This window comes from Tinamus guttatus, unplaced genomic scaffold (assembly GCF_059628265.1).
Source record: "Tinamus guttatus ecotype Peru unplaced genomic scaffold, ASM5962826v1 Tinamus_guttatus_pri_ptg000383l, whole genome shotgun sequence".
In the NCBI taxonomy this organism is placed as follows: domain Eukaryota; kingdom Metazoa; phylum Chordata; class Aves; order Tinamiformes; family Tinamidae; genus Tinamus; species Tinamus guttatus.
Genome location: NW_028288917.1, coordinates 6,166,309 through 6,238,397, shown reverse-complemented (window position 1 = coordinate 6,238,397; position 72,089 = coordinate 6,166,309). Strand labels below are relative to the sequence as shown.

Genomic DNA, 72,089 nt, shown 5'->3' with positions numbered 1-72,089 from the left:
TGAAGCATTTGGATTAGGAAGCTTCTTTGAAGAAGGGCGTCTGCAGGCTCTGTGAACAAGGCGCAGATGTTGGCTGTGTTTCACAGCCCAGATGTGGGGGAAAGAAGAGCTAGTCGTCATTAGCTGCTAGTGAAAAAGGCAGCAAGTTTGCAAGTTTTATACCATGAGTTTCCCTAGGTAGCTGTGACCCCAAATTTACTCTCAGTTTCTAATGGGGGCTCTTGGTAGTAGGGGTATATCTTTCTTCAGCAGTGAAACTGGAAAGGCCTGCAGATGATCTGGCCTCGTATTTGCTTGGTCCTGGAAAGCTCCTGACATCGCAGCAGTGCCAGGACGTCTCCAGGTGCCTCTCACTGCAGCAAACCCCGGATCGGGGCGAGCTTCCCCTTGGCAGCCCAGGAGCGGCTGGCATAACGATTGATGCCCTTGGCTCCCCTTGCCTCATTTTGCCACTTTGCTGCCTGGGTCCTGATCTCTTCCAAACGTGGAAACGTTATTGTCTTATTCCTTCTGGTGCCACTGAAATCAATGATGTTAATGTAAGTGACAGTAAGATCGTACTAGAGAATACTAATGAAATGTGGTGTTTTTGACACAGAAAAGTAAAGAACTCAACCAAATAATGGTATGCAAGCCAGAACACAAGAACAGGTCAAAGACAGATGGGGAAAATATATCCCCAAATGGAGAGAGGTAAAAGGCAGTACAGTGGGAAAGGCAAAGTAGCAAAGAAGAGTAGCAAGCAAGTTTGAGATGCATGAAAAGTGACAGTATGTGAAGAAATATAGTGTCTGTCTGTGGTAGGAGCTAGTGATCTAGAAACCACAAGGGAGAGAAGGGAACAAGCACCAAGTGAGGAGGATGGAAACCTTTCGGAAAACTGAACAACAGAGAAACAAAGTTCAAGGCTGAATGTGGGAGGTTTTTGTAAAAAAGGCAAGTACAGAAAAAGGTAACAAAATTGTGCTCCGAATTCATTCTCTTCAGGCTCACTCTGCCAGCAGCAGTGATTACCGCAGCTGGCAGCAGTGGAGCAGCTCTCAAGGTCATCTCAGCGAACTGCCTGCAGAGCAGAGATCTTCTCAGAGCCAATGGTGTCTTTTATTTGCTTTCCTCCCGCTTTTAATAACTATCAAATATAAACCAAGCTGCTGGCAATACAAGTTATGCACTCCATAAGAAATAAAGTCATGTGTCAGATCCTCAAGATAAGGGGTGCAGTGTGGAGGCAGAGTAGGTTATAGGTTGCACTAACTGTGTTAACTAGTGCAAAACTTAGAAAAAAATGTCTATTTTTAGACAGACTGTTCCATTTTGTCTGTCCTTCCATAACTCAGTTGAGAATACAGGCGCCAAGTCACTCCACAAATAACTCTGGCCCTGGTGTAGCATGCGGGCCTCTGATGTGAGACTGGACAAATTCCTCCATTTTCTTCGTTTTTCTTTGACCGTGGGCTGTACTGATAGAAATATGCACAGCTGCGTATGGTATGTTGTTGAACGCACCCCAGGACACCCCGGACGTTCTGGCTCCGCTGCAGGTATTTCATTATATCAGTCTGAGAAACATTATTATAATGTAATATAATACAGCCCAGGTCTCATCATGCAGCACTCTGCATGGGAAGTTAAACATCAGGAATGCTTAGGAGATCATTAACACCACAGAGAAAATGATCCTGCAGGAGAGAAGAAATAAAACTCAGATTAACAGCCAGACAGGCCCAATGACTTTTTAAGGGTTTAATGCAAGTTTGTTAAAAATTGGATAGGAGCAATTTGCTCTGAACCCAGTGGGAATGATGTGTCACATCTAAAGAGAGTGCAGAACTGGGGGCCTTGACCCATCTTGCTATGCAGAGCTTTAGGCTTTGGAAGTGGTGGTAAGCTCTTGTTTTTTCTTTTTTGGGTCATCCCATAAATGCACTTTAGTGCATTTGAAATGTATCTAACGTTGTAACCGATGTTCCACCGATGTTCTAAAGGTAGGCACACAATTCCCTCTTCTGCGTTTCTTGATTGCTCAGGCAACAGACATTTCTGGACCAGAGCTCGGCCTTCTGCCGCGTACCTCCCTGGGTGAAGTACATTGAGTGCTGCCCAATGACACAATGCTTTTTTACCAATCATCTTTGCAGGCGAACACTGCTGAAAGTAACTGTCCCAGTCAGCCTCAATGGTACAACACCACCTGCCCGTGACAGTCTCCACTAAATGTTGCCACCAACAGCATGAATTTCTGTGTCTCAGACAGCCACAGAGCGCTCTTTACAGCCTGTAGACATATAGTCAATATAACAAATCACTCTAGGCTACACCTCGTCTTGTCCTAACATAAATAAATTACTCCGATGAAGGAAATACTGAAAGTGTGTTTCTCTCTCCCACTCCCCACAGGGGAGTGCAGAGATTCGGGCCCCTTATGTAGCCTCTGGGGCTCCTACAAAGGAGCTGTAGCTGTCCGTACTGTGGATGCCTCTCGTTATCTGAGATGAGCATGGTGCCAAGTGCTCGTCTGTGCAGATACAGTTTATGGGCCTACTGGTCCCAACACGAATTTAAATCAGACACTCTCTTTCCAGCCTGGAAAGCCAAGAAGCAAGAGAAGGAATGCAGGGGGCTTGGCACTGGATCCAGAAGCAGAGCAGCCCATGCTGATAATGCCTCAAAAACAAGAGGATAAAGCCCTTATTTTTTTCTAGAGGGGATGAAGGTCAGAGTAGAGGGATCTTGCTTCCTCTCCCTGATGTCGCTGCAGAGCAGGAGCAGGAGACGGTTTGATCTGAGGACTGCACTGAACTGCTTCTGCTTTGATCCAGAGCCAGCAGGCTCAGGCAGGGCAAATGCAGATCCTCCTTGGCCACGCAGGGACAAGAACATCCCTTGCCACATGGAGCACAGGAAGGCTCCATACAGCAAGAGCGTCACAATGTAGAGCCTTTGGGAGCTGGGGGACGGTAACTGAGGACATCCACAGGAGGCCACCAAATGCCCAGAAGTGAGGGTGCATGACACAAGAAAAAAAGTGGTTTACTCCTATACACAGGTGAGTTGATACATAGGATCTGAGGTCCGACTACCTGGGCTCCGTATGGTGAAAAAGAGATGCAAGATCTTCAAGGCCAGCTTGAGTGCAGCCCTGTGCCGTGTGCTCTAGGTGACCCTGTGTGTGCAGGGGGTTGGACTAGATGACCTCTAGAGGTCCCTTCCAACCTTAAGGATTCTATGATTTTATGATTTTGCTTTCTGGCATCAGCCGGTAAACATTGCTGGCCTTGCATTGCCTTAATAATCGCCCAGCTGCCTTCCATCCATTTCAGATTTCAGCTAGCTAACCCCAGCAGCACACACACTGGGGACCTTTTGTGATTTACTGCCAGACTGGAATGAATCTCAAGTGTAGGAATTACTCACTGAGCATTGGCCAGGTTTCCTACATAAAACATGGTGCATTACGGCTCATTACTGTGTCACTGCTTTCTGACAGCAGCTAGAACAAAGATCAAAACCGTCTCATATATTTTCAGTAGGAAATGATAAATCTCCCATGTGCCTTTGGCAGCCTCCTTTCCCTCTCCATCCCTCTACAAAATTCTGTTTTTAAACTGATTTCCATGTTTTTTTCACTTTGGACCTGATTTGATACTACTGCTGTTTCAAAATGTTTACGACACTGCAGAATAAAAAGGAGCAGGTAGGTTTCCTCTTTTCTTCCTCTAAAACGTAGAAATGTTTATCTCTGATGCAAGAGGCACCTGCAGCACTGTGGGGTCCTCAGAAGAAAGTGAGACACGCCTGGGAACATTGGCATGTCGCCTGCACAGCAGCCTGTTAGCACGGTGCCCTGGGCTCTCTCAAGCTATTTTTGCAGGTTATAACTGAGGTCTCTTACTGAAGCTGCGTAGATGGACTTCCTCGAGCCTGTTCCAGTTGGGACACATGTTGCGAGAGTCACCCAGTGACACCTCCTTGGCTCTCGGCAGCACCTACTCCGAACCCGAGCACCAAATCTCTGCCCTTTGGCTCTTTCCGAGCGAGTGAAGCGGGAATTGCTGGTGTCTCTCAGTTGCCACTAGATGGGGGTAGATGCCAGCTCTGCGCCGGCCTCGGCCCTCACTCGTGAGGGAGGCCCCATGTCTCCCTCAGAGGAGCCACAGCAAGGTGCAGACTCACCCCGGGCATCCCTGAGTGCTGTGTGACACCCTCCTATTTTCATTATAGCCCCATTTCTCCCCTACTGGTTCCTTTCGACATGCTTGTTCCCACTCTGGATATTCAAAGACATGTCCTTGCTATTTACCCATATTAACCCACTCTAAACATTCTGTGATGCTGCTGTGATGAGCGACTCCCCTTCTCCCTGCTCAGCGTGGGGTTCACTGCTGTGGTCCCTCTCAGGCCTTGCTTTGCACCCCTCTGCACACCTCTGTCTCACACTGGAGCTTTCCACGGAGAAGCAAGGACAGCTCTTGCCAGCAGTTGTGGCTCCAGCCCGTGGTGGACAAAGCAGGATGTGCTTTGCCAAGAGCTCACGCAGTGAGGCGTCTCACAGCCTAGCATCCCTTGTGCACTAGCAAAGAACTCCTTAAAGAACAGCCATCACAGAGAAAAGGGCCTCAAGTGCCTGATAAAGAGCACTGACCACCTTTGAGTAGCCACCATGCTACAGAAGCTGTGCAGACAAGACAACTTGGGTTAGAAGCTTCCTTTAAAACCTCATAGGAAGCTCTGACATTAAAAGACCTTTTAGCTGCCGTGCAGACCAAGAAGTCTCTGCATTTGCAATTTTACCTACAGCGACATGGCAGAAGCAGTGCTGATGGCCAAGCACAGGTGTTGGCACACATATGGCTTGCATGGCCCGCTCCAGGCCAGGAGGGCACTGGCAGCCCCAGGAAAGGAGAGGAGCAACGCGGCGGCCCTGGAGAGCACCCAGCCCACTCACACACTTTCTGTGGAAAAATAAACACCTCGGGAAGGGCCTCCCTTAGCTTATAAACAATAACAGTGCTTCTAACCCTTCTCTTTGTATACTGCTACCATCTAAGGACTCAAAGCTAAATCATGTTTCCAAAAACCAGCGTAGGCCCAGGGGATGGCAAACAGGCTCGCCCAGGGCATCATGCCCAAGCTCTGCTGCCAATAGAGCAAAGTGCGTAGGGGCGGCCTGGGACCCGCTGAGGTGGCAGGAGGCTCGTGGAGAGGGACGACAGCTCACTTCTGGTCACTTCTGCGGGGGAGAAACAGTCTGCTTGTTTGCAGCAGTGCTGGCTTCACCTGTGCAGCAGGACCACTTCCCAAGCACTCCGGTGCTGAACCCGTGAAGGAGCAGCTGTTTTACACAGCTAATACCCCATGGGGAGAATACAGTATTTACCTGGATGAAGAAGCAAAACACGTGCTATATATGACTTACCTGCTTTCTGCCTCAGTCCTTTGTTTCTCCTCTGTTTATAACTCCCTCCATATTGCCAGGCTGTCTTGCTGTACAATCAAGTTTGGCTCATATAACCAAACTTAATTACACAGAAAAATCAAACCTTAGCTACACAGAGCAATTCACCAAAGAGTCCAGTTAAAAACAAAGACTAAGGCAAATTTGGCCCAAAGAACAACTGATTCCATATCAATCCTTGAGTCCAAATTTTCTCAAAGTTCAAGGCTGAGTGAGGAACAGATGCAGATTATGAGAGAAGAACAACTTTTTCATAGGACTGCCCAACATATCTCCCCTTAAGATCCTCGGTTTTGCTGCATATTACTTTCCCAATCTGAAAATATTTACACCAAAGTCTTCCATACCAAGTATGTGTCAATGGCTGATATTTCTTCAAAGGCTTCAGTCAAACTGTTCATCATTTCTGAGTGCATCCTTTTCCCTTAAGCTAATCACAGCCAAAACAAAACAAACAAAACCCCTCATCCTCCCCCCAGTATTCTGGCAACCTTCTTTGAAAAGCTGCATCAATTTTTACTGGAAGAGAGACTTGGAACCAGACAAAAAATTAATTTCAGTGCTGAGATGGACTTTTTTTTTTTTTTGGTAATATCAGTGAAATTTTTGTCCCAACTTGGCCAATTCATGAGGCTTTGGAAAGAAAACAAACCAGCTGTAGTTCACGCATCCCCGAGAGAGGCCTGCGGAGTTTGCAGGGGTCAGTTCTCCGGCGAGGTCATGCGCATGGGATGTGCTCCAGGGCTGGAGCCGTAGCAGGACTTTCCTTGCCATTGAGCTCCCAAGGCCAGAGCAAGTCCAAGCCCAAACACTTGGACCCAAAAGCGTGGCCTTTTCCTTTCTTTCTCTCTTTCTCTCTCTTTCTCTCTCTTTCTCTCTCTCTTTCTTCCTTTCTTCCTTCCTTCCTTTCTTTCTATCTTTCTTTCTTTTTCTTTCTTTCTTCTTTCTTTCTTTCTTTCTTTCTTTCTTTCTTTCTTTCTTTCTTTCTTTCTTTCTTTCTTTCTTTCTTTCTTTCTTTCTTTCTTTCTTTCTTTCTTTCTTTCTTTCTTTCTTTCTTTCTTTCTTTCTTTCTTTCTTTCTTTTTCTTTCTTTCTTTCTTTTTTGTTCTTTCTTTTTTGTTTCTTTCTTTTTTGTTTCTTTTTTGTTTCTTTGAACCTCTTTGTTTCCAGGCTATGCAAAAGAGGTCAACTGAGGCTGAATTCAGAGGACAGAAATGCAAGAGGAGGGGATAATTTGGATAAGCAGATGCAGAAGGCAAAATGAGCACTGGCGGGAGCTGGGAGAACAGGAACTCAGGGGAGACTGGGCAAAATCAGAGCCAGAGAAAATACTGGGACCAGGCTGAGTGCAGAGTTTGGCATGGCAACTGGGAAGCCAAGCAAGAAAAGGATGTGAGGGATCTCATTTCAGCCCCTCTTTGCATATTATTCTGAGCTCACTTAGCAATATTTGAGCAGTTCTCATTCCAAATGCCTTCCCATACTTTATTTAATGTATATCAAATAAATCTGGTTATGAAAACAGAATTATATACATTTCCTCCTGATATCATTATGACACGTTATAAAAAAAAATCCCAAAATTCACATACACAAAGAAGTGCTTATTGAACATGCCAGAAGTGCAAGGAAAGACATTAACACTATATTACTAACAGAAAACCAGAGTCTAGAAGCATTGCTTTATTAGGATACTCAATCAAGAGGTATATTTGCTTTACTGTATAGGGGTTTATGGATGTATGTTATATTTTCCTACCTCCATCTATACAGCAGATGGAAGGTCTAAATCCTTCTTCAAATTAGACATAGTTTTGAGTCAGGACCTAAGAGGGTAAGGAACACAAGTCATAAACGCTCATGGAAGTATTTGACCTGATTTGACAATGAAGGAACAGCAATATGAAAACATGCAGCCTGGCAGCCGTTGTCAAATGATTCATTTGATACCAAAATTTGATGGTGGCCAGTGACAGGACAAGAGGTAATGGGTTCAAATTGAAACATAGGAAGTTCCATCTCCATGTGAGGAAGAACTTCTTTACTGTGACGGTGACAGAGCCCTGGAACAGGCTGCCCAGATTGGTTGTGGAGTTTCCTTCTCTGTAGATCTTTCAAATCCACCTGGAAGCCACCCTGTGCCACGTGCTGTAGGTGTCCCTGCTGGAGCAGGGGGGTTGGACTAGATGATCTCTAGAGGTCCCTTCCAACCTTTAGCATTCTGTGATTCTGTGAAAATTACTCTGAACTTTGAAGATTCAGGAACTCTCCTTCCTTTTCTCTATGTCCTGAAATTTGGAGAAGGCTTTTCTCCCAAAGCTTAACATTTGTCCTGTTAAAGAAGATCAATGCAAACTTCCTATTCACTTCAACAGGGCCTGGGCTTGTCCACCGCTCCTGTGTACCCAGGGTAATCGCAGCTGTGCTGCTAATGCCCAGTACTCACCTCTCAACTCTCTGTGCTCAAAATGCTGCTTCATCATCCCACCTTGGCTCCACTTGGCCGGGCTTTTCATTCCAATGTTTTGTAGGGTTTGCTGATGGCCCACTTGGTTCTTATCACCCTGAGCAGCATTCTTGGTAAGGGTACGTGTCCCTGCTCACACCTTTGCTTTCACACACGTTTTGCTGCCAAGAACAATTGTTAGCTTTAAAGTGGCTCTGAGAGCAGCAGACGGCCTTTCAAAAGGACGTGGAGGACATGCTCGAGACAGCAGCCACTTAGAGTTTTCAAACTTGCAGAGCAAAAGGGGATGTTTTCGAAATACTGTGACTTCTTGAATCTGTTGTCATCTTGTCATAGAACAGGAATACAATTGACAGTATCAGGATATTTACACACAATCTCTTACGACTGTTTAAACATGGAAAACAATACCATATCCTGTACTGGCACTAGTGCTTTAGCTATGCAAAATTATTTGTCAGCTTTTGGAGTACCATTGGTTTTCTCGACAATTAAAACCAATTTCATCAGTTATTCCTCTATTTAAGTCTTTCTAAATAGCAATGTGAATTATGTTATTTAACCATTTTTATTTCTCCTTTATTGGAAAAGCAGATGGGTCTGTGATGGGAATCAGGTTCTGCCTAAAGGTATGCCATTTCAGAAAGAAATAATTCTGTTTTTTAATTCCTTACCAAAAAAAAAAAAACAAACAAAACAACAACAACAACAAAAAACAAACCAAAAAACCCCAAACTGTGGGTGTTCTTACAAAAGAATTTTCAACACTCTTTGGTACCTCATCATAATAATACAATGGTTTGTGGTCAACAGAAATTTATTAAAGCATCTCAGTATTAAATCACTGTTTTATACTTTGTGACAATAAAGGAAGTTTTCTTAGCTTTAAAAAAGGCAAAAATATGGATTATGTAGATAATATTTAAATGTCTTTTTTTATCATACAGGACAATGTAAAGGCAATGCTGTTTTCTGAGTCAGTAGTTTCCTTTTATATATAAAACATGACAATTAGACTATAGCAGATGTAAATGTCTGCTAAAACAGAAGCAAAAGTCTTAACTAGGGTCTGTTATTCTGCAGCATGAGAGGCAACTAGTGTTAAGACCTTAGGTTCAGGTTTCAGCCTTGGAGACCCTGCACGTTCTTTCACTCATGACTATGATGCTGCACGGCATTTGGAGCTTATTGGGATCACTGCAGTGTTAACTCTCACGTCTTGGCCAATTGCACATTAAATTCTCTCTAGCTCGGTTTCCCCTGTGGTCCCAATCGGATGGAATAGCTGCACAGCTGAGGCGGCTCCAGGCTTGCTGTGAATTGCTGTGTCCAGCAGTTCAAAATTACTTTGGCACTTTCAGCTTCCATGGGAGTCTCAAAAGAAGGTGGGAGAAGGAGAGCCTTGGTACAGACAATACGGGGACCGAAACAGGCCCTGGGACCGAGGATAATGTTTGCTCATGCATTTGCATCACTGGAGGCTCCTTCCAAAGCAGGATGCCCCAGGAGCCACATGCTAGAGCAGCGGCTCTCCCCTTATCCTCACATGGTGTCTGCAACGTTAGGACACAACCGCTGCTACGGTGGTGTGAGCATGTGGAGGGATCTTTGGTTCTACTTTGTTCCTTCTTGGGAAAGGAACAGCCATGAGCACTACTGAACCCATCACTTCATGTGCCCAGCCAATGCCTTAGTCACTACAATCACAATAGCCCTAAGAATCTTACGAGTTTGTTTTTTTTTGTCCGAGGACCAAAGAGATGCCTCCTCCGAATAGCCTGGGAGAGCCTCCTGAAGGAAAGGGTGGTGGCAGTGATGGAAAAGTGCTGCAGTTCTGGTCTTCCTCAGGCCAGGAGAATATTGTGACCATATCTCCTATTTCCTGCTCCAAGGACTTCCAGTACTCTCATAATGAAGTATTTACCACCCTGCAATTCCTCATCCAGCTATTATTCAAAATGAGTCCTAAGCTACTTTTTGGAAGGAGAATGGTAAAAGCTGGACCTTCATGAGAGAAATCCAAGTTCTGGATACTTTACAAACAAAACAATTTGTGACCCTGACTCATTTGAACTCCAGACAGGAGTGGATTTTAGGTCATGCCTCTCTAAACCCTTCACAGGGGCAGCTTTAAATGAGACATTTCTCAGGATTACACTTTTGGGACTGAGATTTGAGGGGCCTGTTCATCTGCTCCTCCTCTGACCTGGCTGCTCAGCGCAGCACGTTGGGATGCCGCTCGCTTTGCATGGGCCAGGCGAGTAACAGCAACTTCTTGCAACTTGTGGGATAGATGAGTGGACAGTGAGATGGATTAGGAACTGGCTGGATGGCAGGGCCCAGAGAGTGGTGATCAGCGGTGCAGAGTCTAGTTGGAGGCCTGTGGCTAGTGGGGTCCCCCAGGGGTCAGTCCTTGGTCCAGTCCTGTTCAATTTATTCATCAATGACCTGGACCTGGAGCACAGAGTGCTCCCTCAGCAAGTTTGCTGATGACACGAAACTGGGAGGAGTAGCCGATACCCCAGAGGGCTGCACTGCCATTCAGAGGGACCTGGACAGACTGGACAACTGGGCGGTGAAAAACCTCATGCAATTCAACAAGGCCAAGTGCAAGGTCCTGCACCTGGGGAGGAATAACCCCAGACACCAGTACAGGCTGGGGACCGACCTTGTGGAGAGCAGCTCTGCAGAGAAAGACCTGGGTGTCATGGTGGATGATAAGTTGACCATGAGGCAGCAGTGTGCTCTTGTGGCCAAGAAGGCCAATGGAATCCTGGGCTGCATTAAGAAGAGCATCTCTAGCAGGTCGAGGGAGGTGATCCTGCCCCTCTACTCAGCCCTGGTGAGGCCGCATCTGGAGTACTGTGTCCAATTCTGGGCTCCACAGTACAAGAGGGATGTGGAGCTGCTGGAGAGAGTCCAGCGCAGGGCTACAAGGATGATCAGGGGCCTGGAACATCTGCCCTATGAGGAGAGGCTGAGGGAGCTGGGCCTGTTCAGCCTGGAGAAGAGAAGGCTGAGAGGGGATCTAATCAGTGTATATAAATACCTCAAGGGAGGGAGTGCAGAGGACGGGGATGGTCTCTTTTCAGTGGTGGCCACTGATAGGACTAGAGGAAATGGCCGGAAACTGAAACATCAAAAATTCCATAGGAACTTAAGGAAAAATTTCTTAACAGTGAGGGTGACAGAGCACTGGAACAGGCTGCCCAGAGAGGTTGTGGAATCTCCTTCTCTGGAGATCTTCAAAACCCGCTTGGATGCAGTCCTGTGCCACGTGCTCTAGGTGTCCCTGCGTGTGCAGGGGGGTTGGACTAGATGGTCTCTAGAGGTCCCTTCCAACCCTAAGCATTCTATGATTCTATGATTCTGCCTTTCAACATCTCTGTCCTCTGTATCATCTTCTTGCTGGCTTCATAATCAGTCAAATAGGTTAAAGTGATTCTGTTTTGAATTAGTCATGCAGAGAACGTAAACAGAGGGCAACATTTCAAGAGAAAACTGAATTCTCATACAAGATAAAACAGAAACAATGTCTGCGTAACACACAGTCTGTACCAGCGTACCTAATACATTTTTCATATTACAAATATGAACCAGAAACAAACAATTATTTTAAGGGTAGGTTCAAGTCTGTGTATTTACTTCAGTTAGTGCAGCATCGGTAGTTGGAATTCCCGTCTTTTCCTGCTGGGATGTATATTCAATATAGACTTAACAGGCACCTTGATCTCTACAGCAACATCTATTTCAGAGTTTACTAGCAACAGATTTCAGCCTCTCCACAAGCAGGAGAGGCCTTGCTCACCAGTCCTCCAAAGAAGAAAATGTTGTGCAAAGATAAATGCCAATGATCTAACAGCAGTTTATCTAGTTGAATATAGGTAAGAAAATACTTTGTGCTATGGAGAAGAAAGAAGGAAATCTGAGGTTCACACCATGGGCTGAAACAGCAGGCATAGGTGGTAAGGGACTCATCAAGCACAGATCCAGAGAATCAAGGAGACAGGTACAGACCTAGGACTGAAAAAAGAAACAAAACAAGAAATATGCACTACACTGACATGGAAATTTGCCCTTACGTGAAGGACTTATCTTCCTTGGAATCAATGAAATGTGATCAGAGCAGGTGAAGTCTGACACTTCTAATCTTTTTGTACTAGATATCACAGCTTTTCCCTCCCTAAATTACCGTATTATTTTTAGTTGCATAACTTGTGCCACTATAAATTTAGCAATTCTTTTTTGTCTTATGTTTGGCAAATTATGTGGTATGCCAAGATCTCTTTCACTGTGACTGCAGAGCTCCAAACTAACAAGATGAACAGGAACACGGGGACAAAGGTAAGACAAGCAAAGGTAAGACAAGCTAAACCCCATCATGTTCATTTAAAGCCCTGCCATCACGGCCAACTGCTTAAGGGTGACCTAGAATTACGGGTTAGGATTAAGCTGTGGTCTCCACGTTTATAAAGGAAAATCCTTTTTAAAGGCTTTATAAAGAAGGTGGGGAGATCCTAAGCATGTTGAGTTCTATTGACCTTCTGGTCATGACTATCCTGAAATTTCTGCAATTAAGAGAATCCTTACTTTGGAGAATGACGAGGAGAGAAGTCTCCCATCACTTCCAATAACACTAAGCCAGAGATCCAATACCTGTTCCTGGTCTCCCTCAATATCCATTCCTGAAACAGCTACCTCCCTCTCTCCCAGAATTCGATTAGATTAGATTACAGACACTCTAAAACGCCACAATAATCATGGGTCAATTTCTAAGCACTAAAAAAAGATGGCATCGGCTGTTTTATAGGCATGCTCTATTCTCCTGAAGGGAAGAAGGCACAGTTTTTAGCAGTACACTATGAAATCACTCCAAAGGAGTTAGGAGAAGGTTACAGCAGGGAGGAGCAGCTACAAAACCAAAGACCAGGCAAGGAGCTTCAGAGGACTTGCTAATTTTGACTGTTTTCCCCTCCTTCTACAGTGATCTTCTCAGACATCCTACGCAGACATTTCCTCATGGTAGCATTACTCACACAACAACATTTAAAAAAAAGTGTGAGAAGTAAATCATCTCTTCCTTAATAGCCCAGTTCCCTCCACAGAAGTGACACGTCCAGGACTGAGGCTGCTGAACACAAAAGGCTTATCCGCATGTGGCTTATGCACACAGAGCAATACTTGTGTGGAGGGAAATCTCTTTTATTAGGTGCACTGATACAGCTGAACAAAGTGAGACCAGCTTTTGAGCGTACAAGTCGCTCCTCAGACTTGACGTGTCACGGAAATGCGGGTGCTTTGGCTGGTGCTGCTCTTCCCATCGCCACGGCGGCCGTGGCCGGACTCGGCCCAGCGCAATGGAGACCGGGGCCGGCAGCACCGCGGAACCGACCGCTGCCGATGTTACCGACAAGCAACGGGCGGCGCCGCCGCAGCCGGGGGCTGCTCCAACCCAGCTGGCTGGGCCGTGTGCTGCATTGGGGTCCGCAGCGTGTACCAAAAAATAAAATATTTTAGCTGCACAAAAATAAGGATAGAGTTTTTCTTCCTTTCAGGGATTGCTTCTCACACAAATCCTTCCATCAAGGACTTAAAGTCATAATGTAGCCTTTTTGTAGACAGTTCCTGTTAATCAAATTACAGACATAAAAATGCAGAATAAAATGAACAAGTAGACAGGACAAAGAAGCTGACTGACCATTGGCTCTTCTCATTTTAATGAACAAATACTTCAAGTTAATAACAGTGCATATTAAGAAATAGCATATGATACTCCCAACGCCAAATACACCAGCAAATCAGTTTCAAAAAAATATAAATTAATTGCAGAGAACCCCCCACCAAAATTGCTTAAGATCAACATGGAGAGTAATGTTCAAAAACTTCCTGTTGGTTTGCTGCATTATGTCAATTATATTCCCAGTAGTTAAACAGTAAGAGAGATCCAACATTTTGTGGCAATTAGGCTCTGCAAAAGAGCAGTTGTTTTTCTACAAATGAGTTAAGAAGTTTGCATTTATTTTCGATGTAAGGTCAAATGTTACTCTTAACTGTTACCAAGAAATTTAATCATGTCAGAGTGAAACTTCATTCCATGATTCAAAAATTCAACTAACATAGGAACACAGCATTCTGGTCATGCCCACTGGAAACATTCAGCTGAGAATAGGAAGAATTATATGGGAGCACATTTGGCTGTTACATAAAATGGCTTTTTTTTTTTCCCCCTGGTTTCACAGCCTCCTAACAATACTGTTTTTCAACACCGTTCCCAGTCATTGTTTTTAACATGGTTCATCAACATATCCTGAATCAATCTCTGATATAAATAACTCCAGTGACAAAAATCTATTATGGAAAGACACAGAACCACAAACTGAAAGTTGTACTAAATGATTTTTAAGGTGGAGCTGTAATTATCCTATAAAATTCTATGAAAAAAAAACACAGTAAAAGCAGTATCTTTAATTGACAATGGCAATATCAGAAAAATGGAGTTTAAATTTTAGAGACATATTATTGTGACTCATAGCAGGCTCTAATGCAAGACAAACACTACCAAAGCTAGAAAGAAATGCACATATAAAGCTTAGAAGTGTGATATAAAAATAGTCTCTATATTTTTTCATTTTGATGCAGTCTGATTCTCTAATGAAAGAAGATAAAATACATCTTCTTTCCTACCCCACTGCTGTACATATAGTCTATTCTCCTGATGTCAGGAAATGGCATTTCCCCCGAAAATATATCAGCCATAGGAACAACAGACCTTCTGATTATAAGGGTTTGCCTATTTCATTTTTAAGTTATATTTTCAAGCAGGTGAAATACTGATAAGATATGCATTTCTTTCACTATCAATCTACTGTGCAAGTCATATATATCAAGCCCATAACTTCAGTGCAATTGAAGTTTGTGTCACCTACAAAGGTTTGAAAAATCTAGTGTGCAATTGCAACACAATGCAGATGATTTCCAGATTATGACACATTAGGCTAAATCAGGTGAGCAGGAAAAGGCACACGCTCCAGATTTAGCAGGAACTCCATGTGCTCCTTGTTACCATTACTAAAACTGCAGGAGTATAGGCTATTCTATACACTAAACAAAGTTTAGTAAGTTTGCTTCCAGGTACCTGAGGCAGCAGGGACGGCGTTCGCTGCTCCTTATGGCACAGACACTACAGCCCTGTTAGCTCAGCTGAGACTTTCAACAAGCGACTGACAACTCGGACGCAAGGTAGGATACAGCCTGGTCAGGCCACATTTTAAAACTTAACATTTCACTGTGCTGCATACATTCCTCTTATGCACAAACACAGGGTGCGCAAAATAGGCTGTTTGCTCTGTAAAATTTAATGTTTTGAGTATGTAAAATAATGAGCTAATATGTAACGTAACCAAAAGATCATGCACCAGATAAACAGAGCTTCTTCCCCATGAACAGCCATCCTCAGGAACATTTTATTCTGCCTCATGTAACATCTCATGATTTGCCAGTTTACATAGTCCCTTGCAAAGAACAATCTAAATCTAAAACTAAAAAACAAAATTCTAAAAAAAAGTTTTGACTTTAGCTGCAATACAGCTGGGTTAGATGCAACTAAGTTGCTGCAATGCACCAAAGAGTAACAAAAATTCAACATGAATATCAGAAGAATAAATATACACCGTAAATTAATCTCTCTAAATACATTCACAAGTCCAGTTAAGACACCCTTATGCATAACACACTTTGATCTTCTGCAGATAGAAATGGTTGTTACTTCATGGGGAAAAGTTTGTCATGTAACTCGGTTTATCTGTCATTCTTCCCGCAAAACTCAGTATCAACTTTGAAAAACTACATATATATTTTCCCCAGACCAACCACACAGAGGCTTAAGTCTCAAATTCTATTATTTCCAATGTTCAATCATTAAGGCTTTATTTACACTCTTTACTATAAATTGAGGAAAAAATTTGGTGCAATGTGCAAGAAAAGATAGCACATCTCTCTGATTGGAGACTAACACCTGCTTATGGTTTAATGCTAACCCACAGGCAGCCAATTAAAGTCCCATATATCCATGTTTTTACATAAAGTTTCCTTCCAGATTCTGTCAGCAGCATACCAGCAGTCAGGCCACCTAAAAACAGCAAAGATGGCAAAGTTTTCTTGAGGCTTAATTTGGAATGAACACCTTTTCCAGGGAACTTATTTCTTCTTTTAGAATCCTTTGCATCGTAAAACTCTATTAATAACCTAGAAGCAGACAAAAGTAGATGGTCAAATCTATGCATCAGTGCAAGAAGTTTTAAGCCATTTTCTTTCATGCAAAATCTGTTTTTAATCACACATAATCTAACAAATTTAGTTCAACAGTATGTACGACTCATCTACAACAAGTTTAAACAATGAACATGTTTTGAGAATATGCTGTATTTATCAAAGCAATGTTACACAATCAGTACTCAACCTGAACCCTTGTGAGCAATAAAATCAGCTTTTTCCTAAGGGAATAATTTTAGCATTGACTATAAAAGTTTAAAAGAATCTTTTTTTTGGCACTCAGCAAATAAGCCCAAAATATTGGTCAATACTACAAGATTAAAATACCACACAGTTAACCACTGAAAAGCACAGGAAAAAAAAAGTGCATTCATGATACAAATTAATAAATATAATTAGAGCTGATAATACTAAAAAAATTGGAATCAATAATGCAAGAGTAAAATGCTAAACCTAGGAGTATTTTTTCTGTTGTATTTGAAAAGCAATAATAAATACATTTTAAAAAAGGGGTTTTGTTTCAAATCTCTCTCAGTTCACATGACAGTCTGCTTCGGTACCCTGAGAGGCTGATTTGGAAGCTCCAGTCAAAAGGAATCTAAAATGAGACGCAGATGATCAGGTCAAACTTGCTAGTCTGCACCAGAGGACTTCCTGTGGGACAGTAGACTAGCCATTTATTTTACTATCACTTCCTTGTCTATAAAATGAAATCAAGACTTTCTTGGCTCTAAGTGAGGGAAATAAAAAGCAGTTATTCTAAGCTGATGATACATTTTGGTAGTAGTGCCATGTTTACAGACAGGCAACGCCTATGAATATCACGGGTCAAATTCATCCATTCCTTTACTCCCATGGTATGGTAACAGTGGAATTTTAAACAAGAACATACCTAAAGAACTGGCAAATCTTTTACTTACATATGTATTTAGGGATTTGGAAAAGAGACAGATTCATCTCCCCTAAATCTGATCTTCAGACAAGGTAAATTAAGCTATCATCAAATAATACTTAAATCCCACAGGCACATTAAAAAGAAAATAAACAGCAGATCCTCCAAAAGGGGCCTAGAATCTGTTGCAGATGCTCGCTAGCAACCTTATCTGGAGATGCTGCATGGAACCAGGCATTTAAGTTTTGCCATGATTCAATAGTGGACAGAAAAATCTTCTACTTCATTTATTTTTTCCCAATGAAGGGAGGGATCTTTGTGTCACTTCTGTTTTTATCCAGTCTCTCTGATGGAAGATGCAAAAACACGTTGGCAGAAGAGACCTGCTGCTTTCTAACTCAGCATCCTGATCGCTGGGCTAGAATCATGCTCCCTTTTCCTTGCTTGCCTGCCTCAGGAATCCAAGGCTCCTGGTCATGTGTGACAGCGTCAAGAAGAAAAATGGAAAGTATTCAGGCAAATGGAGCCCCTCGTGGAAAAAGGATTCATGGCTGTTTTTTGGGTTAAGGAGGACCTAACACCCAAGAATCGCAACCTCCTGAGCAACAGCTTTACTCAAAAGGTTGTTGTTTAAAATATCCACAGAACTACCAACACCAGCGGTGCTACTCCGTCCAGAAGAGTAATGACTGGTCAGAAGTCACCAGGGGTATTCCACAATCAATTTGGAACAGGGAAAATAGTTTGTAATCTTCATTCTCTCACTGATATATTTACTGCAGCAGACAAATGCAACCACAGGAATGAACCTAGAATGTCTTAGATTGCATTCTGCTAATATAAAAGAAATAAGCAAGCTTCCTGAAAGAGAAAGTTCTGAATATGGCTACTCACTTATCCTTTATTTCAAACCGTTCATGAAGCCATCTTCTCATATACATCTGTTCTTCTGGAATGTCCTTCAGTTCAATTCGTTCAACGAAAATATGAACTCTTGGGCATTCCTTGCAAAGAAATTCTAAAAAGACAGCAAAACAACAGAACTGAGTCACAGATACCATGCCAAGCATTCATTCATCTAAAATACTCTGACCTTGCAGCTGTAAATTCAGTTTTCAAAAGCCTTTTTTAATGTTTGGGTCCCAAGCACTTTACTGAACTGAAGCTCTCTGCATTCATACTTTTGCAGTATGGCCCCCTGTCAGGTGCAGCATGAAAAACTGCTAAAAAAGCAGCCGGCTAACTATAAAATGTAGTACTTGAAAATGCTACACTTCTACCTCAGCAGCCATTTGAAGAAGAATCCCATTATTAATGTGGGATGCAGTAACTTGACAGAAAGTTACCAGTTATCATTTTTGACTAAAGCCAGTAACCCTCTTTTCTTGCATGTTTAGATTTTCTTGTATGCTTGTTGCTCGTGGATGAATTAACAGTGGCTTCCCCAAGCATCTCCAGAAGTAATTAGGTTTCAAATTTAAGTTTTAACCTATAATGAAAATGTGTAAGAGAGCAAATTATATTCTCAGAAGAACATTCTTCTTTTCATTTTCTATCTCTTTTTTTTTGCTGCCATGTACAGTGTTAGAAAGCTAATGACAAGCCTCCTGCAATTCCCCTCTCTCAGCACCATAAATTCATCCTTCAGCAAACACCAAGGCAGCTACAAGCAAAACTGAGTCACCCAAGCAACTTTGTGAGATCTCTTACAACTAACCAGTGGTAAAATCACTGTGTATGGTATGAAAAAAACCACCCGATTTGGGGACTGACAATAATTTATATCTATCAGTAGTATACAGTAGGAACAGCATAGCTTAACTTCACAGCCACAGCATCCTTGTACAGAGACACACATGATGGAAGCACTTTGATATTTGGGCAAGCTTCATATTTTGGAAAGGGATTAGGGGCACCCTCCTACAACTCAGATGGACAACAAATGCAACACATATGGGGTGGCCCTTTAGGCTGTTAATGTTTTCTTTAGACAGCAACACAGATGTACAGAAGAGACCCAGAGCTGTTAGGGATATCTTGAAGAATGACTGTGCAAAATAATCACCACTGCCTGAACATCTTTATTACTGTCTGCCAAAGCAGATCACCTCCCATTTGTTTTTCTTCTTTACAGGATCTTTCATTTCCAAGGACTTTGCTGTCAAAGCAATCCTTATCATACTATCACACCAGAAACTTCTTTAAGGAACTTTAGAAGCCAGTTCATGCAAATGGATTTGGGTGCATGTAGAGGGGTAGGGAAGGAGATGAGGTAAAGGGACCAGCAAAGTCCCGTGACAATTCGATGCAGACATTTACAAGGTGCTCTGTGCACATCTGTGCAGGCCTCGGGCACAGACACTCACCGAACTGCTCCTTAGCATCAAGAGAACAAGGCCCAAACGTCATTAACTCCTATTAAACGGCTGAGGGCCCTAATTAAAAAGCACCACCTCATGGAAACAGAACTGCCACTAAATAAGATACTTTTTAAATTTTCCTGGCCCGCTGTCTCCCTGCTCCAGCTAGGAGTTGCTGCTGTTAGATGCTGGGCAAGTGAGGTAGCTGGAGGACCAGAATTAGGGTACGTACAGGATTGTGTTTCCAGGTTTGCACGCAGGGTTTGGCCAACCTCCCCATGGTCAGTGGTCACGTATCACTGGCTGGCGTCTCCTCGTGCATTATTCCTCATTAATGGTGAGGAATTCTGCAGGTCTGCTTCTCTGAGGACACAGCCTGATGGGATTCCTGAACTAAGCCCTTCCCTCACCATATGAAGGTCATTCACAGTACAAGCATCTAAAGGCACACTATGAGTATTTTAAAATTACAGATGTATTATCCATGACTTAAATGCTTGTAATGTACACTGACGTAAAAATCCTCTTTCAGGTGATATTAACAATAAGTGGAACATTCCAAAAATATGCAAAATTATCTTATAGAAAATAAATGCCAGTAAGCTGGATTGTAAGGTCTTTTCTGTATTAGATATTCTATAGAAAACATCTTTGCAAAAATGAGGTAATACATATGCTCACAGTGCTAAGCATGCTGAAGGGCTGAAGATCCAGCTTTAAGAGGTATTTAAAACATTATTCTGTGCATTGTACAGTACATGTTTCTACTGCTTCACATTATAATAGGAACAAACGTCTCTTTCCTGATATTATTTATAATTCCAGTGATAAATTATTTAAAAAATTACAAAACAGAAGCAAAATTTAAGGCACATGATAGCATGGTTAATAGATGCATGGCATTTTTAAAACTACTGATATGCTCCTTAAAAATATTGACATTTGGTCACTTAATAATAACAATATATCACTGATATGCTCCAGTTAACAAGAAAGGAAGAAGGCACAGATATTTCGAAAGAAGCACTTTTCCTCCACCTGAGTCTGAAATTTAGCGGTTTTACCAACCAGCTTAGAAAGCAAACAAAAATACCACAAATATCTATGGATTGCTGCTGGTTTTCTACTTTATATCCAAGTCCCAAACCATGCTGATTCTTACTGCTATCCAGTCGAAATTTAATCCACTGAGCTGAAGATCCCAACACTTCCTCTTCGTTTCCCACCTATATAAAACCCAGGATCATCCTTCACTGCCTCACCCAGCCTTTTAGTTGAACACAGCCTCCCATGACAGGGAATCAAAACTAGCACCCATCAATTTGGGGCCATTTCGTCCAGAGCCCAGACACCCAGTACACGCGCAGAAGATGTTGCAATGTATGCAACCCACCTGGTCAGGGAAGTTGACTAGACTTTAATTATGCAATTCATTTCAGTGTTTAATGCGACTAATCTTTTTAAGATTAACAGTGTCACTGCAATCACTTACGAACACTAGTGGGCAAGAACAATTTAGTCAGTGGTTGTTTTTGAAAAGAAACAGCTGGATTTTATCACCACAATCTCTAAAGGTTTGTGGTGGTCCTGTGACCCTTAATTTCACTTCAGCTTAACTCCCTAAAGACTTACGTAATTAAGCTAAGAAACGAAATCTTATTGAAGCCATTTGTTACGGACAAATTACATCCAACTTCGGGGATCTGATAGGCTTCTCTATCCCTAAACTTACCAGAATTTGTTATAATTAACAGGAGGAACAAACAAGCCTAAACTTCCCTTCAACATGCAAAGTGCAAACCATGTTTTATAATCAATTATTATATTGGGAACAGTGTCAGTCAATCAAGAATTAAGTATGTTTTGGATTAAATGATCATTAACAACTTATTCTGTAGCTAAGCCAATGGTCATTCATGTGGTCAATCATGAAATATCCCACCTTCTGTCAAAATAACAGATATGAGTGCAAAATGTTTATAATACTTCTAAGCTCCAATCACAGTAGAAGGCAGAAATTTAAAATAATATAGCGGATCTAGCATTTTTGTTCTTAAACTATGAAAATCCAAACCATTTGCTTGCTGGAAAAAAAATGTATCAATACAGTATTGAAAGATTTAATGTAGAATGTAGCTTAATGGAAAAGGATGCAACAGTCTCTAAGGAAGGAATCATATCCCCCATTTTTTTTTTTTTTAAGTTGTGAACGCATATATTGCACGCAGTGTTTTGCTAGCTGGGACTTCAGAAAAAAAATGCATCAGTTTCATCAGTTTTTAATTCCTAGTCTTAAAAAAAAATATATAAATAACAACACTGTTAAGAATTATCACCATTACTGGGAAGACTAAGGAAATGAGAGACGCTTCAAAACCTAAACACACCAGTATCTCCAAAAGGACATACAACTGGCTTCAAACCAGTCTTCCCTTAATGCTATCACAGAATTTCAATTGACCACTACTAATTATTTGTTTTACCTCTTAATAAAGTTGTGACAGTGATGTTACCTTAAACAGATATTCCAGTTTTCAATTACTAAAATACTCTATCATATTTAAAGTACATTTAAAAATAACAATGAAGTAATTCAGATTGCAACCTCCTATGTCTGCTCTTTGGCAATAATTACATTGCAGTAAAAGTTCTTTAAAATTAAAAATGGACAAAATGAAGCCTGATATAATCACGTCTACATGTAAAACAGCACCCATTCTCTTCTATCTTAACAGACTTCATCAATGTTTATAATAAGATATTATAGGAGATTATTTAAATCTGAAAAATGTGTTTTTATTAAAAATAACTCATATTTCAAGTGTTTAACAGTGTATTTCTTCAGTAACAGAACACTGTGTGCTCAAGTGTGTATAGTTTTACAACGGCAAAATGTAACAGCAAAGGCACATTTCTCCCTGAACTGTAGATTTTTTTTTAAAAAAAAAAAAAAGTTTGTAAAATCATTAGCCTAGACCTATGTGTTCACAGCAACACTTAGTATTTTCTCAAAGAAATAAATCTTACTGTATTCATTTACACGGTATCTTAAATTAAACATTCATTTTGCTAAATGATTGCAAGAGCTGCAGTGTTCCTCAACTTGACATCTACAGCCACCTCAAGTGTAGCTGACAAGAAACTATTAAATTGCTTTCATTAACTAAATAAGGTGGTGGTAGAGAAAACCACCCTAGGCAGGAAAGCAGACGTCCAGGGTGCAGGGAAGATTGTTTTGACACGTTAACCTGAGGATGCACCTGAGCGGCTGCTGGCCCTGACCCTGCTGGTACCACAGGTGTAGGGAAGCAGGATGACAAGGGTGTGAAGAGGGGCACTCGTTAGGAAGCATGGTAAGACCGCAGAAGAGAAGCTTAAAAAGTTCTTTGTACTCCTTTTTCTTACTGAAGATATGGGGAGATTCCTACAGCCACCGCATTCCGTCTACCACCTCACTCACTGGAACCAGATCAATTTGAAGCAACCAGACACTACCGGACTGTATAAACAAGTTAGCAGGAAATCATCAGAAACAGAGGACCCTCAAACATCCAAGAGCCCTCAAACGTGAAATTTAAAACCAAATATGTGTAACTTACCAACAGAAAGAGCCACATGCTACAAACATGAGACACTTCTCTCTTAGAAATAAGGGCTTTTGAGATGATTTTGGGAAATACATACCAGAGAATCTGACATCTCTGAGCAAGAAAGCAGAAACTGTAAGATTACTAAGCACAGAGATGATTACAGTCTGCTGGGAACGAGCTGGTAGGGATTCTGTAACAAAGAATCCCGTCTCACCAATTTGCCGGATTTTGACAGCAGTGTCAAGGGGCAGGCAGATAAAGGGTAGTTGGTGGACATGATATATTTGAATTTTCATAAAGCCTCTGACGGGATTCTGCACTGAAGGCTATTAGAGAAATTAAGCTGCCGTGGGATTAGAGGAAATGATCTTTTATAGACTAAAAGCTGCTTAAGGATAGGAAGTAAATGCAGTGACTTAATGGTCACTTTTCAGGATGGAAAAGATAGAGCAGCTGGGGCCCTCCAGGGACTGATGCTGAGACTGGTTTTATTCATCATCATCAATGACCCAGAGAAGGGAGCAAAGAGCAAGGTCTCCAGTTTCAGAGCAGAGCAAGCTCTCCCGAGCAGTCAAATGCTGGCTCGTGGGGAGCAATTCCTAAAATACCTCAACACTGGGCAGGCAGGGAAGGAAAGGTGGCAGCTGAGCCGCAGCATGAACAAATGGAGGGAAATGATTTAAACCTCAACTACCTGATATTTAACTCAGAGCTGGTGGCTAAAACTCTGGAGCCATCAGCGACCATTCTCTGAAACATCCACTCTGTTGTGGAGCAGCAACAGCCGCCTCCAAAAACACTCCCAGACATAGGGAAGCCTCAGGCAGGATACTGAGAAGAGGGCAGAGGGAGCCTCCACAGATGAGCAAAAACACTGCAAGTCCCCAGTTCGACTACTGAATGTCATCCTGCTCTCCGGGTCTGCAGGACGACGCAGTGGTACCTGCAGCACAGGTCAAGAAACAAAAAAGCAAAGTAAAAAAACCAACCAAACAAAAAACGAATGGGGGAAAGGAGAGGACGACAGCAAGGTCTATGTATGTTCCATACATTGATGCTGCTGTTCAGTGAAATGTCATTATTTTCAAATAAAAATACAATGTTTGTTACAGTATTGACATCTTTTGCATTACATAATATGTCCACATAGTAATCTGAAGAATATTGATGCACATGTGCAAAACTATGCTCAAAATGCCACTTCAAATAAGCCATCTACAAATTACCAGATGAACTTTTCAAGTTGCTCAGACTAATTTTTGAGGGTTTTCATGCAAGTAAAACAGCAAGACAGAATAAATTATGTTGTTAACAAAATTCCTCCAACTTTTAAAGAGAAAATTTACTTCATGAAATACAAAAGATAATTAAAGTTAGCTTGAACTCATGAAACACAAGTCCACAACATGTAATTTATTATACACTCTAGAAGTCAGCCCACACTTGATTCAAATATCACCAGTGCTGATGTTCAAACTCAATTCTAATCTTCATCCTTTCTTCAGATGCTCTCAATTAATTGCCTTAAAGTTTTCAATATTTTTATGTAATAAGAACATAACAATCAACAGACATGAGATCATATTTATAATGATGAACTATTTGTCTCACTTTTACCGTTTTACAATCCTATTGCTCTTTATCAGGTTATTAACTTTTTTATTAACTTTTTTTTTTTTTTTTTAATTCTTTCAATATACCAGTAACCATGTGTTTACCTTCTTTTTGACCTTAAAAGATAAAGGATCTGATCAAATTTGGGCCACAGTCCAGGCTAAGACTGGTTTCTATTGCTCCAGTTTCTTTTCAATTGTTCTGTACTATACTGTCTAATTGGGTCCCAACAAAAATATAAGCATTTGGAGAAGCCTAAGCTCCCCCAGGGAAGTTGAACCACTCTGACCTCCTCAAATTATGCTTATCAAAGTGAAGTGCTGATTTTCAGAAATGCACCCATACTCATGCTTGCAAACTGTTTGTTCTGGAACTGATACACAACAGTCAATTATCAGGAATTCCTCTGAGTTTTTTGACAGAGTCTATATGTACTTGATATTTTTATTCAGTGTTTATCATTGTCACATGCTGCTATTTCACACTCTCTTTCATCCACAATATCCAGATAAATACCATCTGGTTCTGTTAAAAGCTTTAGGCAGAATAATAAAGATGTAAATGTGAACATAATGTTTTCTAGGTGCAATAATGACAACATTTCCCACATCTCATGAGAACTAGGCTTGGCGCGAACACTCAGGGAGTTAATTTGAAGGGGAAACACCAGGTTCTCGTTGTGTCTTGCCAAGCTTATTTCTACTTTTCATTCAGTGACAGTGTAATAAAAGATGATCGACACACTCAAAATCATTTTTCTTTTCTTGTCCCTTCTAAGTAGTTCTTTCAGAATTTAGTCATATGGATTAATATGGTTTAATCGTTTGCATCTCAGTTGACTGGTCACAAATAAAAACAATTTAGCAGGATAAACCTTCCTAAGCAGAACCATCATGTTTTGTCACTAATGATTTAGACAAAATATGAGGGGAGAAATCTATGGGAAATTGGTTCTCTGGAAAGGCTGCTATGTGCAGGACAACTGCAACGCGGATGGGCTTCCACGGGAAATGTACAAAGATATAAATTTGCTGTAACAAAAAGGAGTGAATAACCAATAAATGGCAGGAAAAAAAAAGTTACTCATCACAATTGGATGTGAAACAGTAACTAGAAGCGACATCCTTTTCTAAAATTAATAATCAAATGTGACATTTTCCACAAAAACAAAACAAAAACACCCACAAAATAACCCACGGAATTTGTAGTTGAGAAGTGCTGACAGAACACCAAAATGCATAAACACTAACAAGAAGTACAACACATTAGCAAGGATATATTGTAACAATTTGTTTGGGCTTAAAAGGGTACCATGTTAACAGATGTTTCTGGCATTCTGTGTCCTACTTGGAGCACTAATGCAAAACGGATTGTGAGTATCTTTTTCCAGATGTTAGCGCACTGTTTTGTTTTAATCCTGATGAACATGTAATTGTTACGATATTTCAACTTGAGTGGAAAAAAACAAAACCAAAAAAATAATTTTAAGGCAGAGCCTCTTTCCTGTGAGAGTTCTGTATTTTGAACTGAAAATACAATTAAAATATTTTTTCATTATAAAAACAAAAAACAAACAAACAAAAAAAAGCTTTCTTCAGTGAAAGTTTATTAACACATTATCTCAGATAAAGTGTGGTAGGCTAATCCCAGTCACTGAAATGTTCCTTTTAACCTGCTCTGCCTACCATTGAGTAAAGTGATCAAAAGCTAACCATATCCCTGGATAAATATGCGTTTTTTCAGGAATGGCACAAGCTCTTCGGAGGAGTAGAAATTTATAGATTTGTAAGGATAATGTGTTTCTTGAGAACACATTTTATCTGCATGGAACTTAGATTTCATTCACATGGGAAAAGTTATACTATGGGAAATGCAGTCCTCAAATAAAATTGTGTTCATCAGAAATTTGTTTTCCATGCAATAAATTCCAGTCAGAGCTGCTAGATTGAAAAAGACATGCCAACCTTATCTTTTAAAAATTACCAGGATTGGACTGTCATTTTGTTCTGGTGAGAATGCAAAAGAAAGCTCTCATTCATCACAGACAAATGAGATGCTGGTATGAAATGCACATATGAAAATGCCATTTTATAACTGAGATGCATCACATGCATCATGAACGCATAATGATTCCTAATTCAATTCTTTTTACATCATATTCCTGAATGGACTAAATGTTGGACTGTTGCAGAACAAATGGTGAGATTATCTTGACCTTTTAGAAGAGAAATTGCTTTTCTTCCATTTTGCATCTGGAAGGCCTAAAGAATGACAAATATGTTCTTCTTTGCAATTTATAAACTGTCTGTAAACTACCTAAATTATAATACATGAAATGTATGCGACTACCACAATAATTTGGAAGGTCTTGGATGGGTATTTCATTTATGTGCTCTGGCTGGCTGTCCTACATGCTGCATCACTAGCTGCATTATAGCTGACAGTTACTCCCAGAGAGTCACTGCGGCAGAGCGAAGGCTGCATGCGGCGCAGTCACCACAAATCATCTCATTAGCACTTGACACTGGACACAAAAAGAGCCAGTAGGGAAATCCACTTTGTTACTTCAGCTTACATAATTATACCATGCTTTATACAAATTGTAAGGCTCAATGGGTGAAGAGGTCTCGGAAGGAATTTGAACATTTGCCATCATAACATTAGGTAACGACATTTTAACAGTTCAATTAACCATCAGGCAGTCAAGAGTTGGGGTGAAAATAGTTGAAACCATTGACTAATTAACTCCCAAATAAGATGCTACAGGGAAGGGGAAATAACCCCATTTGTTTTGAATGGCCTGTTGAAAAGGCCTGGCTGACAGCATAAAAGGGAGGGTGCCAGTCTGCAAGGGAGTCTGCAGAGGGTCATAAGATATTAAAATAAACAAACACCCCCACACCTAAAGCAACAAAAATATTTAAACTGTAAAAGCTATAAAATGCAGGTCCAAAGAGGCTAATAAATAAAGAAAAATATAGAAACGCATATTCAATGCTTAATCACCAAACTGGTGATTCTGGTGTACAGATCAAAGTACATGCAAAAAAAGTAATTTTAAGAACTTAGAGGACAACAAAAATGTTGAGTTAAAATAATGTTAACAGCTCTGTTGATTATCTATTCAGAAGAATTTATAAATAAAGTGAAAATTTTTAAAAAATCAGGATTTCCAAATAATCAGTATCTAAAAGGAATTTATGTGAATTGCTGCACTATGGGCTATTTTGAGCAGCTGAAAGATTAAGCGACAGGCTCACAGTGACACAGGACCAGGTGAGGAGTTAACTGAGGAGTAAACTTCTTAACTAGGAATTTACCTGCAGGTCCCTCAAACAACACTCATCCCATGTCCGAAAGATTGAACAGTTCTGTGGAACTACTATGGATTTTTTTTTCTTGGTATCACTACAGCAGAAGATTCAGAAGTATCACCTACTGCTAGATGGCAAAAGTCAGTGACGGACAAACACAGACGAGTTGCAGCAACTATAACTGGAAACATGACATTTAGCCTTCCAGTAAGGCTGCCAGTAAATGAATTACCTGGGGAAAATAAGTGTGATAAAGACAAAAAGATCCCTCAAGAAAAAGTAACAGCAACAAAAAGCGCTCTCCCCCAGACGTTCCCCCAACAGAAACCTCCAAACCTATTTTGGGTAGTTTAGAAAGGAATGTAAAACTAACACAGTCCAAACTCTTAAGGTATGATAATCAGTTTCAAATACTATAGCAAGTGAAGACCATGTGCATAAAATGCTTTTTAAGTATTTGTAACCTTACTGGACATATTTCTACATCATATGTGTACATATAACATGCAGGGGAAATAGTTTTAAATCACCCCAAATCCTGAAGCTAGAAGAAAAATTAAGGTAAATGGCACCTGATTCCAATGGCCTCAGGTTCATTTTAACTTTAAAGAGCACCGGTGTGAAGGTTGATTTATCTTCAGAGCATAGCAAGGCAACCACAGTTGGTTTATATATGAAAAAGCATGGCGCTATAGCATGTTTAATCAACTCACCTGTCATAGATGGTGCCACTTTTCTTTGCCCTTTGTGGTCCACAGTACCCTCATACGCTACAGTCACATCATAAACCGCATCCAAATAATCCTTCATTGTGTCAATGGCTACATGAGTTGCCTTCACACGTGGTGTCAGCACATGTTTTAATACAGTAAGCCCTAGAGGGGAAACAAAAAAAAATAGTTTTGAAAGTAAAATGGATCTCACAGAGAAAAGACACATCATGCTAAGACACCACAGAACCCCCAACTGTAAGTAAGTAAGTAAATAAATAAATTTAAGTCCTCAGTTTATAATCTGTGGCTACATGCTGCAGGTTTTCATGCATTTAAAAAGAGAGAAAGAGCAAGCAAGCACACTACATGTCTTCTATTGAGCAGATGTACAAGATGAAAGAAAGAAATTTTATTGGAATTTAATTAAAGGCAAGTTCCTAAACTAAACAATCCTTGATGTGGCTTGTTATCTACGAAGAGATGTTCCTCCTTACTGCTTCTGTCTGACTGAAGAGAAAAACAAACTGAGATGAACTAACTGAGAAATAGTAAATACACAGAACAGTCTCCTGAAATTAGGTATCAGAAACCAGTTTGGTAGATAAGGTGTACGAACAGTTAACTTTGAGTGTTTGTAATTCTCATGTAGCATTGTAGTTCCAACAGGCAAACCAGTCATATCAACACACCAAATTCTGCCCCATAAATTAAAACAGCACTCGTTTCCAACTACACATGCTAAAACAGGACACTGCATTTCTCCAAAGCAAACAAGCTAATAGAAATTTCAACTTTTGTCCTTTGTTTATTTGGAATTCTACCTCTCTATACTTTTGCTTCCTTCTGACTAATGCCACACCCTGGGACCTTAGATGTGGTTACTTTGATGGTCTCTCAAGACCATCTTCAACTCGAGAAGCCAGAGTTACCAGTCATAATGACTTTTTGTTATCAAAAAGGGAAAAAAATACACTTCATCCTCGCATCCATTTCCCTCTACTTTTCTCTTTCTGCATGCATGATCCTGCTGCTAAACCCTGCATGGCTCTGGACTCCCCCCCCAACCCCGAGTTGATTCAACGCCCCATCCCAGATGGGACCAGCCATCGGAGCAGGCAGGGGATAACAAAACAGAGCTGGGAGGGAGGAGAAAACCCTTGCCATTTCCCTGGCAGCAAGATAATAAACTTCTTTAGTTACTAACAAACACAGTCACAGAAATCTTCTCTGCCTGTCCAGAACACAAGAGATTTGTATGTCAAGGACAAAAAAAAAAAAAAAAAAGTCAAGTTTAACAGCAACCTGCAAGTTTTTCTAACTGTAGTTCACTCCTTGATTCCTCTGACTGCTTCGACCTAGAGCATGCTTAAGAATGTATTGGGATTGACGGTAAAAACTTTATTCTACTTTTAGTGTTTTAATATAAATGAATCTCAAAATGAAGACAAACTTCACATAATGTAGACACAGAACTTTCGTGCTTATTTAAAAGTAGGAACAAAAAAAGGTATATTAATTGAGAAATTTCAGTATCTTTTGTTAAATGTGCATTTTTCTCAAAAAATGACTATGATTAAGGTTATTTCTTATCCTCCATCTGTTATACTCTTGAATATACTTTTAAAGAATCAATCATTGCTGCAAGTGGTTCCTGACAAATGGAGTGGAGGTTTTTCCAAGTCAAAGTATGCAGCACTTCTTTAGAAAAATTTTAGCCTGTAAAATTAACCCACAAAAAAATATATCATGTTACATCATGTTCCAATTTGAACTGAACCTTTCTCCCTTTCTCTTGGGTAAAGCATACCTTGATTTAAAATTATGAAAATGTCTCCCACACTCTGTAAAGTAACATTGGTTTCTAAATTGCTCTAGGATTTTTATAGTTGAAAACTATGGTATAAATCATTACCACTATCCTAATTTCTTAGCACTTGCTAAGGATCTCTGTTGAAACAAGGAGATAAAAGGTTATTTACTGGCACTCTTTCTGAAGCCATTGTTCAGAGTTCTCCCGGCAATAGTGATAACTGTCTGTGTAAAATGTTACATAGATCCTGTAAATATTTTGAAGCATAACACAGTGGTAGTTTGCTGTTTTGTTTTCTCTCTCTCTGTCTTTTTTTTTTTTAGCTTGTGAACTATTACATCAAACAGCTAATCATGTTATGTTTCCAAATGTTTACTCCCCAAGCAATTTTCACGCCTATTCTAGTGCTGTGGCAGTGATGAGGTGAGCGTGGACGTTCCATTCAACACCTCTCGCTGACCCACATTCCCAAACGTCCTCATTTTGTTCTTAAAATTTCTCATTCCTGCCTTGCCAAGCTACTACTGCAGAGAGGGCATGGGGAAATTCAGGCTTCAATGAGGACTGAGTTCTCTGGACAAATTAACTGAGGTACCAAAGGCTATTCAGTGCTGGGGTGTCTTTAAATCCATGGCCTACTTTGCTGCTGAAGAAGGCCAGTGAAAATCAGTGAAGTGAAATACAGCAGCACGGGCCTCTCCTATTCCTCCGGTTACTGCTGCCCTCTTAAGATTTCAGGACAAATGGGCTACACCTCCAGTGGAGATCAATGAAGTTCATAATCCATTTTTCAGTGCGTCTCTGGTGCCGACAGACATGCAGCAACAACAGCAGTTCAACACATCTTTTTAAAGGATATGTTTTATAAAAACATTAACCACGCATTCTTACACCTTCTTGGCGATCTTTGCTAAAAGCAGCCTAACACAATTTCAACTCAGCCTGTTACGCTGTAGTCACCCTGGCAAGCTGCCTGTACCCAATCCACAGAACACTGTGGTCAAACGGTTTTCAACTGCTGTGCAGTGCTAACTTAGGACTCTCTGTCAAACTATTTGAGGCCATGAGATTTTCCTTTAAATGCCAAAAAAAAACTAGCTAAATGTCTACTAAGGTTATACTCTACCTCATAATGCTAAAGCCTCGTTTTTCACTATAAGCTAACTTTAAAGTGGTAAGAAGAGATAAAATATCAAATACTGTATCATCTCAACGTAGTCTGAAAGAACCCTAACAAGGGCTTCTAAAGTCATTAAAATAATTAAATATGAAAATCTTGAGAAACAAAGAGAGCAGCGGTACTTTAAATAACACCCTGTTTATCAGACTATTTAAGATAGTCTGCCTTAGAAACTGCCTTAGAAAGAATGTGCAATGAAACTGAATGAAATAAAGGTAAGGTTTTAGCTTGGGAATTAAAAAGGCCCATATCATCAGTGCCTCCAAAACAGAGTTTTTCATGTGAACTGGAAAGAATAAGAAATAAATAACCCCACTACTTATTTAATTTCCCAGGATGAAACTACAAGACAGCCAAGTACAACTCTATGGAGAGGATCTCTCTTGCTCTTCCTTTCCTCTAGGCCAAAAATTTGCAGAGCGAGCCGTGCAAGCAAGACAGCTACAGCTTCAGAATTGTCCATGAGTCCTATTTTTACCTCCACATACACACACAACACGTTTAGAATTGCAAACAGTGCAACAAACACTTCTAACTTAAAATATTCCATTAACACCATCCTATTTAGTTAATAGAGTTATGCTCTCACTAAAAGTAGATGTGATATTAGTTTCAGAGGTCTCCCCCCCACACTCATACATCCATATTAGTTGGCATTAACATAAAAATTAAAAATGGGGTGAAAAACAATTAACCTAATTCAGTATCAATTAGACATTTATTTATTGCTGCAGGATTAATATTAAACTGAAAGCTCTGTAGTTATCTGTGCTGTCCCAAATGCTCACCCAGCATTAACTTCCTAACAGCCTTCTGGAATTTCCCTTGTGAAATTCCTTCAATAAGGATTACTTATTGGAATGAGCCAGACTCCAGAGAGACACATAAAATTACACACGGCAGGAGAACAGGCCCTAGGCTCAACAGGGATGTTTGTGTGGGAGATTCCTCTTCCCAAGCTACAAATATTACATTTTTATCCTCTCTCTCTTTAAGAGAACACATTTGAAAGAATTCTGCCAGCAAAGCTGTAGAAGAAAGCTGCTGAAATGAAAGTTATAAAACTCTGCATCTTTTTTTCCCCCCACTGAAGAGATAGCTGCTTGGCAAGTAATAGTATTAAAAAGCTGTATACTCTTAGAAAAGGTGCTGTTATCATGAACAAGAAACATAAATAACGCCCTTAAGAAGCATAAGACCACCCCACATCAACCACAGGAGACATCACACTTTGGTATCCTTTTTCCCAAAATAAAAAAAGTTCTTAAGAATATAAGGTAGCTTTTTACCCTCCTAAACCTCCTTCTCTGAAGGATAATGTTTAATAGCGAAAGCCCTTTCCTCACTCACTAATACGCGCATCTCAAATGTTACTCAAGTTCTCTCCACACACACATTTTTAATTACATTTTCCTCTCTGCATTTCATTGTGTGCTTTTAAATCAAACTTGCTTACATGAAAATGTACGGGAAAAAAAAGATATCCAAAAGCTATTTTTGAGAGACAGTTCCAAATAAACATTTCTTGACATTGAATACTTTAGATAGGGTTAAAATACAATCTAAAACTAATGCCAAGATCTAGAAGGGAAACATTTTCAATTAGCTCAGTTGAAATACCACTTTTTTACGTGACCTGTAAAAGCAATTTTGAGATAAGCATATCCTGCACATACAAACATCTTAGTAGAAAGCATGATTCAAGATAAACTCTGAATTAGAAAACATTTACATTTGCAACTTTTCTGTCTAAAAACAAAAAAGATAATAAATGAATACCTGAAATATTTGCTTGATTAAACGACCTATGTCAGAAATCAAACATAAATATAAAATTCCATTAGGTGCCTTTCACCGGGGAAGATTGTTTTGTCTGCATTCAACAGCAGCAAGCCAAGCTAAATTTAACAAACTTTTATCATGTTCTCTTTAGCTTTTTGAAAGTAAATAACATCAGGGGTAGGAAGGAGTTGGATTTTATTATTTATTTTCAAATCTTTACCATTTGGACGTTAAAATGTGTATAAAGTTCATAATATGCTAAACCCAAGAAATCTGTGGTCATTTGGAACAGGTCCAGGTCTACAGGATGCAGGTCTAATATCCTTAGAAAGGATTCAGAAATCTGTATGTATGTGTTTTGTAAAGTCATAAATTTTACACTAAAAGCTGATACAAAAAAAGTATTCTTGTGGACTCTATAGAAATAGTCCACTACCAACAAAGTGCCTTAAAAAGATGTACAGTCTAGTATAAATAAATGAAAATTGCCCCTTTAATATTATGAAAAGATGAACGTTAAACCCTTATGAAAACATATGGGCCACCTACAGTCTGTAATTCTGCAGACTCAACAGTTCAGCCCACTCACCAGTGTGGAAGAATCACTGCACTTTTAAGACATCTAAAATACAGGGACCATTTTTAGACCATGATCTAAGTGAACTAACCGACCTTGCCACATTTTGAAGACAACTGTCATGTTAGTCAGTTACTTCTTTAGAGTAGGAAACTAAAGGAAATTCTAGTCTAAGATCTCTCACCATGTAGTTAACAGCAGGTGTCGGAAGGCAAAAAGCACAGGGTGAACTCAGGAGACATGGGGCAAAACACGTATCTCTCCCAGTGCAGTCAAATAAAGTATTTTGAGACTGAAATGTTGCTTGTTCCATTTTAGTTAAAAACCCCAGTGGGTAGATTGGAATTTTCTGACACTTGTAAAATGTACAATAAACAATTCTCGGTTTCTGAGAGTGAGATACGACACACTGTTCTTAGTTTGTCACCATAAAAATCAGTATCCCTGGAGGTAGGTAAAGGCTTGTATCCCACTGATACAATTGAACTTACAATTGCATTCAGATGAAGCAGAGTCCAGTTCTGCTGTGTCAAATGCAGCAGCAGCAAGGGCTACCCTGCATGTGCCAGTCTCCAACAGGAAAACCAGGGAGACCAATGCTTCTGACAAAAAAAATGGGCAGTGCACCGAGCCTAGAACTTGGCTGAGATGACAAATATTCAAGTCCATTCGTGAAATCCATTTTTCACTCTACATTTTTCTTTTTAAACAACTTTCTAAAAAAATAATCAGAAAGCATACAGCCCTATTCCTTCCCGATAAATTTATCCATGGCTTATAGCCATTAGGCTCAACTTTGTCATATTGAAACTGGATCCCCTCTGTATGCTTGATATACCTGTGCTTCAGAAAAAAAAAAGAAAAAAACCTATCTATCTATTTTTGCTAGGAAAAGATCTTACGTAGAACCCAAGTCCTTTAACAGAAGAAAAAATAAATAAATAAAACAAAATATTTTCAATAATAAGAAAGATGCGTCTCTTTCACAGCAGACCTCAGGCACCTTTAAATTCTTTCGGTGGTTGGGATCCTCCCTGCTTATCGTGGACAGATAGATTTATTAATGAATGCTCTGGTATCAGTTATACTAAGACAAGACTAAATCAGACCTCTGACTGTAAAACCGTAAGAAATCGGAATCTCCGAGGATGTTCTGGACAGCGATGCCCTTGCAGAGCCACATAACCACCCTCGTGCTCCGAGGGCAGCGCGGTCGGCGCTCGGCCCGCGCGCGGCTGCCTGGCGAGAAGCCCAAGCTCCGCTCCCGTGCGGAAGGCCCCGGCGCTGGGACCGCGGCAGCACTGGGGCTGATGGATGGAAGCTGCAAGCTCTCAGCAGCCTTGGGGCACTTTATTATTGTTTTAATGAACCTCTGTGTTTTACAGACCACTGAAATAAACAGCAAGCACGGCTGTGTGCTGTGTGGTAGTGTGGGGAGATCCTGGGGAGCCATCGCCTCCTCTTGGATCTTCCTATCTCAGCTTTCTGAAGATGGCACGTGCCCTGGGGTTCCTGCCTGACAGGATATTTTGTCACATGTTTTTCAGGCTGGCCACCCCTGCTTCACTGCTACATTTATGCGAGAGAGGTACTAATTCAAGCGAATATGCTTTTATGCCCATTAACTTGCCAATAGAGGCTGCTGAATGAATCTTACTATTAACTTGCCAATACGAGGTCCACCTTCCATTCTCCCCTTACTAAATGTTGGAGAGACAAAATATTTGTGAAAGGAAGAAAAAAAAAATAAAGACATTGTGAAAAAGTGGATCGCAAAGACTCTAAGCTAGGATAGAAAACGTTTCCTTTTAAAAACTTCAATACAAATATTTGAGGGAGTGACCCCTCAGAATTACAAAAGCACATCAGCACCTGAGAAAAAATAGCAAGCACTGCTCTTCCAGCTGCTCTATTTTAATGGTCTGTAAAACAAAGAGATTCATTAAAATAATAATAAAATGCCAAGAAGAGAACACCTCTCTCTCCCTGCAAAGAGAAGTGAGTGGAAAAAAGAATAAGTCCCAAACGCCCGCTCTGAACTCTCAAAGAACCGCGAACCTGAATGAAACATTTGACTTCCATTTCCGACAGGAAACTGAAGCGATGAATACGCTCTGACTGACGCTCTCTTGCGCACACACATGAATACCATTCTTCCCAAGGAGAAGAAAAGCAGATATCCTTCTGGACGAAACCTAACAATACACGTACTAGCCTGACAATATCAACAGGCTGATTCACAGACTTCTGAGTTCATTTCAACGTGACACAGAAATGAATTTACCAGACCCATTTGTTATTCTTTGTTTACCTTCAGGAGGAATTATTTCACTTTTGGTCAACAGGAAAAAACAAACCCAGGAAACATGTTCATTGAATTGTTGAAGTGAGAAGTCTAGATGTTTTGCGTATATGATGTGACAAATATGAAAAAAAAAATTCAGACCCTCAGTTTTTTGGCAAGCCATTCCAAAATTGAAATAATTCCATCTAAGGTGATATAGACAGTGCAAATCCTCATTAAAGCAACTCCACAGCAAAGTTCAATCAAGGAGCAGTGAGAATAGAAGGTGAAGGAAGAACAAAAGCCATAATGCCACATTAGTACCTGTAGTAAATAATAACTGGAATATGACTTTTAAGGCTAAGCAGTCCCTCTGTAAACTTTTAAAACAACAGTAACTGTATTTGCAGTTGCAATGTGACTTTAGGTAGTTCAGGAGCCTGATCCAACATGGGCAATTTCTATCTCCAGATGGAATAGGAAGTGTTGATAAATACAGATAGAAGCTAAAGAGAATTTTACTGAAAATTAATACTCTTGTACAATGTGAAAAAACACTAAATGCCTGTATATAAGCTAGCTCTAGCCAAAAAAAAAAAAGGGGGAAAAGATGAATTAATAGGAATAACACTGACTTTCTAAAGTGTCGAGTATGAGATAGACAGGCTTAACAGTCCACTTAGGTGGTATCACCTTCATATCATATAACCAATAATTTGGTATAACATATGTTAACACTGTATCAAAAAGAATGATTTCAAAAGCTTTCTACTTACCTTCTTTTTCAGCAAATGATTGACTATCTGCAATGACTTTTGGTATTTCTGGATTGTAACGAGTCCCCTCTGGAAAAATCACTAAATACATCTATGGGACAAAAACCAGACACAATTTCTTAGAAGCAGTTGATTCCTTTTACAGAAGTGAACATTACTTAAAAGCTCCATAGTATTTATTTCACACCCCCTACTGCTGTAAAGGTCCAAAGAAAATCAGAATACTTTAACTAAAAATTTCTTATCCCCAAGAAACTTACTGTTTAGGAATCAAAATAACTTTTTGTGGGGGACAGATGACAGAAAATTAATTAGGTGGTGTATGAAGGTAAACAGCACATGACAACAAAAAATAAGTCAGGAGTTTTCTTATCAATGACAGTACTGGTTTTGTTAAATGTGATGAGGAGATTTTAAAGAGACAACCTTCTATCCTTGACATGGACCCAAACTATATAGTTTTTGCTTTAGTACCTATGTTGCCTTTTTTCCTTCATTATACTGCTGAAATCCCATTCATAATCAGAAATGATATGAATTAAGATTATACTAGATCAGCTATCTTACATCTCAGATGCTTTAATGTATCTCATTATATATATGCTGTTAAGCATACTATGAATGTAAACTGATAGTTTAGCACAAATTGAACTTCAAAGTCACATTCCTTTGCAAGGTTAGATTTTGCAGGTAAATAAGTTTGCTTACCTAACTGGCTACAATTGTATTTATAGATTCTCAAATCATCAAGTAGTGTTTGCCTAAGTATATGTGTATCTACATAACTGGGTATAAAATAATGCACTCGGAAGGAATCAATTTGATCCATTTTTGGTTTGCTTCTAATCCAGAAGAGAAGTTTCCTTTCTCATTTTTTTTTTAAATCTTGCATAAATTTCTACATATAAAGTTTACACAAAGCACTACTTAGGCAGTACAAATTTCATACTGGGACTCATCTGCAGCAGAAAAAGTTATTGCCAGAAACCAGCATGGAGTTGAACATGAATTAACATCCACAGTTAAAGGCTATGCTTAGATCATTGCTTTTCTATCTTTGCAGAAATGAGTCTCAATAAATATTTGAAAGTGAGAAAGAGCGAATACAGGAATTTGCATTTAAGAGGCAAGGTGCCCCCCCCTCTTTTCCCCCCTTTCCTCTAACAAGACTGTAGCATGAGCCTGACAGACTCAGTTGCTCATCCACACTTTCACCTAGTCATACACACATTTTGTCTCTGAAGCCCACAGTTGAGATATTTAAGCAACTAAATTGAAATATTCAGAATTAACTGAAAAAGGCATGATATTCAATCCCAGACACCTTTTTTTTATTCTTAAACATGCTGATATTCAAACCACATAGCTTGAATCAGATCTTTAAAAATAGTCATCCAAGATGAAGATACTTTTCCCAGTCACTAGAGAAGGAATCCTCAGCCCTGCAGGGTACAACAGGGATTGTCACTGTTGAGTGTGGCAATTGAGTACAGAAGGTAGGAAAATCATTCTTGGTACAGAGATCAGGAGTTAGAAACATTCAACAACACTTCAATCCCTTCCTCTCCAAAGCAGATAATCTGTCATGAAAAGCTGATTACAGCAAAGAGCGCAATAGCTACTTACTCCTGTCCTGAATGAGTAATACAAAGCAAGTGTACAAAATTATACTTTAATTAATCTTGTAATCCACAGACTCCAACCACTGAACAAGTTTGTTGGCCAAAATCTGAATATTTCTTAATCAAAAGCACATTGGCAAGAAGCAGTCTTTGATTTACATGCAGTGCATATAAATCTGCTCACACTGCTTATATATGCAGTGCATATAAATCTCCTATGCTGCTTAGTATGGCTATTTACATTGCTGAATTTACATTCCTGAATTTTCCTCAGGCAAAGATGTCCTGCTTATACATATGGACAGTTCTGTCCAAGACAAAAACATCCCGTCGGTGCAATTCGGTCACCGAACTTACCTGCAGGCCTGGCTGTTCTCATCTCCTGGCACGGGCAGCAGAAGCTAAATCTTTAAGCACTATTTCCAAAAGATTACTAGAACTATAAATCTTTAAGATTTTAATTACTAAATAAGCTTCCCTGAACTTGGATTATGAATTCCTGGACCGCAGGAACATGTTACTTGTCTGGAAAGAGTAGCTGTAGCTAAAGTCAATTTTACTTGCAGAATCTTTCATTTAGGGTCATGTAATCGGCCATGTAGAACTTTGCGCATTCCCAGAGCGAACACAAATACAGTGTTCATGCTCAAAACAGGATATAAAATTCTTCATTATCACCAGTTAGCTGATGTACCAATTTTAACCAAAATCGGATAGGCCCCTATGTTCAGCTAAGTGGCACTTTTGTGATGGTTTCTGTGTTGTGGATGAATGGAAAACTTGTGTAATGGATAAATGGTGACACGCTGCTCTGACCAACTCCAAAAGTTGAAGGAGTGGATTAGGACTCTGACAGTAACTGGTTTTGGTTAGAGCTAGAAAGACTGAGAACGGCAGTGGTTGGATGCAGATTTCTCCCGTGTATACCCACTTAATATACGGATTAAGGAAATGAATTATACCTGCTTTCACCCATAAGCAACTCCATACATTTCCCCACTGTTGCCAAAGGAACAGCAATAACACAGAGGCAGGCAGCGCTTATGGAGCGGGAGGAGGGCAGCGTAGGAAGCCCTTGGGGCAGATCAGGGAGTTCTACATTTTGGGCAGAGGAAACGGGCCCAGAGCAACACAAGGTGTCCCTGAACTCCAGCCCAGGTACAACAAACATGCAGCAAGGAGAGGTGATAAAGAGAAAACCTGAGGGAGAAAGAACTTCTTTCCTGTGAGGGTGACAGGGCCCTGGAACAGGCCGTCCAGAGAGGCTGTGGAGTCTCCTTCTATGGAGATCTTCAAAACCCGCCTGGATGTGACCCTGTGCCACGTGCTCTAGGGGTCCCTGGTGGAGCAGCGGGTTGGACTAAATGATCTCCAGGGGTGCCTTCCAACCTCAGCCATTCTGCGAGTCTGTGAGGACAGGGCTTTGGAAGCATCCCAGGATGAAGTAGCTCCCCTTCTGTAAAAGGGGCATAGGGCATCAGGAAATGATGCCTACTGACTAAAGATATCCTGTATTTACTGGATACTGTTCCTAGGTAAGGGACAGGGGAAACAGTAAAGTACTTCTATTTACAAGCTTCCAAATCATACTAAATAAGGTATGTGCTTAATTTTACTATTAATTTCATTATCACATCCTGACAAATAGCCAAATGCAAATCTCAATCAATTCAGTCCAAATTAAGGCCTAAAAGATGTAATCCTGGAGAACTGGATGAGAAGCATTAACACCCAGATCAGTAACTGAAGACTACACGGTGCGGGTGAAGGGGAAAGCACATCTGATCTAGCCTGAACAAAATACAAGAGGTGATGTGAGGAAAGCAAACAGGGACGCCTGCGATTCTGCTATCAGTGACTCCATAACAAACTAATTAGATTAAGTCTTACTGCAGTTGTATTAATGTATCTGTCCTCTTCATATTTCCGGTATCTGGTTCACTTTGCTTGGTATAACCAAGACTTACTCTGTTAGTGAATGAACCATAGAAGCAAAACACATAATAACACCAGCATTGTCTGTACTGGGTTAATTGCAGATCTTAGCATGTAGATTTCTACTACAAGTGCATGGTAAAGAGAATACTATTTTCAGTTAAGAAAAATGAAAAATTTGCAGTTCAGGAGACTTAATTTTCTTTATAAAACTAAGAGACTGAGTATATCAGTGCCTCTTGTTATACTGTTACTTTGAGAAACACAATCATCTTGTGGCCTACATTAAAACACCACAAAAGCGTTCTTCAAATTGCGTGACCGACTCTGCCCTCCAAAGAAGGGAGGAGATTAAAATGTGTTCCCAATCAGATTTGATATAACCAAAATGCATAGCTTAAAATAAACATTGGCAGTTAGAAAGGCTCAGTAACGAGCCCAGTAATGAGTGTAGAGTTAAATGGTGATTAGGGGGGCAAAGAGCTTGTTAGACCAACTTGTGCTGGAGGCTCTGGTTCTGCCTCCTTAGAAGCCTTCGGTTTCTTAATGGGGACAGGGAGGGCTCCAGGCAGACGGAGCTTTCATCATTTGGATTATTTTGCTCGAGCTGTACGCAGAGAGAAACTGTAAATAGCAAAGCACCCTGAGCGCAGATTCCCGCCCACCTCGCTATGGGCACAAGCCCCTCTGGGCAGCTGGAAGGGTGAGCTCTTCCCTAGCACTAAGGAGAGGCAGGAAAGCCCTCCGCTGCCCTTGCACCAAAGAGCAGCCAGGCCTAGCGGCTGCCCACGCTGAGCAAAGGCCTGTTCTCAACTGCACCAGCCAGCACACAAGTGTCAAGAGAAACTCCAGAGTAGTAAATTAGTTACTTGCAAATGAAGCCCACAGCAGTTCAGTCTTGCTACGTTTAAGGTGTACGAGCCTCGCTCATCAAAGCATCTTCTGCTTAAAAGCATCGTGATTGCTTATGAATGTCACATTAGTTGCAGAACTGCAAAGCAGCTTCATGAATAATGCAGCAAGGACACGAGTTATCACATTCTGCTCTCCGTAGTTACTAGAGGTTAAAGAGCGTTTGCAGTATCTATATTTAAACTGTTCTCAGATAAAGTGGATTATGGAAAGTTTAGTCTTCCCTGAAATGACAACTCAATGGTCTGTGTCTCATACCCCAGCAAATACAAACATTTGTCTTGGTAAATGGGCTTTGACAACTTGCAATTTTGTGAACTTAAGCATCTCTCCCCACATGTTTTGACTGAAAGACTTGAAACAGAGAACTTCCGTTTTTACATCACTTGCACTTGGTTCACTTCTATACTGTGACCCAAGGTATATGGAGAAAGTGGCATCAACTCCCTCGGGAGCAGATGTGGTTTCCGTGCGCTATTCTGGCACCACGGAACCTCCAGAGGGCCAAATTCCACCAAAGCACAAACCCACCAGAACGATCCCATGGTTATTTGCCTCAGCTTAGGAAGGGGTTTTGAATACACACATCTGACATGGAAAGAGAAGAAAAATCCAGAAATAAAAACAAAAATTCCTCTTAGACTTATTTAATCTATGAGTTGGATGTAGAAATCCATCATGAAAAGCAGAACACTCAGTGAACGTAGTTTTAAACACTTTCAGCTTAAACCCTTCTTATACTCCAATTTGTCTTAAAACAAGCATTAGTCTGCTGAGTAAACTAACAGTATTGCAGCAAAAGTGAAACATTTATTTGCAGGTGTTCAAACAGATGCAGAATTAGACGCGTTTCTGGGCACAGGCTCCTGTGACTGCACTGAAATTCCTGGCAGTGACGCTCCGGCGGGGGAGCTCCCTGGGAAGACCCAGCGGCGCCCTCAGCCCCGAGGCCGGGCCTGGAAGGGGGCCCTGCTCAGCGCAGCCCCGCGGTGCCGTCCCGGGCACACGGCCCCGCTGCGCTGTGGGCCACCCGTCACAGAGGTTCCACTTGCGATTTGGCTTCTTCCTCAGCCCGCTCCCATGACTTCAAATTACTGCGACCTCCTACCACGGTGCTACACTCTGCCATCCACTTCTGACAGTTACTTCAGCAGAGCATTTGGCTAGCGATGAGGGCATCAAAAAGATCCTAAGGCATTTAATTTAAATGCAGTAATAAATCAACTCCACTCACAGCATTAGCGAAGAAAGACTGAGATCAAGGCTCAGATTTTAGTGACTTGCATTTTAGCACGCTTAAGACAAAACTCTTCCGACAGCTTCATTCAGCAACTGCTAACCTAGAAAAGCAGGGAGATGGCTTCAAGCACATGCTCGCACTCTGCACCTTTGCTTACCGAGTTATGTTGCCTTTTACAGAAAGTAAAATTCCAGAATCACAGAATGGCTGAGGTTGGAAGGGACCTCTAGAGAGAGGTCACCTAGTCCAACCCCACTGCTCAAGCAGGGACACCTGGAGCACTTTGGCACATCTTTGGCACTTGCACAGAGAAAATAACAACCTAATGCCAACCTGTCACATGTGGGATAAAATGGTTCTCCTTGGCAACACAAAGGAAAATTGTTATAACCGAAATGGCTTCCTGACTATGGGTATTATTAGACAGACATGTCTGGATACACCTAAGTTTCCTATAAGCTGACAAACTGTCAACAAACTTCTGTAACAGAAGTTATCTAAATAGCTTGCCAAACATGGAGACTTTCCCAAACTAACATAACCCAAGATAACGTGCTGTGGTATGCTGATAGGAAAAACAAATATCAGATGGCACACACAAACCAAAGAAGTGACAGACCTTTTAAGAAAGCTTCATGAAGATGCAATGTATGGTGAATACAACATTAATGCTAAAATATATAAAAATGGTCAAACAATATTGTGTCCTGACCTAGTATTTTCCTCTAGCTGAAATATTTTTTAAGACATCAGGAACTTCAAACTATTTATTAAATATAGAGTGCAATGCAACAGAGGTACAATCTAATTAAAAATCCATTTTGTGCACACAAATGAAGACAGAATTTGGCACAAAAAGAACATGCAACCATACACACAATAATACAGAATTAAGGTATCCTTACAGGCCATGGAAATAGTCGCTGCCAAAAATATAACTGACCTGCTTTCTCCAATGCTAACAGTAATGAACATTATTCCCTATTTTATCAGAGAAAGAGCTGCCTCCCAGGGCAAGTGGAACTCTGCAGTAAAATGACCTTTTATGTCAGTCAAAAATTTACAGCAAAAATGTAGTTGTTAGAATGCATTTTTGGCCATCATAGCTGATACTTTAAAGTAAGAAATAGACACTTTTATATTCATCTTAAGAAGTAAATAATAAATATAACACGGTAAAAACTGTCCATACTAAATTTCAATTAAAGACTGAATTAATTTGACTCCTGTCTTAAGAGAAACGACTTAATGATTTAAGGCTTTCCATAGCTCTGCACCTATGTGTGTATACACACCAGTCATCCAAAAAAGGCCAATTCATTTTCTGAATGCACACACACAAGAGGAGTATTATGAAGGTCAAAGCAATCTAGATATTCCTTTACCCTTACCTTGAGCGTTTAAAAGGTGCGCCACTGTTGGCATATGGAATGGTGAGTCCTAATCACATCATTTTAAATTAAATAAAAGCTTAGCTGTTCTACATCAAGAGTTACTGCTTTGGTTTTCATGTGTCAAGCCAAAAAGGCAGAAAGCATTTTAATGCACTGTAATTAAAGTGAGGCACAGTGATTTTAACCACTGAGCCACAAACCATAGAGGGAGTCATGAGAAAAGTCACTTGGCACTAACAGTCATTCTTCAAATAGAAAATTATCAAGAGTTGATTTTTTTTTTTTCCCCTTCAGGAGTAGCAGACAACATTATGCCATTTTAAGCTGTCACTTTCATTAAAATGACTGATCATTGGGATGACTAATGAACATTTGGGAAGAACGATCTGGACTTCCGAAAGACTTCTCTAACAATATTATCACAGTAGTCAAAATGTCTTATCTTCAAACATAAGGAACACTGAAAGTGGCTGCTCTATGACATAACTATAACTCACATTCTCATATTTAGTCCAGATTCCCCTGATAAAAAAGTTCCAATTATTCATAAAAAGACTAGTCAAAGTCCTAACAGTTTATTTGAAGATATCCTATTTTAAAAATAAAAAGGGAAAAATGAAAAACAAACTAAACCCATGATTGCTATTTTGTAGTTTGCAGGTATCAGACACAGTTCATTTATCCAAATAAGCCTCTGCCATTAAAAAGATCAAAGAAATGAATAGGGGGAAAGAAGAAACGTACGATCTTACCGGAATTTCAGATTTCACATGGGCCTGCAATTTCGCTCTCATTTCTTTTTCATTGAATTTGGCACTTCTTTTTACATAGACTCCTCCATGCTAACAAAATAGATAAATATTATAAACATGGAATATTTGATAAAAGAACAAACAAGACCACAATGACAAGACGTTCATGACTCATGCTGCAAATTTCCCACTAGACATTTTATCCCAGGATGAAAACACTCAAAGCGTGCATAAGTTGACAAGATCTGTTTATACAAGATGATGTCTACAGAAAATATCAGAAGACATCTAAGTGTCTTGTTTAAAGGTGTTAAATAATTAACTGGAAGAAAGCACTGCAACTAATCCCAGGGATCTATCCCTGAAAACAGATGAACACAGTTTTGCTTCTCCCTGGTACCACTTGTAGATCAAGAGAATTCATGTCAGCGAAGTTACGCAGATACAAGTATTTACTGCAGGAATTGATGCAAAAACTGCAACTACATTTACTGTACATACACATACAAACCTTATGAGTAGTCCAAAAGTAACTAGCATAGGTCATGTAAACAATTTCATATGCCTTTTTTGAAAGAATCAAATGTTTAATATAGTGTTAAATATAAAGATACAGAAAGACAAACCCTTTAGAAGGTTTAAGATTTCATAAGCTACTTCTGCTGAAAAACACTAAATAAACACAATAAAAATTAGCCCATTTTCTGGAAAGGTTCATTTTATACATTGTACCACACAATTTCATCACAAAAACTTCAGTTAAAGCACTATGGCAAAGTACTCACAGAGGAAGATTAAAAATAAAATCTGCATCATTCACCTTTCTCCCATCACTTTATTTATCTGCAGTGTATTTGCAATGGGATAAACCAACATGCTGATGAACAAGAGGAACTACTGACACAATGAATTATGTCAACAGTAAAGAAAAAACACACCTACATAGCTTTCAAATGATATAATTTAATTTTTAAAGGACCTAATTTTCAGGGATTCCCAAATCTATTTCCAATAATACCTTTTTTTTCCTGTCCTTCTACCCTCACTGTTAGCATCGGGTTTTAATAGAGAATTTCTGTCCATTTGTGGTTTTATAAGCTTGATTGAAACCAGTAAGGGCTGAACCTCAGTCTTATCTTAGAGAAAGCTCCAGCACATTACGGAAATACAGGTGTTGTGGTGTGTGCATGAGGGCAGATAGCACCTCATTCGCATGGTGTGGACAGGAACAAAGTTTCATGGTTAGAAGAAGGCAGATGAAAAAGGAGCTATGCACTATTCTTTCACTTTCCTTTTACTGGGTGGAAAGCTGGTTGTGCAGATGCTTCACTAATGTCAAATTATGATTATTGTCAAATTATTATTAATTTCACATTAAATATTCTCTCTTAACAGTACTGCCTTTGATCCCTTCTAAGGTGAAGCAGTCAGTTGTTGTGACCAGCTGGGCTGGGGTGACTGCAGGACAAAAAGTCAGCGCAGAAGAGAATCCCCCAGCCCATCCAGCTCGGTCTTTGCAGGTAGCAGCACTGTATCAGCACCATCCCACATGACTTTACCAGTTACGGGTACGAGCAGAAAAGATTTCCAACAACTGTGCAGCAAACAGACGCGTTTTAACTACACACTTCACATTTAAGGCTGTTTTTAAGATCTGACATCACTGAAGAGAAGTTTTACTCTGCAGTGTAACACTCATCACAACTGACTACAGGAAGGCCAAATTTAGTTTGGTATGGAAAGTAGCTTGTCTTCTATGCGAGACTTGGATATAATTTGTAAATTAGTGTTTTATGTGCCCTCAACTAGGCCAAACTTTAAATTAGGTCATCCCTTATTAACCAAAACACCAAGCAACTGCAGTAAACTGGGAATGTGCGAAACTCTCTTTTTTCATACGGTGAACATGGAAGAATCCCAGTTACTGTCATACAGTTTATTTGGGATAGCACAAAACCCAGATAGTTTTGCTACCCCCATCTCAGACTTATTTATGCTTAAAAATAGACCTGTACTTCTCAGTAGGAAAACAGATACTTAACACAAGAACAGATGAGCTGCATACTATAACACCACCAATCACTGCATAAGAACTAACTACATAATGACAGCTTCTGAAGTGCATAGGAACCTAAAAGAAGGGAACCTAAAGAAGGGAAAAATGCCACAGTAGACAAACAACTGTCTAAAATTCAGGGACAACCGAAAGAGTACACAAGCTGAAGCTAAACAACTGAAAAGACAAAGGTATACTTCCTACATTAAAAAGCCAGGCAAAGTTCGGGGTACCAAAAATATTTTCCAAAGTTACATCCCAGCCTCACCAGGTGGTATAAGATGATTAGGAGCTACTGGCATTTTGGTGGAGAAAGATAGGACCAAAAAAAAAAAATCCACCCCAAAATATACAGACAGTTTTATTAACCAGAAATATTTTGCTTCATAAGTCAAACCTGGAACACAACAGGTTAATTTAAGTGGCTCTTTTCCTTTTTTACCACTAGAGAGATGCTTCCAAAGAAGAATTTGTTAGTTATGCAACTGTATATAGCTCAAATTCCCCAATTTGTACTGCATTTCCTTTTCAGTAACAGATCAAATGAATGAATGCTTTTCAAAACAGATTTCTGGAAGTACTGTTTTCAAGTTTTTAATTTTTTTCCGCTGTACTTTAAAAGCCTCTCTCTCAGTCAACAATGGATGATGTTTACCAATATACTTCCTTTGTGCCTCAATTTTGCTCTCCTGGACATCCAGACCACGTTTATTTCCAAACAGGATGTTTACCTGAGGTAGGGAATATGAATTCCGTGAGCATGCCGTAATTACGCGGCACTGGAAACTTTTAGTGGATTGTAAGTGACATCACTGACAGAACATCAACAGGAAGGGCAGGAAGTGTTTTATGTTTTTGCACTGTTTGGTGTGATAAAAACAATAAAAATACCTATTAGCTTGCGCTATAGTCCTGCTGCATCCCGTCTCGGTAATTCAAGCACATATGCATCACCATTATCAGTAAGCTGCCTTTCATTTGTGTCACTGAGTTATTCACACAGACATATATATACACATATATATTTATATTGTCATTTAATTGTTTTCATATTTATTTCATATTTATTCCTCACTACTTCCTATAGTAGTATTATGCTTTGAGGAATCCAAAGCTATACAGGTCTTAATTTAATACATGTGATTTGTTTAAAAACATAGACTACGTTCACATTAATTTCCACAGGAACCTTCTTTTAACAGTCAATTTAGCAGGCAGGAAGCTGAGCAACGGATATTCCAGATAGCAATAATAATTTTCCAAAATCTTAAAAAAAAAAAAAAAATGGACACCTAGTGATAGCAGATAGAGTAGATATCCTGCCTGTAGTTTAATTAAAGATGACTTACAGTACCACCAATTTAATGACTACAGCAAGACTATTTCCATGAATCACACTGCTCCCTTTCTGCTGTGGAAGACAAATGTAGAGAGCCAGAATCATTAGTGGGCAACTGTTAGACAACAGAAAAGTCCCCTGCCATCCAATGGACACCCTCACTGAGGTAGGACAGGGTTTGTACTCTGTACTTACTTAGGTGATGGGGAGAGCAAATCAAGAATCATGAAAACATTAGCGTTTTTCTGATTTTGCCTGTGACATATTCCTTTTTAAATCCAGGAGATAACACAGCAGTTTCAGAAGAAACAAGCAGCCCTACTCCAGTCTAGCCTTACAGCCTGCTGGGTAGCGTGCTCTCCTGGAAAATATTCTTACTCTCAAGCAACATTGAACCTGGATCTTCCTGTATCTTGGAGAAGACTCTAACCATCTTCTCTTTGTACAGAAAGCAGGAACCACAGCCATCACATACGTTTTTAAATAAAACAATGAGATGGTTCACTTCCTGAAAGTTGACAGTTAAGGTGAGACCAACCAAGACTTCGTGCCTCAGTTGAATTTCACAGACTCATAGAATGGTTGAGGTTGGAAGGGACCTCTAGAGATCATCTAGTCCAACCACCCTGCTCAAGCAGGGACACCCAGAGTGTGTGGCACAGGGTCACATCCAGGAGAGTTTGGAAGATCTCCATAGAAGGAGACTCCACAGTCTCTCTGGGCAGCCTGTTCCAGGACTCTGTCACCCTCACAGTAAAGAAGTTCTTCCTCACATGGAGATTAAACTTCCTGTGTTTCAACTTAACTCCTTGCCTTGTCACTGGCCACCACCAAGAAGAGTTTTGTCCCATCCTCTTTACATTCTCCCCTCAGGTATTTGTACATATTGATCAGATCCCCTCTCCACCTTCTCTTCTCCAGGCTAAACAGGCCCAGCTCACTCAATCTTTCCTCATACAATAGGTGCTCCCATCTCTTAATCATTTTTGTTGCTCTACACTGGACTCTCTCTAGAAGTTCTAGAATTTAGGCATCTATTCCAAAGCTAGAAGGCAACACGTGATTGCTGGGAAAGACCCCTATTTAAGGCACAGCCTATTCTTTAGCATCCTAAATTAGTTCATAGTTAGTTCATAGATGTATAAGCTCTCTAAACATAACCTAACTCATATCAGCGTCTTAAAATCCCATTTTAAAGTACAGTTTCAAAGTCAAACAGTAGACACAGTTGTGGTCTTCTGCAAGAATAGGGCTGTCCTGTCTCCTTCACTATTCCCACCAGTAGTCTCATGCCCAAGCCTTTTCCCTTTTCTCAGGTTGGGCTCTCTGACTAAAATGAACAAGAGGAACATAATGTAGGTTTACAGTGTTCTGGTTTAATCGAAGGCCAAAACAAAATCATCAGCACTTTCATGGAGACTGGGATTCTGCTGCTTCTCCTCTGCACTATGCTAAGGTCCAATTTTCTTCTTTTTATTTTGTGCTAAAAAGCAAGGACTGAAAAATGAAGTACACTAGAGCAGTGTGAATCTACTCCTAGTTTATAGGATGACAAAACACACACACACACACACACACACACAGACACACACACACACACACACACACACACAGAAACACAACACGGGGAAAAGCTTTGGTTATACCTTCTGCTAAGGGGGCATTTGAACTGTAAAAAGAACAAAGTATTAGAATATTTAGAAACAGCTTCTAACAGATTTTGCAGTTCCAGTTCTAGTAATAGATATTCTGTTCATATAAAATATTACTTTAGAAAAGTAAATTGATTCTTTAACTAAAGGATACGTCTAATTACACTGAAGCAAGCTGTTTTAGTGCTCAAAAAAAATGTGAGATCAGAACTGTAGCTTGAAAAATATGTATTATAAATGCAATGAAGTATGTGTGTGACACACAAACAGGAAGGAAAAAAAACACTTACCTGTGAAAAATACCACCCATACAATGGGAGCCATTTTAACCCATCTTTTAAAACGTAACGAACGTGGCCGATTGCATTCTGCCTCATTGCCAACATGTCCGCAATAATCCAATCAACTGCAAAGACAAAAGCCCAAAATGTTTAGTTAAACCAGTTTTCAACTGCCACAGATAAAATAAAATATACCTTTTGTGCATGCAATTATCAGTAAAGGCTCCTGAATGAAAAATACCTGATATGAAGTTCAGAGCAAGGCTGAAAACAGAGAGTAAACTGACAAGCAGATTGTCAAGAATATGTAAGAGCAAAGGGAAAATTGAAGGGAAAGAACTTTCCTGAATCAAGCTGATTAGTACTTTGCCAATTTCTTTATACAAATAGCTCATTTAGTCACAATTTTAAATGCTGCAGTACTAGTTTTCCCAGTAGAAGCTTTGATATCTTATAAGAGAACTTTTTAGTTAGCTTTTTAGATAAATTTTTTGATTTCAACAATGGTATTCTTCAGATGGGCATGTTAAACTTGAGCGATGTACCCAGCAAATGTATTAGATTGAGGAAATTCTGAAAAGTATTATGAAGCAGCTTTAAATACTGCTTCATTTTTACTTTCTTTTATTTCTGAAATTTTCTGTGATATATGTTTGAAACGGTCGTTCTTAACACTTGGCTGTGCATCATGGAAGTTATACATTTTGCTAAAATTGTGCTTCAGTGTCTATTTTCCTATCAGTGCTTCCTCAAATAATCCAAAATGTGGAACGACAGCTCATGGGGATAAGCTTATTTTAACAAGTAAAATATCACAGAGCCCTATTTCCAGTTTGCTTGATGTATTACAAGTTTCATTTGGTATATAACCAACTAGTCCACAGAGAGTGCCACTAATCTGCTTTACTTTAGACAGACCTATCTGCAGTCTAACTCGTAATTGATTTTAGGCATCTGGTAAAAGGTATATTGCAAGGTTCCCTGTGGAGTTAACGAAGGGCAAGAGGTGCCTTTGAAATTCTACAAACGGAAATTGCACCTACCAGATAGGCCTTGCGGCCTAGTCTTCCTGAACACTTCCTGAACCTTTGGCCTAATTGGGATATTTTGGAGACACTACCTGGTTTAAGAGTCACCACAAGAGTTAACTACAGATAATGGCAAATTATGTTATGAGTGTACACAGGAACTTTGCCGTGAATATAGACAGAGAAAGAAAATTCTTTCCCTCCCCTGTCCAGCTTCTGGTTCAAATAAGCGCACAGAGTTCATATTCATGTTTTTTGCTTCTTGCCTGCTCTTTTGGATCTAGATGTTGCATCACCAGCCCATCTTCCAAAAAAAACGCATTGCACAGGTAAGTATTTAACACAGTAAGTCACCAACGGAGATGCTGCCTCCACTGGTAGGTCCTTTGGTATATTCTCAATGTACATGGCTGCTACTCCAACCACCATTTGCCCTTTATTTATTTATTTATTTATTAAAAACTTAACTCAGTTGAGAAAGTGCAGAGGAAAACATTACTCTACATTAGGACTTTAGATTTGAGATTATTGCGTAAAACAGTTAATCCTTCTTCCTCCTTTGAAAAACACAGCAGATATTGCTAAATTAAATTCAACCCAGGCCCAGGTCTGATTCTCATTGTTGGGGACTTTCAGTAAAAGTCACAAAAATCTAAGGAGCAGCAGAGAAATAATTTCACATGTTTTTCTGAACTTTAGCTAAATTCTGAGATGGGAAAGAAAAATAAAGTATGGTTAAATCCAGACAGCCTTTAGAGGTTGCATTTGGTACAGAAGGAGCCAAGTTTGCCTGCAATCCTGAAAGTCGAGGGTGAGACATACTACAGAAACAGGCGGTCAATCCATCTTTACAAATGGATTGGGATATATGTATCATTTTTTGGTCTCCAGGCACTCATTCATCAATCACAAGTCTTAAAAAGACAATACCACATAAAAGTGATTATAAAACATTACAATGATTTTGACTGCATCTTACTACTATAAGTGTAGACATTACATTTCTATTAACAGTAACAAGACTTTAAGGCATTCTGTAGCTTTGACTCATACAGAGAAAGAGCTGAGATTTCAAGCAAAGTTTTGGCATTTCACATGCATTTCTCTACAAATGTAGTAAGAACAGCCAAAACCAAATTTCTATTAAGTAAATACTACTGAGAAGAACCTAAAGCTTTCTAGCTACTCCCCTTCTAAGTCCATAACTGTAGAGGGAGCTGAAATATTCACAGTCAAAGCTGTTTTTAATCTATAAGAGTGTATAAGCAAAAATCAATACAAACCTGTACACTGATGATTTGATAAATATAATATATTTTCTTTATTTTTTGGCAAATCCCCATAGATTATTACCTAAAAAAAGAAATGTAATATTACTTTTTTACATTCATTGCATTATTCAATAATGAGATCCAGTAAGGTAGGAAGCCGCCAACAAGTTAGTACCATTAACACAAATATCCTCCATCAGAGTATCAGTACCCCTCATGCATACAATCTCCTAATCAACAAAGCAGTAAATTTTAATTAATTAGGACATAAGAAAGTCAATCTGTTCTATCTCTACCCTATAGCTGGATCCATGGAAGCAGACCTATACCCACAAGATACCTGCTTAATGTAATTAAAAGGGACCATGAGATACATATAAAACCATAATTTAACTTTATAAATGTGCACAAGGTTTCAGATAGACACTCACTATTAGCTTAGTTAAATCTAAAACTACGTAAATCTAAAACTACATTAGATCAAGAGAATCTCAACTACGTGCCACAGATTAGAATCTCAACTATGTGCCACAATTTTAACTGTCAGAAACAGAGATGCATGTGTTTGGGGAAGTTCATTAAATCGGTCTTCAACTTCCTAACAGCAGCTCTTGTGCTGTCTTTCTCCATTACACTGCAGCACCCTGTGTAATTTGCAATTTTTCTCTCTACTGCAGTAACTATCTGCTAGTGGAATAACCTTTTGGGAGCATGATTACAAAGCAAGATTCAGAAGCAGCAATCCAAATCAGCTTTTAAAGTGCATTAATTATTATTTCAAATGTACAAGAAAGTGAATTAAACCATTTCAATTGTGAACTGAACAATCCATAAAGCATCTTAATTGTTTACAAAAACTAAATGTTAAAGATTTCTTTTAGCTATTTTGGCTTAGCTTTCCTAAACTTTCTAGGCAGCATTCCCCCGTATTCCCCAAATACTAACAGGCTGTATCCCTTGTTAGCTGCATTAAACACGCCTTCTTCTTTGAAATGACTCAAATCACCAGAACGACAACAACAAAAAAACCCACAAAACTATTTGGAAATTTCATCAGCTTATTATAATCACACTCCCGGTCTGAATCATGTGGAGTTTTTGATCAGGAAAATATTTATTATTAATCTACAGATCTTGATTTAAATTACTTACAATGACTAGTTTCATATTGATCATTACTGAATGACCCTATGAGCACTCCTTTGAAAAATCTGCCAACCCGTTAGTTTATCTGCTATACTGAGCGGATAGTTTTTTGCATTGTTATGCTGTACAAACATCTTACAAAAAAAGCTCCATGCCAAGTTTTGCATTCAAGATAAGAAGCTGGGTATTGACAAAATGAATTATTCAGTAAATATGAAAAATGGGAGATCATCCGATATACACCGAAGAGAACACTGCTTTTTCCTTTTGTTTTTCCAAAAAGAGAATACACAATAAGTTTTAGCTAAAAATGTGTGTAACAAGACAGCTGCTAAGTATATTCTAAACAGTTATCAAGAAATTCTAACGTGATTTTGGTATATTAGTACTTTTCTCACTGAAGCTCAATCCGGACTTATAACCTTATTGCTGCCACTCCAGATATCACATGCTACTAAGGGCAAAGCATCAGCCAAAGGATCTGATTTTGCAATTTAGTTACAGAAATCTCTCAAAGTAAAAAATAACCTTCCTATACTCACTTACAGAGTTGAAACTGGATTTTTGAGGAGTGTTATTTCTCTAGCAGTGTTACCTTCTGCGTCTACAAATCCTGTTTTCTTTCTTTTAAGAAAGCAACTCCACCATCCAGCTTCTGGCCAAGATCATTTTAGAGAAAGTGATCTGTTGCACTGGGCTTATCCCTAAAACTGTAGAGGAGGTATTGAATGTTACCATAAAAGGTAAGAAAATAAGAACAAGAAGAAAATAAACCTGCATGTGACATTGAAATATGTGATTTACAATTTTTGTTTCTAACCTTGTTACTTTATGTGGACTCTTAACAATCTTTTACTTCCTTTAATATAAAGTAAAAAATCTCTTAAAAACAAATTCGAAGGATGATTCTCCTAAAAAAAGTCATATGATTGTATGTCAAACATAACAGTAAATCTCTGCTGCCTTTTATTTCAAGAAGATTAGATCTAGTTCACTTTTTAATCCCAGAAGAGTACACTCTCAGTGTTAGCAGAAATAGAATTCTGTGCACAATATGTAAAGAGTTTGCCAAAAACGCCCATACAGGTATTGCACTTTGATTTTTATTTTATTTTTTACTCCCAATAAAACATGCAGCCACATTGCTGTAAAATAAATAAAGGATATACTCCTAATTAGTCTCATTAAAGACAAAAAGGATATTTTATTTCAAAGTAAAACAAGGGATGAAAAAATATGAAAGTTTGCTGTGTTCATTCATCAGCCAGGAAGACAATTATCCTTTAGTGTCATTTTGAGGACAAGATGGTTCGCTCTAAGAGGATGTAACAGCTTTAACTACAGCCTCACTTGTTTCAGTAATTTCAAGAGAAGACTTACACAGCTGTTCCTTTGCCTTTGACGAACTACTCAAGTATTAGGCATTCACAGCTAGGAACTGAGAGCTAGAAACTGTATTTTACTACTAGTATTCCTCCAAAAGTGGCAACTTCCCATCTTTATTCCCTAGAGGTTCCTTCAGCTTTGGTTGCGAGATATTACAGAGCCACAGGAGACAGGGGCTCTGTGCTGGGCCATGCAGCAGCCTCCTGACAATGAAGCACTTTGGCTTTAGGGCTGCCTTTCTGGAAGTTTTCACAGACCTTACAGAACGCAGGGCAAGAGCATAAAGACTCGAGCCCTGCAGAAATGTCACCCCTTTTCCTGAGCACAGCTCCAGAATACTAATTTAAAAAGCACTTTGTAAGGATTGCTCTTCAAACATACAAACACGAGCAACTGCTGACACTCAAACGCGTGTGAGATTCCTCACTCATCAGAAGTGGCGGTTAGCTATAGCACGTTAGGAATTCTCAAGGATTCTACAAGGATAAACACAAATACACGATATTTGAAGAATTCCTCAGCCTGTGGATAAGCAGGGAAGCAGTCCCTTCAGGACAAGCCTTCAGTTTCTGCCAGTTCCAAGCTTTTAGGTGAACTAGAGCATCTAATGCTAATAGCTGCAGAAGGAAGGGATGCAACACTGGTTTTCAAGGTGTCTGGAAACCTGTGACTCACTGCTGCTGCTTATGGCTGTTGCCACTGAACTCCCTGTCACTATCCATGGAATACGGGGCATTTTATGCATAGCTCTACAAGCACCACAGCATACACACATCATACTAAAGTGCTAGTTTGAAAGACTAAGGAGATTAACGCACTAATTAACGCACTACCTGTCACAATGAAGCAATGGGAACCTAGGCATTGGAATAGGTGCTGTTTCATTAAAATAAACCAACGAAACATCTACTCACCACGAAGTCAAGAAAACAAGTTAAAAGGAAGAGCAAAAGAGCAAGTCAGAAAAGAAGCCTTAAGTAGAAATTGGGGGAAAACACATTGCAAATGTAACTTGTGTACAAAACACAATTTGTGCTTCTAGCCATGCTTCGGTTGTTGCACAGTCCATTCCACGATAACAGGTAACAGTTACTGTTGATTGAGGGCTTTGCCACGTATTTACCCAGCACCGTGGTCAAACATGATTCCTCAGAGGAATGTAGATACTCATGGATTGCAGCAGAGACAGGGAACATGTGTGAAGGTTGGTTCATGGCTTCCTCGCATGCCCTACCAGGCTGCTCACAAGCTCAATGAGCACAAGACATTCCCTGAAGTGCCAATGAAAGAGGCAGCTCTGATTCACAAGCAGCAGGTAACAGTTCTCCTCAAGGAGGAATTTGCTCATGCATCAGGCTGAGCTTGGCACGCAAAGGGGCTCCTCAGTGATCTGGAGATATCGACTTCAGCACCTGCAACAGCCTCTACTTCTTTCACAACAGCAAGTTCAACTTATTCAAGAGTCAGGCTAACACGAGGGGTTGCAAAGCTACGCACAACAGGTGACAGCCTGGCAGCTATGCTCGAGTAACTGACTGTCTACACGAGATGTGACAAAAACAGGCTGTACATCCCCAACATCTTCTTTAGAAAATTTGTACATACTAAAGAAAGTGAAGTAGATCATTTAATAATACCTTAACTACATCAGTGTAGTAAACAGTGCTAGGACAGAATAGCTAAGACCTGAAAGCAGGTCAACGAGTGACCACATCAGGTTCCTGGCAAAGAGATTTCGTTAAGACGTCAGGTTGATAACTAGAGAAGTTCTGGAACTCACTTGCAAGCACAGCAGGTACCTCTCCTCAGCAACACAGCTGGTTATGGGTAGCAATAACTTGGGTCACCTTACATTATGTCCTACCTGATTCCCACCTTATACCACCTTAGCACACACTGTCTTGGTTCTTCAGATTTCTTAATCCTTCTCCAGTTCCTATTTAAAGAAACCAGCTGTGAATTGCAGAATAACACTCCTCTCTGCTATTACTTCAACATCAGAGTTCTGTGCAGTTTTGTAGAGAAAAAAAAGAAGTGCAGTACTACACTTAGCACATAGGCTCAAGCACACAGACAACAACAAGCTGAAAGGGGGATAAATGCAGAAGTACAGTGATAGCGGAAGAAGTTCAAGACGCCAATGCTTCACTTGAAAACAACCTCACAAAGTTTATATTCTGAGCTGCGCCCTCCTCAAAACACCAAATTGTTTTTGCCATTTCTTCACAACTAACTTATAATTTGGGTTGCATGTTCTCGAGGACAAGAGCTTCTTTGTTATCTGTCAATGTGAGTACTTAAAGTAAGTGCTATCCTTTCATCTTTTTATTAAGAAGTCTGGAAATAACTTTGTGGTAAAAGAGTAGAGTTTGCATCAGTGAACCTTCAAAAGCAACTACCAGATCTAACTTCTGAAGTCAGACCATAAACCTGGGCAAGCCCAGTTCCGCAGCACTGCGGCTCTGGAAGAGGATCTGCTATGAAAGTATTTCAAGTTGTAATGCTTCTACAGGGAATAGTTTAAATTCTGTCTTCTTCTGCAAACCTGTTTGATGGCACCACCATCCTTCAAGCCTGTAAGGAAAGTATCTCCCACCACAGGACCAGTCTTCCCTGTTTGACAAGCAGCTGGCTCATGAATGGACACAACTGGGAGCTTGACACTGCAAAGCTGACAAATTTATCTTAGGTTTTCTGGTGCCCTACTATAAGCACTTCACAGTGTTTACTTTTCTTCAGAGTTCAGACTGGAATACAAGTGCTTCCCTATTTAACTGATAGAGGCTTCGTTTGTGTAGAGTATAAGAATACAAATGTCCTCCAAACCACTGAATAGGAGCATTAATTTTCATATCAACTTACTGTCCTTAAAATTTTTGATAAGCAATACCTAAACTCAGGTAATGTATCAGGATGAAAGGCTGAATGGGATGGAAGGAAAAAGAAAGTCCAATGTTTTAGTTCAGCTGTTTTTTTTCCTCACAAGTAAACTTTTATTTGACAATTTAAAATAACATTTTTACTAAAAGTACCTCTAAGTTTTTCCATAATGGTTTAACAGGCAGTATTATCGCTGTATCCCATAAATTATTTAGTTAGCAAAGAGACTGACTGCTCAATACATAACAGCGCAAATACAAAAATTGCTGCTCAGACTCCATACCATCAAAATACAACCCAATCCATTTTACTGGAGCAGGTAGTTCACTCAGATATTCTACAGCTATGTATTTTACTGGGGTTCCAGGAAGAAAATCACTGCCAAGAGACTGAGCTCTGAGGAACTCTAAAGAGGTTCCTATATATAATTCAAAAGCTTAAGTGTTGCTTAAGGTTAGGTTAAACAAGGAGAAAAGTAGGCTGAGATACTCGCTTAGAACATGCAGTGATTGCAGCAGGCTAAGCAATACAACAGTCCATGGATTTTGTTACTCTGAATGCTCACAATAGATTAAGTCTAAAAACAGAGAACACAAAAACACCCTCAAACCACAGAAAGCTGCAAAATCCTGTAAAAAGGAGATGTTTGTTGCTGGATGAGCAGTTATCACTGGACTATTTTTGTTTTCAATTCCTGTCTGGACCTTTCACAGACTTCACAGAGGACTGAGATGTTAAGGACTTAATCCTACTGCAGCATTACCCACCTTTTCCTACAGGCCTCCCAAGGCTTTAAATGGTGATTTAGAACAGAACACTATTAAAAAAAAAAAAAATCACAGAGGCCTAACATTACCCACAGAGTGTGCATTTTTGCAATATCTCATTCAGGAGAGAATTCAGGTGGTAAGCAGAGTTTGCAGAGGGGTACATCGAGAAGACTGGGGGAATGTTCATAACGTGGGATATCAACTTGCAGCACAAAAGAGTAATATCAGAGAGGGTAAAATTGTTACAGTCACAAGTACTTCACCACCAAGGTAATTTCAGCTAGTTTAAACTCACTAGCTTAAAATTATCTAATGCCACCCCCCAGACTGGATTCAACAGAAGCCCTCCAGGGGCTAAGCAGGGTGCATAATCCTGACTACGTGACATCCCACACACATCCCGCACAGGAGGAGCTTGGCGCTGCGCAACGGGACGAGGGGACCCTGCATGGGGAGCGCCCTGCGGCCCCCGGCATGGAGCAAAGTTACCAGCAGCCAGTCCAGGGAAAGCTCCGCATGTGCATACAAATCCTAAATCCCGTCCTGCCATAACACTCTCCTCCCAAAGGTTAGAGGGTAATTCTGTGGATAGGGGATTCTGATTTCTAAAAATATATGCTTAAGTCATCTTTGTCGCAGTGGCTACGTGAGTCCAGTCCTTCCAGCACACGTTCAATACTTTTTGACAGTACTTAGAGGATTGAGGAGCTTTGCTGATAGATTCTGATCAGGGTTACATATAGTTTGGGCATCTAGCTAAGGAGGCCAAGGAAACAATGAAGAAATTGGTGTGTTTAAAGCTACCTGGGAGACCTTAACAAAAAAGGCCTAATTTAACTATTTCAACTGTTGGTGACAGAAAGAATGCAGAGGTATTCGTGGTGGCTTCAGACTCTGCCAGTTAAATTCTGTATAAATCCTATTTTCAGTGTCTAAATCCATTATTGGATCTTTCTGTAAATGGCTGGCTTTTGGTCACAAAGCAGTTCTATGACACAGATCCCACACTAATGCACTACTGCAAACAATGCTCATTTAGGAAAGACATACAATAGCTAAATAACTTTTACCATAAATTGCCAGGAATTGCAGTTCTTGTACGTATTTGAAATAAGTACAGCACCAATGAAAGGAGTTCTGTTTGTAAACAAAGATTTCAGCTAGAGGCTTTCTTCTGAAAATTTCACATTCAGGTGCAAAATCTGAACATGCCTTCCAGCTCTAGAGCGAAATCATTGCACCTTCTGAATCAGGAGAGCAAACAGTCTCCTTTATATAAACCTTTGGCACTTTCAGAGACTATTTTCCCATAGATATATGTATTTTTTTTCCAAAGAGAAAAAAAAAATGACCCACACACTATGCAACTTTTATTTGCTTTGTTCCTTTCCCTTCGTGGAAGGTACAAAATGTCCCAAAATGAACTCTGGTACCTTGGCCCACTCAGCATGTGAAAGCCTTACCCTCTACATGCCTCACATCAGGCAGAAGCAGGAAACCTCCTCGGAGTGATGGTTTTTGCTGTGCTTCTCTAGCCAGACTTCTTTGTGATAGGATTTTTGCTTCTAAATGTCAAGGACTCCAAAGAGGAGCTAAGATTTTTTTTTTTTTTTATCTGTAATGCCCTGCACATGTTTTTATCAAGTACAAAGTGAACTGGTGCAAAGTTATCAGGGCATCACCGTGCACTGGAAAGAGAAAGAGTAACAATCCTCCGTGTTCTCCACTTGTGATTATCGAATAAGATTTCCTAAAGTTCCCTCAACAACTGCTTAGAACTCTATGGACTCTCAAGAAGCAAGGACACAGTTATACAGAAGAGAATACCCAGGAAGATAGCTGAGCCAGCTGCAACAACTCTTGCTCCACACACAAACATGGTAAACTTGACTCAACCTCAGAAGGCGACTCCTGGAAGCACTTGATGCATCTGCACACCGTGCTCAACGAGCCTGCTTGGAAGCTTGCTCTCTGTTTGCTCATGTAACAGGTGCCATCAGGCTCCTAAGCAGCTTTTGCAAACAGGACCGCATAAGGTCTTCGTGTTCTCATAAGGTTTTCATAAGTTCAAGAGGAAAAATTAACGACAAATACCACGACACAGTCAAATGCCTTCCAAAATAGTTATTTTTTTCCTCAGCATTTGGATATGCGCTCCAATTGTATAGATCCCACCAAAGCACAGGAAACTAGTTTTAAATTTAAAATCACACTAGTACAAGCTGCTTGATTTCTTATTTCCACAGTGAAGAGTGAGCTACAGCAGGGAAAAAGCACAGATACTATGTGACAAATGTGAAATGAAGAAAAGTAATTTCCCTTTTTTTATCCCAGATATCTTTACAGTGTAAAACCAAGTTGACAGAACAATGATCAAAGAAGAATAATCTTTTCTCTTGAAAAGTCATGTTTCTTCATAATTGGAATGTCAAAATCCTTGACATTTGGGCCTACTTATCTAACACAACTAAAACATTCAGAAAAACGAATGTTACTTTGTAAACCTTAAGTAAATCGTTTGAAATAATTCAAATCAAATGTTTAATTACGATTAGATTTTTCTTTTAGCATGAACAGAGTCTGACAACACAGCACCAAGAGGAAAAAAGCTTCTCAATTAATTAACATTTTTATGTAAAGTTTATAGGTGTATTATGTAATATGAAGAAAAGGTCAAGGCAGGGCACTGTAGAATCCAAGGCCTAGCACCTACCAAAACACAGCTTGGTGCAAAGACAGGAAAGCATAACCACCACCTACTATACAGTTTAGAAACATATATATATATATATATATATATATATATGTTTATCTTAAAATAATGTGATAAATATTTGCCTTTCCAAATGTAGCAAACTACATGAAATTAAGACAATTTACATTCAGAATTGAACATTCTATAATTCTTAAGATATTCAAATTATTATTTTTTTTATAATCATACTGCAAGCTTGTGAAACTTAGTAACTAAATATCTGAAGTAGATTTTTTGAAACGAGATTTTTAAAATGCTTTCAAACCAACTCCTTCAATCTTTAACTTTTCCTACCTGGCACATTTAACTTTTTAGGATTGCCTCAGATATATATGCTTACATTCTCAAAATAGTTACATATATAAGTATCGAATTACAGACAGGATTGCATAAGGCTAACAGAAAATTCAGATTCAGTTGTAATGGGTCAATTTAAAAAAAAAAAATGTATGCTAGGCAAATTTCCACAGAGAGCTTTTAATCTATTAATCTAAACAGTGACCAGTAGTAACAAATACTCGACTTCTAAAAATACTCAGAGATCATAATTTTAGTTTATGAGGTACTTTGCATATTGGGATGGAGGGGGTAACGAGGACCAGTAGCAAATGCATATTCTCACCATATTAAATTCTTTCCAGACTCCCTTAGTGTCACTAACTACAACATACATTTCTATCTGATATCCAAAGATAACAGGAGTCACAAGGGACTTCATTCTCACCTTCAGGGTGGTGGCCAAAGACCAACAAAAATTAAGCAAAACTTATGCAAAAACTTACTTGATTAAATACCCCGAGAACAAAGCACAACATCCACATACCTAATGTATCTATTTGTGTTACCTCACCCCAGAGTTGAGCTTAAGTGTCTAAGACTAGACATCCATCCCAGTTTGAAAGCAACATCCCTTAGCTTAGCAGCTATCATTTAACTTCTGCCACACTACACACAGGACTTTGCTGTATACTATAAAAGATATGTCCTCCTGGAGACAGCATTTCCCCGCAATTTCTAAGCTTGGTTAAGCTGTCTTCATTCAGCTAGCTTGGTAGTGGAAAAACTTCATTACCAAAAGCAAGAGCTTCTTTCATAATTTTATCACGCCAAAATAAAGATCAACTTCACTGTGTTCTCCTACTTTCTCTAATCTTAACATTGCTTCACAAAACAGCAAGATTAGTAAGTACTAAGAAGTTGCCCAATCATTTTCACTTCAAAATGTGTCATTTAAAAAATGTGCTACAAGCAATGCCCAGAGAGGGACCTGTGCTACCAAAATGCGAGTCCTTCAGGTCTTTCAGCTTGCACCTAACCTAGGAGGTTTGTCTTGTCTTCAGCTCTCTGCCTTCCAGCTCTGTTCCTGCACCAACCTGGTTCTGTTCCACCCTTGATCTGCCCGGTCAGGCATCCAGTCTGGGAGAAGTGCTCAGAGAAAACAAGCTCCCATTTATAAAGCCAGGTCCTGACAAGACATGATGATTGGCACTTTCCAAACACAACTGGAGACGATGAAGGGCGCTGCTTCCTTTGAACTTGCTGATTATGGCACCTGTCTGTGAAATCAGTCCTCACCTTGAGGGGGGGCCACTAACATCTAAGGGCACAACGTGGTTAGGAAACAAACCTTCACCCTGCTTTGATGCAGCAACGCAAATACAGCCACCCCGGGGAGGGAGCTTGAACCCTGAGAAATGAGAAGCCATCTCACGAACAACAACCACGAGCACCTCTCCGCAGCAAGTAACTGCAGTTTTGCCATTAGGGCTGCCTTGCCTATTTCACTTCCGATATATGCCCAAGGGCCCTCCTGAATTGCCTCAGCGTTGTTCATCAGAAGAGTTCCCGAAGGATTAACAGAGTTTGCAATATAATAATAATAAAAAACAAACAAATCAAACAAACAAAAAAAACCCACTAGTTGGCTAGGCTACTGCCTTGAGAATAAGCTCGAACATAGCACTTGAACTCTTACTTTTAAAGTGAATAGGCTGATGGTTACAACACTTGGCATCTATCTCACTCCTCTGTCACTTACCTCTCCTCACAGATCTAGATAGCCAAGACATTAAACACAGCCTGGTTTCTATTCCTCAGGGAAGTATAGCTAAAAGTCCAGCAGCACAGGATCTCGATAAAGTTTTAATTTGTTCTGTTTTCCTGGCTAATTTTCATCCTTGGGAAGCACAGCAGTCCAAGCTTCAAAACAAAGAGCACATTGTATTATTTCACAGTTACCTCGTATACTTTTAAAAACAATTATTAGAAACATTGCAGTTCTGCTAAGCAGCATCCGATTCTCACGGCCCTTCCAGAGTTCAATAATGACCATGAAAATTAGAATACCATAATGTCTTTCATTAAAGTGCCACTTCCGACGATTGCTATTCAAAAGGAGGTGGGGGCAAAGACAGAGCTGACACAAGCACGGAACAAAACCCCATGCACATTAATTCTGACATAGATTTTATTCAATTGATAAAATCTTTCAGATGGAAAATGATCCTTTAGGAAGCAGTCCAAGTGATGATTCTTTAAATATTCCTCCACTGCCACTCAATGCAAAATATCAAGCACAATTAGAATACACAAAAAAATGAAGAACATTCAGTCCTCATCTGATCTGAAGTATGTGCACAAACACAACAGGCATTAATTTTATCAGTGACAGCAACTGGGATAAGACTCTGAGGGCCATAGAGAGATGGCAGGATTCATCATATTAAATTACTAGCCCTTTCAGCCCTTCAAATGCCCTAATCAGATGCATGTTTCCTGTCATTTGGTTTTCACCATTTTTTTCTGGTTCTACATAAAGATAAAACTGTTCATTGTTTGCACTGGGCTGTATGAAATGCAAGTGTCACAAGTTTGCTGGAACAGAGCAAAGGGAAAAGCAGCGAGGCAGCCGCGCGGTTCCCACGCTGCCATTCAGGAGCACAAGTGAATGCAGTGCGCCAGAATTGCACCTGCTTGTGTCAGCAAATACTTTGGCTCATCGCTCGTTAAATTAACATCCTTGGCTCTCCAAGGCTCACTTTACATAGACTCACTTTACATAGAGGTAGAGCCTCTTGCATATGTTTTTCTTGCTGCAGGACAGGTGGGAACCACAAACGCATCTGCAGCAAAAGCCATGAGGAAGGAGTAGGGCTGTTCTCCGACCTACGATATTTTGGGGAACTCTTAAACAGTTCCCATCTCAATTCTGTGTAGGTTGTACAAAACAGCCTTTTTGGTGGACAAAATAGCAGGAAAAAAAAAGTGAAAATCTCACATGAGAAAGTAAAATTCCTAGAATATGAACACTCAATAATTGCTCACAGAAATTGTGAGGCTAATTACTTGAGCTCTCAAATGTTTAAGAGAACAGGAAGAGAGGCCTTGCATGATGTAGAGTTTAGATTTAGAAAACTTGACTAAAACATTCAAGTCAGAAGATAAAAAAAGGAAAAAAAAAATGTTTGTATATATGTTTGTGAGGGAGACAAATAAACAAAACAAAACAAAAACAACAACAACAAAAAAACACTGTTGATGCACAGAAAGTTTGTACCCAGGCAAAGACAAGCAAACAAGATACACTACTACTTCATTCAATCAAAAGAAAAATCTACATTTAGGGCCCAAACTAATTTTTGGTCAATTAAGATTCCACTGACACTATCAGCCATTACAACAAGGCTATGACCTTAAGACCACAGATAACATTGAGGCTACTGTCAATATTTGTTATCACACTGAAAATCCAGAGTAATTTAGGCATAATTAGCCAAATCCTACTGAACAGGACACAAACTTAAGGACTTTTCTTATGTAGGCTAAGACGGTGGCAGTGCTAAGAACAAATCACTTGAGGCTTTGACTTAGTAAATCGCTTAAGCATCTGTGTAATCCCCATGACTTCAGCAAGACTACGCGTTGTGTGCCAGTATTCTGATGGATGAGGTTGTTGGCCTTATATTTATCCTGTCACAAATAAACAAACAAACAAACTGATTAAATGAATAAAATAAGAGGCTTGAAAAAAAAACCCCTCCCTCCAGTGGCTATTATGATAAGGCCTCCTGGTAAGGCCCTGTATTCATGAAATCACAGAAACTGCTATTTTCTTACATGGGTTTTGCAACAACTGAGTTTAGTGATGATACTTCTACACCCAGTCATCCGCCCCACTAGGCCCATGAGAGGCCTTAAAGCAGCCAGTCAAACACAGCTCTCAGGTGACCATCCCAGCCTCAAACATTGAGGCTCCTGCTTTACTTTCCACAGAGAGCTTCGAGTTAAACGAGTTCAGTGTTTGCAAGAGTAGGCCCTAGAGGCCATCTCATCTCTCCTCCTCAAATAAATGCAGGATATTTTCCAGTTAAATGATACATGAGTCTTAAGGAGTCCTCCTACCTCTCTCCATATGTATCACACTTTCCATGCTTCTAATTAGCCTTCAGTCTAAATTACTATTTTCCTTATCCTGTGACACACATAGTGTTCTTTGGCTCTCCTCTTTGTTTCTATCTCCCTTTATTTCATCTTTGCCTATATTTTCTCCCTTCCCCTAAGACCAGCTGTTACTGCAGTGACAAAGCATCTCTACCTTGGTATTGTTCTAAGTGATCAGCTGTACTGTCTTTTATTCTGATAAGTAGTTTTACCAACACAACAAAAGGCAGACAGATATTAGTTGCCTTATCATTCTCCTTTCTGCATCTTTACACGATGGGCATATTTTGATAAAAGTGTTTATCAAAAATTCCAAGTGGCACCTATTCTGCGCACACTATTCATAGGAAACCTGAACATTTTTATTACAGTTTATGTCTTTTTAATTCTCATTCATGGAATGGGTTGAGTTAAGCCATTACATAGTTACTTTAGCAGCTAATTACTGATGCACTACTACATATCAAGATACCTGCATTAAAGATGCAAGGCAGGTACCAACAATAAGCACCTAATCTGTGAATGCCTTTTTCTTTTGTTTTTGTTTTTTTGTTTTCTTTTTAAATCAGATATGGAACAAAAAGAACTTAATGAACTTGGGCAGGACACATGGGTGAAGCTAGAGGAGTTACAAGCAGAACCAGTGCTACACACCACTAAGACCTCACTCCTGAGTGCCTGCAGCTGACACCAGCTTCAATTACTCCTCTGCAGGCTCCGCAACATTGTAAGTCAGGCTGAAGCACCATGGGCACCTACCAATTTAGTTAATTACTTTTAATGTAGGATTAAAAGTCTCGGTATTTAGTTTTCCAATTGTAAACTGATATGTAACTCCTTCAAACATTTAACATTTCCTAAGTGCTAAATGAAGGGTTACTACTTGAAATGAAATACACCCTTGGCAACACAGGAGAGGCCTCAGATTCTGACATCTCAGCATGAAAATTGGGATCTCAAAGTTGGAGGCACTGCAAAAATCAGAACCCCTGCCTGACCCAAAACACAAAGGCCCCAAACTGACAGCAGACAAACTGCAGGTAAAATGGAGAAGTGGCAGGTTAGAGGGCAAGTCCTGCACTTATTTAACCCTCGCTGCGCTATAAGCAAGGTTTATAACGCTCGTGCCTGCCCGGGGTGCAAGGCGAGGGCCGGGCGCTTCTCGTGCGCCCAAGCGGCTGCCATGGAGGCGCTGACAGCGCTCGCCCCGCGCCCCCCTCCCCCGCGGCCCTGCTGACATCACCAACGGCCGCTCGTAACGGCCGCTCCCCAGGGCCGCCGCCCGCGCGCGCCGCGCACCTGCACGCCCGTGTAGTTCTCGAAGAAGAAGAGCACCATGCTCTGGTAGAGGGTGTAGAGGCGATCGTCCACCTCGCGGTAGAGGCGCGCGGGCAGCACGGCGGAAAGCAGGCGCCAGGCGCCCCAGGCCAGCACGTAGGTGGGCGCCGCGCCCATCATGACGGCGGCGGGCACCAAGTAGCGCATGGAGTACGTGTGCAGCACCAGCGAGAGCAGCATCGTCCCGCCGGCCTCACCGCGGCGCCCACATGGGCGGCTGCAGCGGCGGGCGGCGCTCAGCGGGGGCCGGGCAGCGCCGCCGCCCGCATTGCGCGCCGAAGCCGCGATGGCGGGCACGGCCAGGCGGCCGAGCCGAGCGGGGACGCGCGAGCAGCGGGCACCGGCTCACGGCTCCCCCCGTGCCGCCTCTGCCACCATATTGCCCGCTCGGAGGAGGAGCCGCGCCGGCGGGGAGGCGGCGCCGCGGCCGCTTCCGGGGCCGGCCCGCCGGAGCCGCGGGCTCCGCGCCCGCTGCCCGCTCCTCCGCGCGGCCCTGCGCACCCGCAGCCCGCGGGCAGGGCGGCGGCGGCACCGCCGGGACCGCGCTGGAGCAAAAGGGGATTCGCGGCTCGCGTGCCGCCTGCCGCCGTCCCGCGCGGTGCCACGGAAGCCGCCCGTGCTCTGGGGCTGGTGCCGGGCGCCTAAGGTGGCAGCGGCGGCAGCCAGAGTCACCAGCGGCCCTGAGAGGTGACTGGAAGAAATCCTGCGGGAGAGTTGTCTCACAGTTCCCCTAGAGCCTGCCCAGAGAGGAAATTTACTAACTAAACCCTATAACTTTGAAGATTGTATGCTCTTGTATTTAAAAAGTACTTTTTGTTTTTTTAATAACCAGATCTTCACAAATTTCTGGATAAAAAGTGGATGCTTGAAACTTCCTGCTAAGATTCACTTTGCCAGACCCTAACTGGCAGGAGCTCATCCCATTGCTGCTGTTTACTTCCTGCTGAACTGCTTTTTAAAGTGTGTTGAAGCTTTTAGCCTGAACAGCTCAGAAGAATGAGGCTGGGGGAAAGGTATTGTGGCAACACTGGCCAGAGCTGGTATTTGACACACATCATAGCTATTGTGTCTGTAGCAAGACCGAAGTTATCTACTTTCTTCCTTTCCTCCCAAAAGGAGGAAGAAGTACTTCCTGTCCAGGTCAGGCTTTACATATCTCCTCAGTGAGTGACTGACACAGTGCCCTGAGCTCAGTGCTGCTGGAGTGCGGTCACCTTCCCCAGTCCAGTCCCTTTTGCGAGGGACATCTTCTGCTCCATGCTGCACCATCCTAAGTTTGCTGAGCAGAAAGAGCTGCTCAGTTGTGATGCCCACAACATGTCTATGTAGAAAAGAAAGTAGTTCAACACTTCCTGCTTCATCCTTTGATCATTCGATACTTTCAACAGGCATCTTCGTAACCCAGTGCTGGACACTCTCTAGAAGCTCCGCATCCCTCTTGTACCAGGGAGCCCAGAACTGCACACAGTACTCCAGGTGTGGTCACACCAGAGCTGAACAGAGGGACAGGATCACCTCCCTTGACCTGCCGACAACACTCCTCCTGATGCAGGCCAGGATCCCTTTGGCCTTCTTGGCCACAAGAGCACATTGCTGACTCATGATTAACTTCTTATCAACTAGGACTCCCAAGTGCCTCTCCGTGGAGCTGCCTCCCAGCAGGTCAACCTCTGATCTGTACTGGTGTCTGGGGTTTTCCTCCCTGGGTGCAGAACCCTGTCCTTGTTGAAACTCATGAGGTTCCTCTCTGCCCAACTCTCCAGTATGTCCAGGTCCCTCTGAATGGCAGCACAGCCCTCTGGAGTGTTGGCCACTCCACCCAGTTTGGTATCATCTGCAAACTTGCTGATCCTTCACATTCTAGACTACAGGCAAAATAAGAAAAAGAAATGTTCTCGTCTCTACAGTTTGTAATCTTTAGTCCTACGATAGCATAGGCCCTCGTAACACCTTTAACTGAAATGACAGTCTATCAGCTGACTTAATTACTAGACTTTCATCTGTGAGAAAAAAAAAGGTCACCCCATTGTGAAATTAGGATTCCAAACCTGTTAAGGTATTTCATTGCTTTGTTTGGCGTATTAGCCTTGATATGTTTAAAAAATAAACAAGCCTGTAATTTGCAGTTGGAGGTCAGTCTGACATCTGGACTAAAGAACTGAGTCTGTCTGAGTGAAGCCCTGAGAGGCAGAGCTTAGGACACAGCCCTGTCCCTAGCATTTACTTTTACCTGACTCCATGCAAATACACACTGAGCCTGCTAATTTTAGGCAACTTCTTTCTCGGGCTGTTGTTTAATTTTGGCACTATTCTGCTTAGCTCTCTGCATGACATGCACGGTAGAGACAGTCTAGATCTAAGTCCTCCCTAAAGGTTTAAATTCTAAGCCTCAGGGCAATTTGATTCATATCTGGTGTTATCTGGCTTCACTTACTCTAATTCATAATTTCAGTGAGTGAGTGATAGGTTTGTTAAACACCATCGTGTGACTAGCAGTACGAGAAAACCCTTAAATGCTGGATGCTTGGGGGCACAGTTTATGGCTCCTTCTAGAGTGCACAGTCACAGGCACTTTTCACTATAAGATGGACATTTGATATTTTTGCAGTGTGTGGCAAGTGTCCAGTTTATAGGAGGCCACTACTGTTCTGCTTATTCAATTTTTCAGTTTGTGTCCTGCCCAGAGACCCAGTCTATTACTATGAGAAAATGGTGAGGAAGGCCAGTGGGCAGCGTGGACTCTGGGCTCCATGGCCCACAAGAGAAGTTTCCATCCTGATTATGCCCTTATCGTGAGCGGGAAACCACGGTCCAGGTGTACATTAAGAGGCTTCAGAGCTTCTCTGCCTCCTATGGAACCTCTTCTTGAGGATCTGGCTCTACTTTTCCCCTCCACAAATCAGTAAGAGCAGCAGATACCTCGGAGTAAGGGCAGGGCTAACTTCTCCTGTGCTGTCTGTGACTTCCGCAAGTCCCTCCACTTTGTGGTTCGCATACCAGAGCTGAGACAGCAGAAATCATGGACTGGTTTATATACCCTGCTTTCCTTTACCTATACAGGCTTTCAGCATCAACACCATCCTTTGGCAAGCGGTAGAAACTTGTTTTGTTGTGAACCTGATTCACTGTGGGTTCATTTTCTGTACCTTAGGTCCTTCATTGAAAGAGATGGGAAATCCTTTTCTGCTCTCTTATTTTTGCCATTTGTGATTTCTACAGACCTCTATTGTATCCCCATTGGCTATCTCTTTTCCAGACTGAATTTTATTCTGCTTGCCTCACATGAAAGTTATTCTATATCTTCCCTCTCACAAGCATAGGAAACACTAGCTATGGTATTTACTGTCTTTTAAGGTTTCATTTTGCGAGTCATTCTATATTGCAGTATTTCACATGAGACATTATATTGACTGTCATAGGATTTGTTTGTAAAAACAACTTTCAGAAAGGCTGCTACAGTTCTAGTATAGTGTGTCACCATTGAATAAACCAAACTAGTAAACGGTGAAAAACACACTTTGCCAGTGCTTCTAAAACACATTTGATTACCCTACAGCAGTGCTGGTTCTCAGGACTCTTTATGGACTCTGAAGGAAAGTGTGTTTAAGTGAACACAGACTCTTTTGCTTCAAGCTGCCTCTCTTCTTCCGCATCATCTTTCATCTGGCTCCAAGTCTTCTCCTTTCTCCTGTTAGATGCCTTCCCCTGTTTCCAGCATTCACTCATTAAACTCTTAGTCTCCCATCCAAACTCCATCCTTTGTTCTCAGTCCTGCTCTGCATCTACATGTTTTTTTCCCCATCTCCTTCCCAGGCAAACCTAAGTACTTCTACTCCCATGACTCCTGTGCATCCCATTCATATTTCTCACACAATGTCAGTCTCTTTTTCTTAGTGAATCCTAGTTTGTTCCTAATTTCCCTTGAGAACTCCTAATCCTGTTATCCCGTCTTCTGTATGTCAAAATCTCCTTGCTCAAGCAATTCTAATTTTTACTTCCTGCCTACTTGGTCCCAGTCCAGTCTTTCCTCCGCAGTTCTCAGTCAGAGTTTCACCCTCAACCAAGAGCTCTGTTCTTTCCCTCTTCTTTGCTCAAACTGTAGATAGTTTTGCTTGTAACTCTTGTAAGCTTTTGTGTGGCCCCTTTCTCTTCCTCTGTGGCACTCAGGTGGCAGCAGTGAGAGCACTGGGAAATGGAGCCGTGGACTGAGGCATGTTTAGTGAGAAGAGAATTTGTGGCAGTTTTTTGATAAACTCCAAGGTCGCCATTATGCACTTAGAGACAGATTTGAAACGTTCGTGACTTCACTGAATTTGAGCAGATTTTCATTGTAGCAGCAGAAGATACATCCCTAGCACAAATGTCTTACACTTACTTTACATTGATACCATTACCATATCAAATTGTAAATTCTTCACAGATGTGAAGATGTGCCATAAGAGAGCAGGGAGAGCTGGTTGGGTACATACAGCTGCAGGTATGTACAGGCATTCAACAGAGCCAGGAGAACCAGTTTAACCGTGTATGTGATTTTTTAGTGAAGCATTGCTTACCTCATTTTATGTGAAAGCAGAGCTTTACGTATTGCCTTTATTGCCACATTTGAGGGCTTTGGCCACAGAAAAACAGTATTTTTATTTGGATGTAGTGTCTTCAGTGTGAGAAGACTGTAACAAAGACGTATTTTGCTGCTATTAGTAGCCTTATCCACCAAGGCCGACTGTGTCTTGTCTGCATACCTTGTCCATAGCAGAAAAAGCTCAGCTTGCTACTAAAGATTAGCAGCTTTAAGAATATTGGGTTCATGT

At 40.5% G+C, this 72,089-nt stretch overlaps 1 protein-coding gene across 1 annotated transcript; it reads right to left on the bottom strand.

The window, feature by feature from the left end:
• Window positions 1-15,532: 15,532 nt before the first annotated feature.
• On the bottom strand, window positions 15,533-67,506 carry AGPAT5 (1-acylglycerol-3-phosphate O-acyltransferase 5). The gene is made up of 8 exons (XM_010228742.2): window positions 67,243-67,506; window positions 52,579-52,648; window positions 50,277-50,392; window positions 44,940-45,029; window positions 37,085-37,175; window positions 28,676-28,837; window positions 17,979-18,102; window positions 15,533-16,165 (listed from the first exon to the last, which is right to left on the bottom strand). Exons 1-8 carry the CDS (start codon window positions 67,459-67,461, stop codon window positions 15,940-15,942), a joined length of 1,098 nt encoding a protein of 365 aa, XP_010227044.1. The 5' UTR covers window positions 67,462-67,506; the 3' UTR covers window positions 15,533-15,939.
• Between the last annotated feature and the right edge of the window lie 4,583 nt (window positions 67,507-72,089).

Excerpts from the sequence above, each read along its gene's own strand:
- AGPAT5 (XM_010228742.2), bottom strand. The coding sequence starts at position 67,461 with ATGCTGCTCTCGCTGGTGCTGCACACGTACTCCATGCGCTACTTGGTG. Across the intron at positions 50,393-52,578 it reads ATCAAATCATCAGTGTACAG|TTGATTGGATTATTGCGGAC; the intron begins GTTTGTATTGAT and ends TTGTCTTTGCAG. Across the intron at positions 37,176-44,939 it reads ATGTGAAATCTGAAATTCCG|ATGTATTTAGTGATTTTTCC; the intron begins GTAAGATCGTAC and ends TTTGTCCCATAG.